A 72089-nucleotide genomic window follows, 5' to 3' on the forward strand; every position below is an offset into this window, starting at 1 on the left:
CACCAAGTGTAGAAAGAGGATGAACAATCTCATCTTCTCTGCCAGGGTAAGTCACCTTTCAGCTGACTCCAATCTCATACTCTCAGAATGGCATCATTCATTCAAAGGGTTGCACTGCTCAGGACTCGCACACAATATTACCAGAGGAGACATCAGCACTGATTGTCTCACAGGACGCTTCAACATCATCAGCATCCCATCTATCATCCTGCACAAGCTCCATCCTCAGCCCTTCCCGGGGAGGGTTCAGCACCCACAGCAGGTATGCATGCTTCCCAACCTCTCCTCTCTCCAATCGCATTCCATTCCATTTACCTTTATGCAGGCCCAAGCTTGCTCACAACCACAGGGTGATATCCCAAACTGGAGGAGGGATGGCCAGGGGATGTCCAAGTTTGAGGAGGGTGTGCCGAGCTGGCAGGCAAAGACAAAGATTGCTCCTGTGGGGAAGGCGAGAGTGGCCTCTCCCGGAAAGTGAGTATGGGTGAGCCCTTCATGAGTTGATCACACCCTGATAGTCACAATGAGTGACATGCAATGTTGTGTTCTGCTTGCTTTTGAACAAAATCTATCCTTTTTCTTTTAGGGGCATCAGCAGGCCAACCATATGCCCCAGGCCCCAGATCCTGGGGAGGTTATGGTGGGTGATGGCGAGCTGATGATGACATTTTGGTGAGGTCTTGAGGTCTTAGTGGGGTGATTGTGAGATGATGGTGAGGTGATGGGCTGTTGGTTACATAATGTTGAGATATTAGTTAGATGATGGTGAGATGTTGGTTAGGTGATGATGAGATGTTGGTTAGGTGATGGTGAGAGGATGGTGAGGTGATGGTGGGTTATGGTGAGGTTATGGGTTATGTTGGTAAGGTGATTATGTGGTGATGATGATGTACTGATGGGTAATGGTAAGTGATTGGGCTGTTAGTGCGTTGCTGTTGAGGTGATGGTAAGGTGATAGGGTGTCTTGGTGGGGCGATTGTGAGGTGATGGTAAAGCGTTGGTGATGTGATGGGGTGTTGGTAAGGTGATGGTGAGATGATGGTAGGTGATACAAAGAACAAAGAACAAAGAAAAGTACAGCACAGGAACAGGCCCTTCGGCCCTCCAAGCCTGTGCTGACCATGCTGCCCGTCCAGACTAAAATCTTCTACACTTCCTGGATCCGTATCCTTCTATTCCCATCCTAGTCATGTATTTGTCAAGATGCCCCTTAAATGTCACTATCGTCCCTGCTTCCACCACCTCCTCCGGCAGCGAGTTCCAGGCACCCACTACCCTCCGTGTAAAATTGATTGATTGATTGATTAAAAAACTTGCCTCGTACATCTCCTCTAAACCTTGCCCCTCGCACCTTAAACCATGCCCCCTAGTAATTGACCTCTCTACCCTGGGAAAAAGCCTCTGACTATCCACTCTGTCTATGCCCCTCATAATTTTGTAGACCTCTATCAGTTCGCCCTTCAACCTCCGTCGTTCCAGTGAGAACAAACCGAGTTTATTCAACCTCTCCTCATAGCTAATGCATGTGATGGTGCAGTGATGGCAATAGGATGGTGAGGTGATGGTGGGTGATGGTTAGGTGATGGTGAGATAATGGGGGTGGTGATGAGATGATACTGAGGTGTTCTTTCGGTGATGGTGAGGTAGAGTTAGATGACCAAGTACATGTGGAACCTGAATCCATATCTGTTGCTGATGTCACTGAGGGGGGCATCATATAGATGAGAAATAGTGGGGGAGGGGTGTGGGGTAGGGGCAGAGAGAAATCCTCAGGTGACACCAGAGATAATTGTGCAGGAGCAGGAAGAAAAGGCACTGCAAGAAGATGTTGTTGCTACATGTGAGTGCTTAGCTAACTGTTCAATAAGGTAATTGAATACTGTTTATCAGTGGATTAAGTTGTCTTGCAGGATATTGTATCTTCTTTTTTTATGAAGTTCAAGAGACTGCAAAGATTGCATCTAAGCCAAGATACTATAGCTCCTCAGCAGGTGTATTATATCAATTGGAAAACACAGTATCCTCACTTTATGACGTGCAAACCATTCTAGAGGAGAAGATTTGCTGCACGATTGTACATTGTTCCAATATCCGGGGTATGGCTGTTGGCACATATATTCAGGCACAGGGTCCTGCCCTTTGCAGATAGAAGGAGCATGTTCATGCATATTAAGCTTGGGGGACAGTCATTCCCTGGCTCATTCCACATTCCAATGCCCTGACCAATCAGAGTCGACATGCCTGGTTTGAATTTCAAGCAAAAGCGTGGCTTTTTTAAATTCGTTGATGGGACATGGGTGTTGCTGGCTGTGCCAGCATTTATTGCCCATCCCTAAATGCCCTTGAGGGGCAGTTAAGAGTCAACCACATTGCTGTGGTCTGGAATCACATGGAGGCCAGACCAAGTAAGTACGGCAGATTTCCTTTCCTAATGGACATGAGTGAACTAGATGGGTTTTTACGTCAATCATGGTCAACATTAGACTTTTAATTCCAGATCTTTGTTGTATTCAAATTTCACCATCTGCAGTGGCGGGATTCGAACCTGGGTCTGCAGAGCATTACCCTGGCTTTCTGGTTTACCAGTCCAGTGGCAATACCACTACGCCACCGCCTCCCATGGTGGCAGTTTACAATGGCATTCTCCATGGAAATGCCTCTGCCAATCAGAGACCACTTGTCAACCAATCAACACACTCTTCTCATGCAGTATAAATTGTTGTTCCCTACTGTTGGTTTATCTTGGGCAGCTGTCCTGATGAGTACAGGGTGAAAAATTTTGTAACATGTCTTTTTTTCAGCAATACTCAAGTTCTGTACTAACAATTAGTTTTCACTATTTTGAATTTCATTGTGAAATGATTAGTGTAGCTTCTGAAATACATTCAGTCAATGTCAGAGCTTATCCATCTCTCTCTTCCCCCAAAACCAGCCCATGCAGAGACAGCCCAACTCTACGAGCACAAGAAGCTGGGATGAAACTGCAGTTGGGTCTCAGGTCCAAGGTTGGGATTTCACTATGTTTATTTGATTTTTTTCTCAGTCTAAGTAAGCAGGGTGTGTGTGTTAAGCAAGCCTGACTGAGTGCCGGTCTGTAATGACACTGTGAGGCTGATCATGTGCTAACATGATGCCATTCGGCTAAGTTGCCAGTTGCTGGCATCTGCAGGACTATCAGTTACAATACAGTATTGAGACAATACAGTGTATTGTTACACTGTTGGAGGGATCAGTAAATTCCCCACCATCAACATTCTGGGAGTACAAATGACCAGAAAATTAATGGGATCAGTACAAGTGCTATAGCCACAAGAGCAGTTCAGAGGCTGGGATTCTGCTGCAAGTAACTCACCTCCTGACTCCCCAAAACCTGTTCACCATCTACAAGGCGCAAGTCAGGAGTGTGATGGAATACTCTTCATTTGCCTGGATGATTGCAGCTCCAACGCTCAAGAAGCTCAACACCATTCAGGACAAAACACTTCATCGATTGGCACCTCATCCAACATATTAAACACACACTCATTGATGCATGGTACCATCCACAACTTGCACTCACCAAGACTCCTTCGACAGAAACTTCCAAACCCTACCAGCTAGAAGGACAAGTGCAGCAGATACCTGGGAACACCACCACCTGGAGATTCCCATCCAAGCCACTCACCATCCTGATTGGGAACTGTATCGGCCATTCCTTCACAGTCACTGGGTCAAAATCCTGAAATGCCTTCCCTAACAGCACTGTGAGTGTACCTACATGGCACAGACTTCAACGTTTCAAGAGGGCATGTCACCTTTTCAAGGGCAATTAGGGATGGGCAATAAAAGTTGGCCTAGCCAGCAACGTTCACATTTCCTGCATGAACCATATGCCACCTAAAAGGTAAAAGGGCTCCCAAAGTGTTGCACAAATACGGAGGGAGATTTTAGGAGCTATCCGAAAGCTTTTGAGTCAGAATCACGAGCGATAGCAACTGAGTCAGGTTGGCACCATGGGTAGGTTTTCCTCTTTTGTATCTGGACGTGAAGTGCCGTGTGAGAGTAACACCAAGAGGAGAACTAGGCATGCTACATTATGGTCACCCCACCTCCAGCCACCACCCTGATTGGCTGCCAACAGTGAAAACTCACGAATGACACATGCCCTAATATGTGATCTATTCCCTGGGCGGTGTGGTCTCTCTGGCACAGTGTGATGTTGGATCATTTCCCCTTTAATAAGCGGGCTAAATGGAATCTCCGACCTAAAGGTATTTATACGACTGTAATGCAAAGAGGCGCAAGTAAAATTTCACAATGGCTTACAGAGTAAATGTTAAACACACAAGAAATAAAGAGTGTGATCTTAGCGTGTGCACGTTCGTTTATAGATTTCCCTTTGCGCCTTGAATGTACATGTTAAGTGTTTACACAGCGGACTGAGGAATTTCATACCAGCTCACTGACTCCTTCCTATACTAAGGTGTCACAGCACGATTTCAAAAATAGCTGAGCGCCTTTCTAACTTGAGAGGATAGGAGCCCCCTAGCCTCCTTTGCAAGTGAATGTTAATCTGATCCCTCGGTTATATCAGGAGTGCGGGGTTAAAAAGTGTTGATGAGAGGAACTAGTGGCAGAGCTACTTCAGAATAAATGGTTAAAGGGAGGCCTCCTATCTTTTTGCCAGTCCTGTTCCATTTCCATTAACAAAACACAGCTTAAAATAGAATTGGAAATGCTGCACTTCTCTCTCTCACACTTCACTGCATTATTTCCCGCCAGAGCGCAACTGATAAAGGACCTCCGGGTGTTAGAAAATACAACGATGCTGAGAATCTCCTCGACCGCCATTGCCTTCATGGGAGATCAGCAGAAATTCCAGTCAAGGGGTCCTCGGTTTCTGCTGTTCTTCCGCCAAAGTTGCGGTGGTTGATCTCGGGGTGGGGGGGGGGGGGGGGGGGCAGGGGGAGATCAGGCGAACGTCCCAGGGAATTCCACCTCTTTCCCCCCTCACTTCGATTTTTAGCACAGTTCTCTGAGCGTGAGAGGACACACAGAAGTGGATCAGAGACAAGGGTGGCGAGGAGCTGAGTCTCACACCGAGCAACGCCACAGGAGATCGAGCCATAGAGTCACACAGTGCAGAAAAGGCCCATCGAGTCTGCACCGACAATCCTAGAATGTGATGGTGTTTCAAGTGCTTTTCAAAGGTTGTGATGCTACCAGCCTCCACTACCTCCCCGGGCCAGTGCATTCAATATTCTCACCAGTATTTTTTCTCAAATCCCCTCGGAATCTCCTGCCCTTCACCCTAAAACTATGTCCCCTTGTGATTTACCCCTCAACCAATGTGAACAGCTGCTTCCTACCCTGTCCAAACCCCTCAGCATCTTATACACCTCTATCATACCGTTCCCCCCTCCCCTCAGCTTTCTCTGCTCTAAAGAAACTAATCCAATCCCTCCTTATAGCTCAGGTGCTCCAACCCAAGCAATATCCTGGCGAATCTCCTTTGTACCCTGTTCAGTGCAATCATCTGCTTCTGAGGTGACCAGAACTGCACACAGTACTCCCAGTTGTGGCATAACCAATATTTTGTACATCTCCAACATATCCTTCTTGTACTCATACCCTATGCCGTGACTGATAAAGCCAAGTAGTGTTCCATATGCCTTTTTAACTACCCTATTCACCTGCCCTGCCACCTTCAGGGATCTGTGAACAAGGACCCCCAAGATCCATCTGTTCCTCTGAGCCTCCTAGTGTCCTGCCATTCATTACATACCCCCTTGCCCTGTTTCTTCTTCCAAAGTGCATCAACTTGCAGTTATCAGGGTTAAATACCATCTGCCACTGCTCTGCCCAACCCATTTATATCTTCCTGTAACCTACGACCCTCTTCACTGTTAACAACCCTACCAATCCTGGTGTCGTCTGCAAACATACTTATCATTCCCCAACATTCTTCTCCATATCATTTATTTTTAAAATGTTTTTATTGGTTTTCACATTTTATGCTCCACACTTTAGTTCATAAGTCAAGTTACGTGTTGCATAACTGGACAAAAGAAGGGAAAATTTAAATTACGAACAAAGAAAAATTACAAAAAAAGAAACATAAAGCAAAAGGGAGGACAAAAACAAACATAAATCATCACATATATTTGCAGGCAATTGTCTCCCCTCGCTCGGGGGCGTGGTTCCCCCTTTAGCCGATCTGCCTCTGTTACACTTCCCAGTGTGGCCCCTCATATTTACAGGTGTGTCTTTACCGTTTACTGTGGTTTTCAGCGTGTTCTTGGGCCCATCTCCTGCGGTTTTGTCCCTTGTCTCTGTCATCTACTTTGTGTGCTTTTGTTCCATCCTCCCCGTTTCGCCCCCCTCTCTTTCTCCCCTTTGTCCCATTGCTTGCTTGCGACTCTCCCCTGTCGCTGCCCCCCCCCACTCCCCCCCCCCTCCCCCCCCCCCCCCGTACTTTTTAAAATTTAAAGTACTCAATTATTTTTTCCCCCAATTAAGGGCCAATTTAGCGTGGCCAATCCACGTATCCTGCACATCTTCTTCAGTTGTGGGAGTGAAAACCACGCAGACACGGAGAGAATGTGCAAACTCCATATGGACTGTGACCCGGGGCCGGATGGAACCCGGGTCCTCGGTGCTGTGAGGCAGCAGTGCTCACCACTGCGCCACGTGCTGCCCCCCCCCGCCAACCACCAACCCCCTCCCCCCCGCCCGCCTCTCTACTGTTTGCTGGCTACAAACAGATCTTGGAACAAGTTGGTGAGCGGCTCCCATGTCCTGTGAAAGCCGTCTCCCGACCTCTGAATGGAAAATTATATTTTCTCCAGCCTCAGAAATTCCGCCAGGTCAGACAGCCGGTCGGCAGCTTTGGGTGGTGCTGCCTATCACCTGCCAAGCAAAATTCTCCGGCTCCCCTCCCCATGAAGAGTTCTGGCTGCTCTGAAACCCCAAAGACCGTCACTTTTGGGCGTGGCTCTACCCTTACCTCTACAATCTTGGATATTGCCTCACAAAAAATCGTCCAGAACCCGACAAGTCTGGGGCAGGCCCAGAACATGTGGGTGTGGTTGGCCGGGCCTACCTGTCACCGTTCGCATTTGTCCTCCACCACCGGGACGAACCTGCTCATTCGGGCTCCGGTTAGGTGGGCTCTGTGCACCACCTTTAGCTGCGTTAGTCTCGGCTCTGCGCATGTGGAGGTGGAATTCGCCCTATGCAGAGCTTCAATCCAGATTCCTCTGTCTACTTCTATTCCTAGTTCTTCCTCCCATTTTTCCCTTGTCTCATCCAGAGGGGAACCAACAGTTGCCCGTGCAGGTCCCCACAGTTCCCTCTCCCTAGATCGCCTGCGTCCAGCAGTTCCTCAACTAGCGAAGGTCCTAGTATCTGGGAGTACGTCGTCGTTTTCTTATGGAGGAAGTTTTTGAGCTGTATGTGTCTTAGTTTGTTTCCTTTTGGTAGTTGGAACTTCTCCGTGAGTACTCCCATGGTTGCTGCTCTTTTTTTAAAATTTAGAGTACCCAATTATTCTTTCCAAATAAGGGGCAATTTAGCGTGGCCAATCCACCTACTCTGCACATTTTTGGGTTGTGGGGGCGAAACCCATGCAGACACGGGGAGAATGTGCAAAGTCCACACGGACAGTGACCCAGAGCCGGGATCGAACCTGGGACCTCAGCGCCATGAGGCAGCTGTGCTAACTACGAGGCCACTATGCTGCCCCAGAGTTGCTACTCTATCGTCATATACATGTCCCTAACGGTCAGTGTCCCCTCGTCCTGTGTCCACCTTTTGAAGTTGGTGTCCATTATTGCGGGTCTATATCATTTATATATAAAACAGACAATAAGGGACCCAGCACAGATCCCTGTGGTACGCCGCTGGACACTGGCCTCCAGTTACTCAAACAGCCTTCTATCACCTTGTGTCTTATTACTAAGCTATTTTCAGATTAATCGCACCAGCTTTTCTTAAATTCCATGTGCTTCAATCTTCTCAATCAGTCTCCCATATGGGACCTTGTCAAAGATTTTGCTAAAATCCATATAAACTACATCAACTGCACTTCCCTCATCTACACACTCGGTAACTTTATCAAAAAATTCTATCAAATTTGTTAGGCATGATCTCCCTCTGACAAAGCTATGCTGACTATTCCTAATCAACTCACGCCTTTTCAAGTGGAGATCAATTCTCTCCTTCAGAATGTTCTTCCTATGTGAGACTCACCGGTCTGTATTTCCCTGGTTTATCTCTGCCACCCTTCTTGAAGAGTGGAACAACATTAGCTGTTCTCCAGTCCTCTGGCACTTGCTCCATGGCCAAAGAGGAATTAAGAACTTGGATCAGAGTCCCTGCAATTTCCTGCCTTGCCTCCCACAGCAGCCTGGGATGCAATTCATCCAGGCCTGGGATTTGTCTATTTTTAAGCCCATCAAAGCCTCCAACACCTCCTTACTTCCTATGTCATACTGCTCAAGGTCCCATTTCCTGAATTCTGTACCTATGTCCCTTTTCTCCTGAGTGAAGATCGACGAAAAGTATTCTTTTAACATCCTAGCAATGCCCTGCGGCTTCACACACAGATTGCCTCCTTGGCCCCTAATGGGCGCTACTCTTTCCCTGGTTAACCTCTTCCCCTTAATGGATTTGTCGAATATCTTTGCGTTCTCCCTAATCTTATTCACAAGTCCTTTTTCATGCCCCCTTTTTGCTTTTCTAATTGTTTCCTTAAATTCCCTCTTGCACTTCCTATATTCCTCTAGAGCCGCAGTTGAATTTCTCCCTTTGGACTTGTCCTGGATCGTCCTAGACATCCAGATTTCCCTAAACTTATTGCTCCCACATTTCCCCTTATAGGGAACATGTTGGACCTGTACTCTCCCCATTTCCTTTTTGAATGCCCTCCACTGCTCCGCTGTAGATTTTCCCACAAGAGGTTGTTTCCAGTCAACTTTGGCCAGATCCTGCCTTATTTTAGTAAAATCTGCCTTGCCCTAATCCAAAACCGTCTTTTTTCCTTGTCCATAACAAACTTGTTGTGGTCGCTATCACTAAAATGCAGTGATCAGCCAGGGGGTAACAACACACCCCTGTTACAGGATGTAACAATCCCGTGTACATCTATATTCCAAAATTTCTACATTAATATTAAATTTATGCATTATTAGAACTAGTGGTTTAGCATTGATGGTAACCAGCTTTCAAATGACATCAATTGACATTTTTTTGTCCCACCTGGTAACTGTTTGGATTTCACACCCTGTGGTGTGTGTACCATATAAGTTAAGGTTGCTCATAAAACCCTCCTACTATCTGGGACTGACTACCCTCTCAGCTGGTAGAAAGATGGTCATTTCCAATGAAGGAACCTACTGCCTATGATTCATGCTGCATATTGTTCACCAAGAGGAGAGGCTGAACAAGCACCAACCAGCACCAATGATACATGAGCTGGGGTTTCTGGCCATGATGTGGAAGGGCGCACCGTGGGAGATGTGACGGCTCAGCCATTAACTTTCGGTGGGACCGGGACAATCCTGGCAATGGGTGCGGCCACAAGGTCCCGCTCCCCAGGAGTGGGATGCTTTAGAATCCCTACAATGCGGAAAGAGGCCAATTGGCCCTTCGAGTCTGCACTGACTCTCCCAAAGAGCATCCTACCTCGGCTCACTCCCCCGTCCTATCCCCATAACCCCATCTAACCTGATATCTTTGGACACCAAGGGGCAATTTATCATGGTCAATCTACCTAACCTACACAACCTTGGACTGTGGGAGGAAACCCGAACACCTGGAGGAAACCCACGCAGGCACAGGGAGAAAGTACAAAATTCACTCAAGGTCGGAATTGAACCTGGGTCCCCGACGCTGTGAGGCCACAGTGCTAACCACTGTGCCACCATGCCTTGTCTACCAGTAGCACAATAGAAATTGGGACTGATACCTGTGAACAGGTAATTTCCTGCTGCGTGTGGCTAACGGTCCCTGTTGGGGGAGAAGTGGGCCAGAGATGAGTGAGGGAAAGAAATTCTGCAATGAGAGAGGAGGGGAGACCCTGGCTTGGCTGGGAGTGGAAGAGACTGCTTCAGGCCTGGCCTCCCACGCTTTAAGCTCAGCCATCCCAATCGTTCCTTACATGGCTCAGTGTCAAATTCTGTATTACAATGCTTCTGTGAAACACGTCATAGTTTAGTCCGTTAAATGTGCTAGTTGTTGTACTGATCCCACACACACATCCTCCAACTCGTCTTGAAGAATGCCATCAATGGAAGGTTCACAGAGCAGGGCACCACGAGTGGTCATCAGGTGAAGACCAACCAGTTCAAAGGGCTGGCGTGCCCTACCCATAGATCTGACGTCTGCTGTTTTATTCTCTTATGGCTTTTTCATGGGAATTAAGACGGAGCTTAACTTGGCGAATTTATAAAATAAATAAGCCAAATGGTCTGCCCGGAGTCACATCAAAATGAACTTGATAGCCCAGTCTGTCTGATTATTATTGTAACTTACTTTTGCCTCGGCCTGTCTGGCTGCCTGACTGTCTGACTGGGCAGTGCAGTTCCCCAGACTTGGAGCGCTACTGGCACACACAGGTCATCCTGTGTTACTGCATGATTCAGGAAAGGAGTGGCAGCAGGCATTGTCGCCACTTTAGCCTCGTCCGTCTGGAGTGCCCAGTCTGATCCCAGGCGGTGAAGTGCTTTTCCTCTGTGCTGAACTTTCCATCGGAAAGAGATGAGGAAAGAGCAAGGAAATGGGGATTAAAGAAGATAGCTGTGGCTCAGACCAGCTCAGGTCTGATGGACAAAATGGTCTTCTGTTGCTGCAATTCCACAAGTTAATGGGACTGGTTAAACAGATAATGCCTCTATAGATCCGAAGGGCCGAATAGGTTGTAATTTCAATGATTCTACAGGTACCCTGCACTGCTTCCAGCAATTTCTAAAAGGCAGCAATCTAAAACTTGTCAATATCTGCACAGTTTTTGATTTCCATATTTTCTAAGCATGGGCAATCCATTGCTACACCAAACAGTGGAAGGGGAGTGGGAATATTTTTTGTTTCTGCTCTGTTTCTTAGGCGTCTGAAGATAACAAGCAGAAAACTCAGGGTTTTTTTTGCAAACGGCTTCACCTTTGGTGAAAGGTTTGTGGTTTCCAATGTCTTTCAGGTTAAGCAGGTACTTGCATGTGAGGATCAGATTGCTGGGGAGTGTCTCCAGTATTGTCTGCATTGTAGCAGTGTCTTTTAGAATGTGCGTCAATGAGAGAGATGCTCCTGGCAACGCCATCCTTTTGTCTCCCTGTGCGAGCACCGGTCTTGGCTCGATGATACGCCAACTGAGAGGCAGGCAAGTTCAGCATGCCAGGTACAAAGGACAGAGTGAGTAGGAGGGAACAATGGACAAAGGGAAAGCTATTCGGCCCCTCCAACCTGTCCCACCATTCAAATAGATCTCTATCGTAACTCTATTTGCATGTTTACCCTTAACAGCCTTAGCGAATAAAGATTGATCGATTTAGTCCTTGGGATTTAAATTTTTTTTAAAAAATAAATAAATTTAGAGTACCCAATTCATTTTTTCCAATTAAGGGGCATTTTAGTGTGTTCAATCCACCTACCTTGCACATCTTTGGGTTGTGGGGGCGAAACCCATGCAAACATGGGGAGAATGTGCAAACTCCACACGGACAGTGACCCAGAGCCGGGATCGAACCTGGGACCTCGGTGCCATGAGACTGCAGTGCTACCACTGTCCTTGGGATTTTTGATTGACCTCCTTCCCCTTCCAGTCCAAGCCTCGCCAGCTTTCCGGGGTAGAGAATTACAGATTTCCACTACCTTGTTATTTGAAAAGGCCCTTAAAAGCATCACCCCTGATTAGACTGGTTTTAATTTTAAGGTTATGCTCCCTAGTTCTAAATTCCACCACCCCTTCCACCTGAAGACATCTCTGTTGCATCAAATTCTTCAGTAATCTTAAACACTTTGATCACCCTTTAATCTTCTATACTCATGGGAATACAAACCCAGACTATGCAAATCCTTCTCAGAATTTAACCCTTTTAGCCCCAGTATCATTGGAAGGCTGCACACTCTCCAAGGCCTTCCTGTCATGAGGTGCCCAGACTGAACTGAGTGCTTTCGATGGGGGTCAAAGCGAGCTTTCTACAATTGTAAGGTACCCTGCATGCTTGGTATTCTAGCCCAGTTCAGATAAAGAACATTGGCATTTAAAAAATGTCATTTTTTAACCTGACCATTAGCTTCCAGTGATTTCTGGACATGGATCCCTGCATACATCTTCTTCTCCGTGGTCCCTGGAGTGTCAGCATTTAGAGAATACTCTGGTGTATCGTTCTCTGTTTCCAAAGCCCTGCGTTGAACATTGAACTCTATCTGCTGTAGATTCATCCACTCCCTTAATGTAGAACAGAATTGAGGGCAGCACGGTAGCACAATGGTTAGCACTGTTGCTTAACAGCACAGGGTCCCAGATTCGATTCCTGTCTTGGGTCACTGTCTGTGTGGAGTCTGCATGTTCTCCGTGTCTTTGTGGATTTCCTCCGGGTGCTCCGGTTTCCTTCCACAAGTCCCGAAAGACGTGCTGTTAGGTAATTTGGACATTCTGAATTCTCTCTCTGTGACCCGAACAGGCACTGGAGTGTGGCAACTAGGGGATTTTCACAGTAACTTCATTGCAGTGTTAATGTAAGCCTACTTGTGACAAAGATTATTATTATTATTATTAATTGTTCCTTTGGGCAAACCAGAGACTTTTGATGTTTCCTTGTGTGCACGTCTTGAAGGGAAGCAGGAGCCAATACATCTGATGCCAAGTGTGATGAGACTGAAGGATACAGGTGAGAACCTGTCGGTTGAAGCAGGTAAGAGGTTCCAATTCCATCTGTTATTATCATGCAAAGATCTAAACCTGTGCAACTGGACCAGTGCCGTTTCAGTACTGCGATGGTAGTGGCAGCGATTTGACAATGTGGAAGGTTTACAGGAATGCCCTAAACATAAATGAACACGACAAATTTAACTTTGGCCATTAATTGGCTCTCCTCACAAAGAACAAGAACAACTTGCATTTACATAGCACCTTTACCACAGGGATCTGTCCGTCCCCAATCTTCACAGGACTATTATCAGATAAACCTTGACAGTGAGCCACATAATGTTAAGGCAGAGAGCCAAACGGTAAGTCAATGAAGCAGTTGTTAAGAAGCTCTCTGAAGGAGATGGAGTGGAGGTGGATCCGGAGGGACAATTATTGGGTGGGATTCTCCGTCCATTCATGGCAGTGGGATTCTCCAGTCCCGCTGCAGTGAATGGGAGATTTGGCTGAGCGCCAAATTCTCCGTCCTCGCTAGCAGTGGTAGCGGGACGGACTCACAACGGAGAATCCCGGTCAGTATCTCTTAGTGAATACTTATATGTATCGGTGCTGAGCGCAGAAATGCTCAACTTGTCAGACATTTGAAAGCAGACATTATGGTGACATGACTATTTACAATCACCGAATCTCTTCAGTGCTGAATGAGGTGTACGGCCTCTCTCCAAAGGTACTCAGCTAGTCCTAATTCCCCCACCCTGCAACTTCTTTCCTCTTCGGATAATGATCCAATTCTTGTTTGAATGCTCTGATTGAATCTGCTACCCCAAACTCTCAGGCAGTGCATTCCAGATCCTAACCACCTGGTTGTGTCAGGCAGTTTTTCCTCATGACGCCATTGGTTATTTTGCCAATCACCTTAAATCAGTATCCTCTTGTTCTGGACCCTTCCGCCAGTGGAAACAGTTTCTCCCTCTCTGCTCTGCCCAGACCCCTCATGATTTTGGATGCCTCTATAAAATCCCCTATCAATCTTCTCTTCTCCAAGGAGAACAGCCCCAGCTTCTCTAATCTATCCATGAAACTGAAGTTCTTCATTCCTGGAACCATTCTCAGACATTTTTTCTCCACCCTCTCCAATGCCTTCACATCCTCCCTAAAAGGTGTGGTGTTGGGTACATTACTCCACTGAGTTATGTTAAGGCTCACCATAATTTCCTTGTTTTTGTACTCTGTGCATCGATTTATAAAGCCCAGGATCACATACAGTTTATTAACCACTTTCATAACCCACTGTGACACATTCAAGGATTTGTGTACATTCCAGGTTTCTCTGCTCCTGCACCTCCTTTCGAATGTTACCCTCTATTTTCTAATGCCTCTCCTCGTTCTTCCTGCCAATGGACGGCACTGTGGTCCAGTGGTTAGTACTGCTGCCTCACAGTGCCAGGGACATGGGTTCTATTCTGGCCTTGGATGACTGTGTGGAGTTGGCATGTTCTTTGCGTATCTGCATGGGTTTCCTCTGGGTGCTCCAGTTTCCTCCCACAGTCCAAAGATGTGCAAGTTAGGTGGATTGGACATGCTAAATTGCCCCTTAGTGTCCAAAGATGTATAGGTTAGGTTACGGGGATAGGGTGGGTGTGTGGGTTGGGTGGGGTGCTCTTTCAGAGCGTCCATGCAGATTCAATGGGCTGGATGGCTTCCTTCTGCACTTTTGGGATTCTGTGATTCAAAAATAAATCACTTCACATTTCTTTGAATCAAATTTGATCTGTCACATGTCTGCTCATTCCACCAACCTGTCTATCTTGAAAACCACCACTATCCTCCTCATAGTTCCCAATACTTCCAACTTTTGTTCGTTTGCAAATTTCATAACTCTGCATTGGATGCATAAATCTAGGTCATTGGTATAGACCAGGAAAAACAGTAATCCTAATATCAATCCATGGGAGACTTCACTATGTGGGTGGGATTTTCCTTCACCACCCCCCCCCCCCCCCCCCCCCCCCCCCGCCCCCCTCCCCCTCCCTCCCACCGGTGGTGGAGGCAGCTCATCATTGGCAACCGCCCAAGCCATAGTGGAAGCTGTGCGACATTGGAGGCATTACCTGGCCGGCAGGAGATTCACTCTCCTCACTGACCAACGGTCAGTAGCTTTCATGTTCGATAATGCACAGCGGGGCAAAATTAAAAATGACAAGATCTTAAGGTGGAGGATCGAGCTCTCACCGATGGGATCTGCCAGTCCCGCCACACTCTATCCCAACTTGCATGACTTGCCTGTCCCGCTTTCGGGTAACCCGCCAAGGGGGGGTGCACCTTTCGCAGGACCGGATGATTCTGCCGGCAGGAAGGACCAAAACATTCCATCCCATAATGCCTCTGTTCTGAAAATTGATCACTCGCCACTGCTCTGTTTCCCGTCACTCCGCCTGCTTTGCATCCATCCTGTCACTGTCCCTTTTATTCCTCGAGCTTTATCTTTGCTGATAAGCCTGCTGTATCAATTTTTGGACATCTAGGTACATCACATTAACTATATTACCCGCAATCAACCTGCTACCTTATCACAAATTTCAACCAATTTATTTGATCACAGTCTGCCTTTGTCGAATCCATTCTGGGTTTCTTTAACTAATTGGCAGCACAGTGGTTATCACTGCTGCCTCACAGTTTCAGGGACCAGGTTCAATTCCGGGCTTGGGTGACTGGCTGTGTGGAGTTTACATTTTCTCCCCGTGTCTGCGTGGGTTTCCTCCGGATGCTCCGGTTTCCTCCCACAAGTCCAAAGATGTGCAGGTTAGGTGGATTGGCCATGCTAAATTGCCCCTTAGTGTCCAAAGATGTTAGGCGGGGTTACGGGGATAGGGTGGGGAGTGGGCTTAAGTGGGGTGCTCTTTCCAAGGGCCGGTGCAGACCCGATGGGCCGAATGGCCTCCTTCTGAACTGTAAATTCTATGCTTCTATGCAAAACGTTCCCACCACTAAAGTTAAAATAACTGGGCTGTAATTGCTGGTCTTATCCTTCCACCTTTTCTGAACAAAGGCGTAACATTGTAATTCTCCAGTCTCCTGGCACCCTCCCTGTACCGAAGGAAAATTAAAAGATTATAATCAGTACCTCCACAATTTCCACCGACACTCCCCTCAGTGTCCATGGATGTGCCTCACCTGGCCCGGACTTTAATTACAGCTACCGTTCCTAATACCTTCTCTTCATCACTTTTTAACCCATCCAGTGCCTCCTCAGCCATCACCTCTTTGCCTTTGAGGTTGGCTGTATTTAAGCCGTGGATTTGACTGTGCTGTACTGAAAGTCCAAAATATTCCCTGAAAAGTAGTCCTGTTATTAGACTTATGATAATGAGTGTAAATCAGAAATTGAAAGCGATGCAATGTGCAATTAATTTCATTCACCTTGATAACTTGCTTATTATAGATATGGCGAGTGGTCATCAAGCCGAAACACAGGGCTTCGTGGCCTATGTGCCCTTGAATTCTCTGATAATGGGCGGGATTTTCCCATCTCCCGGGGTAAGACCCGTTGCGAGTGAGAGTGGAAAATTTGACGTTCCAGCTGAAGCTCCATTCACTTTCAGCGGCACCAGAAAATTCCTACCGTGAACATGCACAGAAGATCTTGGCCAATGTCATTAATGGTGGAATGTTCTAGATACTGGAGCAGAGGCTTTTGGAAGAAGATGTGTGCACTATTAAAGTGAGGGTTGATAATCGTTGAAAATTAAATATTTAATGTAAGTTGATGGAGATGTCGACATGTGATGAAAACAGCCTACCTAAGGTCATTTGACAGATCCCTTACATGAAGGATTCCTTACCTGTCTTGACCTGATGCAGGCTTTATCTTTCTCTAGAATTTTACAAGTAATTTATCCTGTGCTAAATGCATTGATGGTATAGTTTTACCATCCTGATCCCACCATCTTGGGCTCAGTGTTTGTGTTTTTATTCTTTGACGGGATGTGGGCATGCCAACATTTTTATTGCCCATTCACAATTGCCTTATAGAAGGTGGATGTTTTCAAACCAGTTTTAAAAAGATACAAGGATAAGTACTGCTGAGGAAGGCCATTCAACCCATCTAATTCATGGTTTCATAGCAGCCAACATTGTGTTTCCCCCCTTCTCCACCACACTCTCTCCATTCTCAGCATCCGACTGATTGCTGGGAAGTCATTTGAAGCTAAACTGCCTGGTGGAATGTGAAGGGATTTCAAACGCCACCCATTTCTCACCCTGGATCCACATTTATTTTATTCTTTCATGGGATCACCAGCAGGGCCAGCATTTATTGCCCATCTTTAATTGCCCAAGAGCACCTTCTGAACCACTGCAGTCTGTGTGGTGTGGAGAGGGGGCTCCAAGATTTTGACCCAGCGACAGTGAAGGAACGACAATATATATTTCCCAATCAGGGTGCTCAGTGACTTGGCGGGGAATCTCCAGGTGGTTGGGTCTCCAGGTGCTGCTGCCCTTGTCCTTCTAGATGGTAGAGGTCACGGGTTTGGAAGGTGCTATTATAGGAGCCTTGGTGAGTATCTTCAGTGTTTGTAGATGGTACACACTGTTGCTACTGTGCCTTGGTGGTGGAGGGAATGAATATTTATAGTGGGTGTCTCCTGGCTTGTAGATGGTTCTTGTGTAGCCACAGTGTTTTTATGACTGATCAGTTTTTGGTGAATGGCAACCCCTCAGGATGTTGACAGTGAGGGATTCAGCGATGGTAATGCAGTTGAATGACAAGGGGCGATGGTTAGATTGTCTCTTGTTGTGGATGGTCATTGCCTGGCACTTGTGTGGAATCATTATTACTTGCCACCTATCAGCCTAAGCCTGAATATTGTCCAGGTCTTGTTGCATTTGGACATGGACTGGTTCACTATCTGACGAGTCATGAATGGTGCTGAACATTGTGCAGTCATCTGCAAACATCCCCACTTCTGCAACAAAAAAAAAAATCTCATTTTTGGAATGAACCATTTCTATCCCTTGTGGAATCTGAGGATGTTTCTCCTGGCAGAGTTGGGGTGATGGAGTCTAGAACTAGGGAACACAGTTTAAAAATTAGGACTCACCTGTTTAAGATTGAGATGAGGAGAATTTATTTCCTCTCAGAGGCTTGTTAGTTTGTGGAACTCTCTTCTTGCAGACAGCAGTGGAGACTGGGCCACTGAATATATTGAAGACTGAGTTAGATAAATTCTTGGTAAGGGTTCTGGGGGGCCGACAGGAAAGTGGAGTTGAGACCACAATCAGATCAGCTGAGATCTTATCAAATGGCGGTGCAGGTTCGAGGGGACGAGAGTCAGAACAACAATCTTGTTGAATCAGGGTCCCAGCTGGAGAGCTTGCATAGGAATGGTGGGCTGAGTGGCTGTCAGATTCTGCCACAATGTCACTGGCTGGTTGTGGGTCAGGGAACCTCACGCTTGCACCCACAAACCCTTGGAGCAATTGGTGGGAAACTTAATCTGCAGGCATGGACAAATCAACCCTCAGCGTCTTCCATCCCAGTCAATGAAATGCTTCCCTTTGAGGTGTGGACCTCCAGCGTGAGCGAGAACAATTCTATCCTTCCTACCAGCAACCTAACAGATTCCTTACTACAGCGTCCAATGATGAGTTGCCTTCATTGTCGGAAAACACGCTGCGCGGGGTTGGGGGATCCCAGTCGACAGGCTTGCACTGATGGATTTACGATTTCTCAAATATTAAATCCAAAAATTAATTTCCAATGCTACAGGGAACCTGGAGATAAAACCATATTCTGTCACCATATCAGTCTTACGTTGCTGGTTTTCCCACAGCCTCTCATGGACACACATGCCAGCTATTCCAAATCGAAGGCAGTAAAATCAGAAAGCTACATGTTTGTTTAATCCTTATTTCACAGCAGGTTATCTGCTGGGTCTCCACTTCTACTGGTTCAGCAGTGGCCACAAATCATCATCCCTGTTTTGAGCACCTATTAGTTGTATGTCTGACCTCGGCCAGTCTTATTGAACGAGGAGGGTCCATGGAGCACCAGACGTGTCTTAGTGAATGAGAACTGCTTTCCATCCTCTGAGAAACCAGATTTGAACTCTGACCCCCTGTAATTTGGCTCTGACATGGTGCTAGCCTTTAGGTTCAGATGACCCGTACAAAGGGGTTCTTGGGGTAAAGCTCCCCTTTAATTATGTTTGAAGGAGGAATCTAAACATTTTTAATCTGCAGAAATGCTTGAGAAATGTGATGGGGTGGATGAGCATTGACACTGATGTGAATAAATAAAGTACAAATTTTTCTCACTTCCATTTGAAAGCAATGAGTTCCTGATTTTTCTGAGCCGCTGAATTTGTGTGCGCTTGCCAACATACGCAAGTGTGTGTGTATATATGTGAGTGTCGGTGTATTATATATATGATGTTTTATAGTTTATATCTTGGCCCTATGCCAAGATTATTACACTAGTTTATATGTAGTAACAGGTTTTACTCACTGCTTGAAAATGCCGACTCCATGCTTACAGTTCTGGCTTCCAGCAACTTCTACAGTTTGTTTACCTTGGGTGGGATTAAGTGTTGTCGCCGATGCAGAATTCGTGGACTTTTACAACAGCAAAACTGGCACCGAACGTGGGCTGATTCATCGACTATGGAGGGGCCAGAACCGGCACCACGTGGAACACAATCGATTCCAATGAAAAAAGGTGCAGAATTCGCTGGGTCCGTGCTTGACACTCGGGAGGCTGACAAGCTGCAGCCGCATATACACACTTCGCTCCCCACACACACCATCCCAATCAACAAGATGGCACTGGTTGTGCTGCAGCGCGCCCATACAGCTGATGGGTCGGCTGGGGCCAGAGGGCACCTAGGAGATGGCCTGGGTGGACACCCATATGATCCGTGGCCCTAAGTTCACAATGGACTGTCAACTACATGTGCAGCTGTATGGCTGCCTTTCTGGCTAGGGCAATGGTGCTCCGTGCCTGTCCAACAGCCCACCTCCTGTCCACCCCCCGCTACTCCTCCTGGCCCTGGCAGTTCAGCAAACTATGGCGATGTTGGAGACTTTCCATACACCTCTCTCTCGCTCAGCAGCCACGACGCCAGTTTCACTGTATTTAAAAGCACAAGTGAACCGCACCGTCGGGAACTTGGCCCATCGGAGGTGGAGAATTGCAGAGGCCCTGGAGAATATTGGGTCAGGCCCCCTAATGATATGCAAAGGGTGTTTACTGTACGTGTATTCTGGACCGCATTGACGCCGCTGTCGAGGTATCGGAGAATTGTGATTTGGCATCAAATCGGCACCTGCCACGATTTTCGTGTCGGAACCTATTCTCTGCACAATTGCGTTTCCCGATTTCGTGGTCAGTCAATTTCTCTGCCTCCACACACTGAGTTACCCAATCAAGCACAGTGAGCATCAATAGTAAACAGACTCGCACAGTCAATTGCAGAATAATTGAACACTGCAGCTGCCAATATATATAAGCATTGACGAAGAATGTGAAAATGTGGAAGAGAATAAGTGGCACTAACAGTGTTGTGTCCTTGCAGATGTTTCCTCAGTGGGTGGAGTTTCACAATTGGTCTGTCAGTCGTTAGAAGGATCAAGGAAGTCCTTGGACAGTAACCTTTCATTGGAAACTACAATCTGGACCTTGAAGTTTTGGCAGATCTTGTGAAATGGGAAAGCACAAATGGACCACAGAACAAGTCAAAGGTCACTCTACACAAAATTTCAAACAGCAACTCAGATTATTCTGCTCTGTACAGCGGCAGATTGCCCTAATCCCATTGATCCCCTTGAGTGTAAAATATTTAATAGTCCTTAGTTTAACAATCGTCCTCCTGGGTCTTCCACTTTATTGGCTGCTCCTCTCACAGTGTCTCTTGCACTCCATGGTGCTACTCCTGGTTCTGTGGACAATGGTGGTGCCCACCCCATCCCTAACTCTTCACCCCCTTTTCCTTCATACCCTGCGCCTCCATTCTCCTCCTCTCCCCCCGCCCTCCCCACCCAGGCCCCATACCCAGCATCTGTTCTCTCCTAAGCTTTGCTACCAGGCCACAGTTTCCCATCTTCACTCCAAAGCCCCATTCCTCAGTCTCTATGATCTGTCTGAGCCCCAAAACCTTAATACGTCTGTTCCCTCGCTTCCTGTACCTCCATATCTCTATCGCCTGAGCCTCACTCCCATCGCTCCTCTCAAACCCCCATAGAGTCACAGATAGAGTTAGAGTTTTACAACACAGTAAGAGGCCCTTTGGCCCATCATGTTTGCGCTGGCCATCGAGCACCGATCTATCCTAATCCCATTTTCCAGCACTTGGTCTCTGGCCTTGTATGCTACAGCATTTCAAGTGCTTCTTAAATGCTGTGCCTAATCCCCCACAATTACCGAACACCCCCCACCCTGTCAATTTAGAACCGTGTCCCATTTCACTCCCCCCCCCCCGTCATTTTAGACTGATGAGATCACCAAGAACCAGGTTTCTCTGTCGTTTAAAAAAAAATTAATTCAGATTACCCAATTATTTTTTTCCGATTTAAGGACAATTTAGCGTGGCCAATCCGCCTAACCTGCACCTCTTTGGGTTGTGGGGGTGAGACCCAAGCAGACACGGAGAGAATGTGGAAACTCCGCACGGACAGTGACCCAGGGCGGGATTGTTCACTGTCACATTTAATGATTTTTTGAACCAAATTCAAATTCTCAAACTGAAGTGGATTTGAACTTGTATTCAGTATCACAGCCACTGTGCCCGACCCAAACTCACTCAAAGTCTCTTTCAACCTAGTCCAAACATGAGATTACCCAACCTTAGCTGCATTCCTCTCTTGTTTTAGGCTTTTCATGAGAGATGTGGTCATTTATAAGGCTGCGATTCACCGAGCTCACTTACTCTTGATTGGCGTTTGGATCCGCCTTTGAAAGATTAGAGGATCCTTGCTCACTTTGGCAGGGCTGTCCGTACAAACTGCCTGTTTGATCATAGCACGGGGGGGCTTGGTTTCCTGCTCAGTGAATTAAGTCCGCTGCACACAGGCTACTTCAGTGAAGAGACTATTTATTTGAGAAGCTGGAGGAAGAAAAAGAAAGGCTTCTTCTCGAAGTGAAAAGGAGTATTGTCAGCATACGAGAGAGCTTTTCAGGCCTGTTTGACTGCCATGACAATCTGCTTCAGAAATTCAGCTGAAAGTCTACAGTGTTGGCCCCAGACAAGTTTGTACAGCCATGGGGGTGAACGTCTGCCACGCATTCCTTTTCTTTCAGTTGTTAATTTCCAGCCTAAACATTTAGGGTAGATCTTGGTGCCAATAGCGCCCCTATTTTTCAGTGTCAACAGGACTAACTTCTTTTCAATTAAAAAAAAAGCCACTCATTAGCTGCCCGAGGACCTGCCTGACACAATTTTCAAGTGAGCCTCGAAATCTCACCGAAACAGGTCAAATGCCTCCATGTAAATGAGCACCACGTTGTGCCCTTAGATCCTAGATGCCATTTTGGTTTCCAATTCACCTTTGCTCCTTGCACTGAGTGAGGCTTGGCAGTTTGAGGAGAGTGTTATCACCTGTAAATTTGGCTCCTGGTTATCCTCAGGAACCCACTGCAGCACAATCAGTTCCCAGGGTCATATACAGCTCGTTGAGAATGCCCCGTATGATGGTGGCTTGCTGTACATTCTTTAACTCGGGTTCTGCAATGGAGAGCACACATGTAGCTGTGGTTTGACTCCAACATGGAGCATTATGAAGGACGTCTCTCCCTCATATTTCTTATTGTCACCAAACAACCAGTCTCTAGTACTAAAAGCATGCGTGGGCAATGCCCAGGGACTACTGGCCAAAGTCTTCACATTTCAGGTCAATGTCCACCTTCAATGCCAGCTTGAATTTGATGGCCTGGTAAACGCAGCCTGGAAAAGGCCCATCTTCAACATGGATTAAAATCTAGTCCACTGCACGATTCCTGCTCCTTTAAATTAACAAAGAAGGAGGTCTGTTTCGCATGGCCCCCCTCGATCTACCATTTGAGATTCATTATCAGGATGGGAAAGAATTTGTCTTTAATGTTGAGCTGACCTGCGACCTCAGTCAGGCTGCTGCTGATTGGCCCTTGTTCAGTCAGGAGAACAATCCTGTCATTCAGCAGGGGCTGGGTGGCCAGCACCATTCTTCACACCTGACTGGGATCGGGGTGAGGAAGGGGACCCCATGAAGATCAAAGGTAGGGTGGGCCGCAGCAAGCCGAGCTCTGTCTGTCTCGATGACGCTCCGGCTGACAGCCTGACATACCCAGTGCTTTGCTGCAAACAATCCTGCCACTGTCTCCCTTCAGTGGTCAGGTGCAGGTGTGGGCCTGCCAAACATTCGAGTTAACCCTCGCATGCCCGAGCAGCAGCCTGAGTTACCCCCTTGAGGGAGTCTATCCCTCCAGCCGTGCGCTGTTAAAAGAAACTGTGGGGGCGGACAAATGCAGAGAAAATGAAGATCTAAGAAAGGGAAATCGCAGCCTTTGTCAGGTCCAACATTTTTCACCTTCCTCGTGTCTTGATCGAATCGTTTCATGCACAGGTCAATACCGTTAATGTTGCAGTGTAGCATGCTGTATTGTGACCTGTTCTCAGAAATTGAATCGTTTGTTTTTCACATTTCTGCACTGGCCTAGAACAGCCATTTTAAACCCAGGGTCGCGACCCATAAGTGGAACGCGGGCGGATGTCGGGAAGGTCGCAGGGCCATGCGTTGCGGCTTTCCCAATCGCGGGACTATGCATCATAGCATTCCTGATCGCGGGAATAAATGCCCAACCACACTACCAGCTTTTAAAAATGCCGGCCACAACCGGTTTTCAGAATGTCGGCAGTTCTGCGCATGCATGTCCCCTCAGCAGTGCACAGGCCCGGGGCCCGGCGGGGCAGAGTGCCTCCTCCTGACGTCAATGCACTGACCCAAGAGATGGAGTCTCTCTGGCTGGAGCAGTGGCACAGAGCAGATCACGCTGTGTGTCACATGTCTGGCCGTGCGAGAGCAATTCCTCCATTTTGCAGCTGCCAGCAGTGTTGGTGTGAATGCCAGGACCTCTGGTTAACAACCCATGAAGAAGTAGCTGAAAACAGGAACAAAGCAGCATAAAGATGATTACTTGAGGTGTGGGTTTATTAACTGTGCCACTGTGTCAGGATTCAAAGTTCACGTGTGTTATCTGAAGTCATCATCAGAAATGTAACATTGAATAACAAAGTAAGTGAGATCATGAGGAGCAAGCAGACTCATCTGTCACATAAAGATAAGTGAAAATGGTGGGTTGTGAAGGTCGGCCAGCGTGGGTCGCAAAGGATGGCTGGTTGGTAAAAATAGTTTGAAAAACACTGGCCTAGAATGATCCTCATCCTAATTTGACACACGCCCTGCAAAGTTATATCTTAAATAGCACAGCACACAGCACACAGATAGCTCTGAGCCAGTGTTTGCGTTCCACACAAAACTGCTTTCGATCTTGGGGCTCGGTGAGTAATGCACTTGCTTCTGAATCAGACTATTATGAGTCCGAATCCAGAGACCTGAGCACACAATCTTGACCCTCGCAGAGTTGCCAACTGTGACTAGATTTATTCCTGGAGGTTTCATCACATGACTTTCCCCCAACGTTCCAGCCATTAGTCAGCCATCCTTGTGACGCACAGCTTTCCGACACCAATAGGAATGCAAAAAGATTCATTATCCAATCGGATGATGCTTGACTGTTGGCAAAACAGCCCCCCCCCCCATCATTTAGAATATCTTTATATCTGTTCAAAGAAAATGACATAAATCAATCAATGTCCCAATGATTCTTCTCCAGTGTGGCACACCGCAGTGTTGGAGGTTGATTTTCAATTCCTGGAGATCCCAAGCCAAACCCTAGGCCCTCACCTGGGAATAATTGCACAGCAGGCCTCTCCTTCTGCAGCTTGAGTGTACCTCCCGTATTCTATGCTTGCTGGAATCCTACAGCACAGCAAGGAGGCTATTCGGTCCACCATACCTGTGCTGACCCATCAATGACCTATCCGATTATTCCGCTGCTAGCTTCTCTCTTTCAATGACTTATTCAGCTCTGCTTTGCAAGTTACAATTGAATCAGGCGGTACCACAGGCCTTCTATTCAACCCAATGGGGGGGGGGGGGCACAATGATAGAGGAATTGAGGAGCGAGATGATCAACTCTCCCTCAAGTCGCCATTGGGAGACATGGTGATCAGAGCAGATTAAAAGGGGCAATTCTGTGACAGGGTGTGGCCGGAATCACCAAACCAATAGTTGATTGGTTCGCGCCATTTGTCTGATATAAGGGGCCTAATTTACACTCAGGAAGGTTCCACCAACAGAAAATTAAATGAATGGAGTTAGATTGGGGATTAACCACAATCTCATTGACTAATTGGCTAGGTTTAGAGGGGGTTGGGTGTTTTTTTTTGGGGGGGGGGGTTACTGCTCTGCTTTTTGGTCTATACAAGGGCCTAATCAAAAGGTATTTATTCTTTTCCCAAATCCTTAGCGCTGCTGGGGGCTACCGCCAGCCCAGGCTAGGCCGACCCCCATTCCCAATCGATCCCGCCATCATGGGGCCTGCCCGAGAGGTACATACCTCACTTCGTCAGTGAGCTGCCTGGACCTTCGTTGCAGTCCTGTGCAGCGTTTCAACAGTGTTATTAAAATAAGGCCTGAGGTTCAATATCAAATAGGCCTTGGGCCTACCAGAATGAAGTGTGGGTGTGTGTTCCCTGCTCCAAATTTCTACCCCACTGTGTTCATCAACAATTTATTTTTACTTAGAACATTCCTGGAAACCTGAAGGTTACTAAAGTCATTCCAGACTCTGCTGCTTTTCGCATCTACTTTTTGCAGGCTAGAAGTAGTGTTCATCATTTGGAATAATATCAGATGCATAAACATTAAATATTATGTACCAAGTTTTACTTGGCGTACACAAAACAGCAAATTATTTTAGGTAGGGCCTGTAATGTGGACAAGGAAGTCACAAGTGACAGAAATTTTCTAAAATAAAATTGTCACTGAGCAGCTATGAAGATATTTGGAGGGGCGAGTAAAGGGGATAGGTTTTAATCAGTATCTTAAAAGGGGAGGAGGGAGAGAGGCAGAGGATTTGGAGAAAGTATTCCATATCTTCAGGCCTGACAGCTCAGAATTGGAGGGAAATCATAGAAATCCTACTGTGCAGAAGGAGGCCATTGATACTGCACCGACCCTTGGAAAGAGCACCCTACTTAAGCCGACACCTCCACCCTATCCCCGTAACCCATTAACCCCACCTAACCTTTAGGACACTAAGGGACAATTTAGCATGGTCAATCCGTATAACCTGAACGTCTTTGGACTTGTGGGAGGAAACCAGAGCACCCGGAGGAAACCCACGCAGACACAGGGAGAAAATGCAAACTCCACACAGTCACCCGAGGCCGAAATTGAACCTGAGTCCCTGGAGCTGTGAGGCAGTAGTGCTAACCACTGTGCCACCCCGAGTACCGACACTTTGCCGGGTTGTGGGGCTGGAGGAGAGGGAGAGGCCAGGCCATGGGGGGAGGTTGGTATTTGATCACAAGCGGGCGTCATTGCTGCCTCACAGCACTGAGGACCCAGGATCAATCCTGTTCCCGGGTCACTGTCCGTGTGGAGTTTGCACATTCTCCCCGTATCTGCGTGGGTTTCGCCCCCACGACCCAAAGATGTGCAGGGTAGGTGGATTGGCCACGCTAAAGTGCCCCTTAATTGGGAAAAAAAATAATTGTCCACTCTAAATGTATTTAAAAAAAGATCAAGTGGGGATCAGGATGTTAAAAAGGAGGGGTTGGGAATGTGAGGCAAGGTGGGTTAGGTCACTCTGAAGCTGGAGTGCAGCAGCAGGAAGGGTTTGTTCCTTTTGACCATTGAACAGTCCAGGGCTCTTGCTGCAAGGGCCACTGTGACCTGGAAACACAGCCAGGCCCCAGGCGTCCTGATCCACCCTAGTGTTTTGTTTTTTTTGATCGCGCGCGACTCAAATGCGCGGTCCCGCCCGCGGTGTCTGACACCCACCTGCCGCCCACACTGCACTGGCCACAGCATCTGCTTCTAAAACACACAAAGACAATGTGCCGCACCGTCACCATTTACTCAGCACTCGGTCACAGCATCGAGCAAACTTTGCCTTGTTAATTAATGCTGAATAACAACAGGGAAAGAGGGAGACCAGTCTTTAGACAGGGAGCAGGGAGCAGATTTAATGAGTGCATTAGGTAAATATTTGTTGATGTGCCTCCTGCCTCTTCCAATTTATTTGCGACACGGGGATTTGTTCAATCCAATATCATGCAATCAAATCATTCTAATCCTTTCATCCATATTTATCAGCCTTGGTGAAATTAACTAGTCACTGGTCAAAGGGACATCAGACCCATGTAAACAGCCACTGCTGGCCCAAATGAACCTCATTATTTAGCAATAAAATGTTCCACAAATCCTGCTCTTTTGTGGTTGCTATAATTTAATTTCAATCAGAGGAGTCTGAGAGGAAATGCTGCCAGGCCACGTCCCCTGCTTGCCTCGTTCCTTGTGTGCCGAGGTTGTGACTGCCACTTGGTCGCACTGTCACTTCTGAGGATTGCGCTTTGCAGTCCCATCCAGAGCCCTCAGCACCAATTTCAAGCTGGCGCGACCAGTGCAGTACTGAGGGCGTGCCGCACGATCCGACGCGCAGTCATTCCGATAGGCTATTCGATCAAAGCTCCTCTTGGGAGACGGTCCCATGGTTGTTAGCCAATATTTACCTCTCACCCCACTTCAGATAAAACTGATTGTCTGGCCATTATCATGGGCTGGATTCTCCGGTTTCCCAGCCCCCGTGCCTCTTGGCAGAGCGGCGTTCACTGGCGGTAGGATTCTCCGTTCGCGCCGCTTGTCAATTGGATTCTCCAATTCTGGGGCGATGTCCCCATGCCGGCGTGGAAATGGTACACCAGGAAAATTGGTGCAAAACGGCCAACGATTCCCCGTTTTGCTATGGGTTAGCAGGGAGGCACCCGGCTCTAGCTGCCGACACGCCCCGGAGAATTGCCTGGTCCGTGGCTGCGCATGCTCATGGTGGCGGCCTGCAGTGGCCATGCTGTGCTTCATGGCGGATGCAGCCCGCCGACCCGGCCCGCGAAACAGTCCCTTCCTTCGGCTGCCTCGCGCGCCCCGGACCGCCCCACCACATTGCCCCCAGCCCCGAATATGTCCGTGCCCGCCCCCCCCCCCCCCGCCTGAGTCCGTAGCCGCCATGCCGAGTTCCCGACAGTTGAGACCACACGCGCCGTTGGGAACCTGGCCGATCGGGGGCGGAGCATCGGGGGCCGGGCCTCACGTCGATACGTGGCGCGCCGTACTCCTAGAGTACGCCGCTTTGGAGGGAGCGGAGCATTGTAAAAGCAGCGCCGCCCCCGATTCTGTTGGCAATTTGGATTCTCCGGCCATTCGGAGAATGGGATTTTGGCGTTGCCGACCGGAGAATCCAGCCCGGGATTTCCCATTGAAGTCACCCCACGCCACTGGGAAACACGCGGGGGGGGGGGGGGGGGGGGCAGGGTTCGCTGCCGGCGGGAACAGAAAATCCCAAATGCTGGAGAATTCCAACCCACATCACTGTTAGTGGGATCTTGCTGTGTACAGATTGGCTTTCTGCTTTTCCTACATTACAACACTGAGCACACTACAAAAAGTGGCTGGAAATCACTCTGGGTCCTGTATGAATGCAAATCTTTTATTTTACCTGTTCTTTGAAAGCCTACCGGTGGGTGGAGAACTCACCCCTCTGCTGTCGTACTGACCAAACCGAGCACACAATCTCCCACTTGTTTTCTAGTCTGTGCTGAATCGTAGGTGTGATTGTGGAATTATTTCTGTGGATAGTCCGCTGGCCAATCTGAGCCCGGAGTTCCTCTCTCAATGGTTACCGTAGCCCACTGAGGAATACACATGTGGCTGAGGGCAGGATTGGCCCCAAGGCTGAAGATCAGCAGAATCTCACCACACCCAGAGAGCTGCAGAAGTCACAAAGAAGGAGGAAAGAGAGACCTCCTGGCTCCAGAGGGGCAGAGGTAACACAGACATGTGTAACCCAATTTAATGGAGGTATCATAAATCTGGAGATAAGAGGGAGAGTATGTTCCACAGGAGCTGAAAGCACAGGGGATCTCGGGGTAGAAGAGGAAGAGAGGTACAGGAGCTGGAGGTCGAAGAGGGAGAAAGAGGTACAGGAGCTGGAGGTCGAAGAGGGAGAAAGAGGTACAGGAGCTGGAGGTCGAAGAGGGAGAAAGAGGTACAGGAGCTGGAGGTCGAAGAGGGAGAAAGAGGTACAGGAGCTGGAGGTCGAAGTGGGAGAAAGAGGTACAGGAGCTGGAGGTCGAAGAGGGAGAAAGAGGTACAGGAGCTGGAGGTCGAAGAGGGAGAAAGAGGTACAGGAGCTGGAGGTCGAAGAGGGAGAAAGAGGTACAGGAGCTGGAGGTCGAAGAGGGAGAAAGAGGTACAGGAGCTGGAGGTCGAAGAGGGAGAAAGAGGTACAGGAGCTGGAGGTCGAAGAGGGAGAAAGAGGTACAGGAGCGGGAGGTAGAAGATGGAGATAGAGGTACATGCAATGGTTATTGTCTGGCACCTCTGTGGTGTGAATATTATTATCAGCCCAAGCCTGGATATTGTCCATGTCTTGCTGCATTTGGACATGGACTACTTCAGGATCTGAGGAGTTGCGAATGGTGCTGAACATTGCGCAGTCATCCGCAAACATCCCCACTTCTGACATTATGGAAGGAAAGTCATTGGTGAAGCAGCTGAAGATGGTTGGGCCTAGGACACTATCCTGAGGAACTCCTGCAGTGATGTCCTGGAGCTGAGATGATTGATCTCCAACTACCACAACCATTTTCCTTTGTGCCAGGTATGATTCCAACCAGCGGAGAGTTTTCCCCCTGAGTCCCATTAACTCCAGTTTAGCTAGAGCTCCTTGATGCCACACTCGGCCAAATGCTGCCTTGATGTCAAGGGCAATCACTCTCACCTCACCTCTGGAGTTCAGCTCTTTTGTCCATGTATGGACCAAGGCTGTAATGAGGTCAGGAGCTGAGTCACCCTGGCGGAATCCAAACTGAGCATCAAACAGCAAGTTGTTTCTGAGTAGCTGCTGTTCGATAGCATGGTCATGGACACCTTCCATCACTTTGCTGATGATTGAGTGTAGACTAGTGAGACAATAATTTTCCAGTTTCGGTTTATCTTGTTTCTTGTGGTCAGGACATATTTCCAAATTATTGGGCAAATGTTAGCATAGTGGCTATAGTGGAATAGCTTTGTGAGTGGTCATCTCGTTCTGAGAAAAAGTCTTCAGAACTACAACTTTTGCCATTCTGGGTTCTTTCTACAAAGTCAAAAGTGAGGAGCTGCGGTTAAGAGTCAGAAGATATCAAAGTCACTATTGAGGCAGAGTGTCTTGTAGCAAGATGAGGTGCTGTTCCTGATCTTCTGTCGAGAGGATAGAGTGGCAATGAGACAGAGGGGTGAATTCTCCACTGATGGGATTCTCCCTTCTGCAGGCAGCACCCCGCCCGTGGGTTTCCCGTTGGTGTGGGGTGGCGAGAATAGGAAATCCCAATGACCAATGGCAGAATGGAGAATCCCTCTGCCAGCGATGGCTCGCCACCGAGAAACACATGGCTGGGGAGGGGGAGAATTCACCCCAGATCATTAAAATGGCAAGTCACTGTGATCTCAAGGATAGACTTGTGGTCAGATCAGAGGTGTTCCACAAAGTGATCACCCTGTCTACGTTTGCTCCCCCCAGTGTAGAGGAGACCACAGTATTAGAAAAGCTCAGGAGGCCCGAGAAGGTGAGTTAAACAAAGTTTAGTTCAACAACAAAAAGCAAAGGTTACCATTGACCAGAAATTGAACTGGACCATATAAATACTGTGGCTACAAGAGCAGGTCAGAGACTAGGAATCTGCACGTTCTCCCCGTGTCTACGTGGGTTTCCTCCGGGTGCTCAGGTTTCATCCCACAAGTCCTGAAAGATGTGGGGCGTCATTCTCCGACCCCCCGCCGGGTCGGAGAATGGCCGTTGGCCGCCGTGAATCCCGCCCCCGCCCCCGCCGAAGTCTCCGCTCCCGGAGATTGGGCGGGGGCGGGAATCCAGCCGCGCCGGTTGGCGGGACCCCCCGCTGGATTCTCCGGCCCGGATGGGCCGAAGTCCCGCCCAGAAACTGCCTGTCCCGCCGACGTAAATCAAACCTGGTATTTACCGGCGGGACCAGGCAGCGTGGGCGGGCTCCGGGGTCCTGGGGGGGGGCGCGGGGCGATCTGACCCCGGGGGGTGCCCCCACGGTGGCCTGGCCCGCGATCGGGGCCCACCGATCCGCGGGCGGGCTTGTGCCGTGGGGGCACTCTTTCCCTTCCGCCTCCGCCACGGCCTCCACCATGGCGGAGGCGGAAGAGACTCTCCCCACTGCGCATGCGCGGGAAACTTTCGGCGGCCGCTGACGCTCCCGCGCATGCGCGGGGAAACTGACAGCGGCCGCTGACGCTCCCGCGCATGCGCCGCATTTCCGCGCCAGCTGGCGGGGCAACAAACGCCATTTCCGCCAGCTGGCGGGGCGGAAATCCCTCCGGCGTCGGCCTAGCCCCTCAATGTTGGGGCTAGGCCGCCAAAGATGCGAAGACTTCCGCACCCTTTTGCCGGCGCGATGCCCGTCTGATTTGCGCCGGCTTTGGCGCCAGTCGGCGGGCATCCCGCCGTTGGGGGAGAATTTCGCCCGTGATGTTAGGTGAATTGGACATTCTGAATTCTCCCTCTGTGACCCGAACAAGCGCCGGAATGTGGCGACTAGGGGCTTTTCACAGTAACTTCATTGCAGTATTCATGTAAACCTACTTGTGACAATAAAGATTATTATCTAGAAGGGCAAGGGCAGTAGGTACCTGGGAACCCCACCATCTGAAAGTTCCCCTCCAAGCCACTCACCATCTTGACTTGGAAATATAACAGTTGTTCTTTCACTGTCGCTGGCTCAAAATCTTGAAACTCCCTCCCTAACAGCACAGTGGGTGTACCTACATCACATGGACTGCAGCGATTCAAGAAGGAAATTCACTGCCACCTTCTCGAGGGGTAATTAGCAATGGGCAATAAATGCTGGTGCAGCCAGCATCCGAAGATTGAATTAAAAGAAATTGAGTTGCAGAGTGCACAGTGGAAACTGGAGTGTAAATTGGAAGCTGATTATTACCTGTGTTGTTGAAGGTATATGCAGAAGCAGCAATAAGGGGAGTCTTTAATCTGCTAAAGGTGTTTAATCTGAAGTACAAATGGACAGTTCAAAGCTGAATTTCCTCAACAAGAGATATAGTAAGAGCACCACCTGCTGTCCTGCCTGGGTTACCGCAGCCTGTAATGTCAGGGCTAAACAGCTATTCCAAAAGCAGGAACTGATCTCTTCTTCTGATAACTATTTTACCAAACAGCAGTTGAAAAGTCTTCAGGCACCCTCTGGAGAGAAGCATGGGTTATCTGTCCAGACCTGCTCAACACCAGATGGGGAAATTTGAAACGTACAGCAGCTCCAGTCGAATCTGGTGGTGAGAACATTGTGACATGAAATGAAAATCACTTAGTGTCACAAGTAGGCTTCAAATGAAGTTACTGTGAAAAGCCCCTAGTCGCCACATTCCGGCGCCTGTTCGGGGAGGATGGTACGGGAATTGAACCGTGCTGCTGGTCTGCCTTGGTCTGCTTTCCAAGCCAGCGATTTAGCCCAGCGCTAAACAGCCCCTCTACATTCTGCATATTCTTCATCAGATCGTCAAGACCTTCACCAATTAGAACCAGGAAACATCACAAGGTCATTGACTGTCCAGGATTCATGGGCGGAATTCTCTGATCCTGAGGCTCAGTGTTGGCGGCGTCGTAAATGCCGTCGCGACCCATGCTGCTCCAGCTGCTTATACCGACCTCAAATGGGCGCTGTGGGTCTGCGCATGCGCGTTGCGCGGTTGTGCACATGCGCGGTGGCTCCCTTGTCTATGCCGGCCCCGACGCAACATGGCGTAGGGTTACAGGGGCCGGCGCGGAGCAAAAGAGGCCCCCAGCCCGAGAGGCCAGCCCGCCGATCGGTAGGCCCCGATCGCGGGCCAGGCCACAGCAGAGGCCCGCCCCCTGGGGTCGGAACACCCCTCCTCCCCCACCAGGCCGCCCCTGAAAGGATGCACGCCGAGGTCCCACTGGGTAAGACCACACGTGGACGGTGCCGGTGGGACTCGGATTTTTGTTGCGGCCACTCGGCCCATCCTGGGCGGAGAACCACTGGAGGGAGCCACGTCCGACTGGCGGCGCGCCAACCTCATCGGCACCAGTGGCTCCGATTCTCCGCTCACCGGAAAATTGGCGGACCAGTGTCAGTGCGGCGTCGTGCGATACGCGCCCAGCCCGGCGATTTTCCAGCCCAGCGTGGGCTGAGAGAATCCCGCCCGTCCCTGGAACTGACCAGTGCCCCGGTGGCTAGTTGACGTGCCATGTTCCCTCTCATTGTACTACAGGAGCTGACACTGAGGCACTCAATGGGCTGGATTCTCCACTTCCCGACACCGAAAATGCGTTCGGCGAGGGGCGGAGAATTATCGATGATGCCAACTTTCATGATGCTCTGCCCCCTGAAAAACTGCATGCCACGTATCCACCCGCGATGCTCCGTCCCCGACCGGCCGAGTTCCCGACGGCTTGGGACACGTGTGGTCTCAACCGTTGTGAACCCAGCGTGGCGGCTGCGGACTCATTCCAGCGCCGCCACAGTCGGGGGAGGGCCAATCAGGGTGGGGGGGGGGGGCTTCATTCGGGGCTGGGGGCACTGTGGGCGGGCGGACCGGGGCACGCGAATGGCCGAAGGGAGGGGACTATTTTTGTGGTCCGGCTCCGCGGGCTGAGTCCGCCATGAGGCACGGCACGGCCGCTGCAGACCACCGCCGTGCGCATGCGCGGCCACGAACCCGGCATCGCTCCAGGCCGTATCGGCAGCTAGAGCTGTGAGCTCCACGCTGCCTCCCTGCTAGCCCCCAGCAAAACGGGGAATCGGTGGCCGTTTGGCGCCAGTTCTCCTGGCGTAAAAGACGTTCACGCCGGCGTGGGGGCTTAGTCTCCCAAACGGAGAATCCAGCCCAATAAATTTCAAAGTTGAAAGTGAGCCGTCAATGTTCTGTGTGAAGTGGAGCAACTAACCGCAGGTCTGGGAACTGAAATAAAAACATGTTGGAAACGCATTGTCTTTGGAAAGGAAAAGAGACTGCCTTTCTCCGGAATTCAGTCCAAAACCAAGCACATCCTGCTTTATCATTTGGCCGCAATCTAATGTTGGGATTTTCCTGGCTTTCCAGTCACTGGAATATTGAAGATGTCAAGATGCCAAGTGCAAGGTAGTGCTGATGGATTACCCAGTTGATGGTGTTCTCACCTGTCCCCCTCAGCAATGACAGCAGGGGTTGCGGCTGAAATCTGATTCCCAGCATCAGTATCTTACACGCTTCACACCATTATTCAAACCCAGCTGCCAGCAATTTGGGACACAATCCCATTCTGCACTCGACTCCTTCACTCTGACTCAAAATGTTGTTTTTGTAACTTGTGTGTTCATCAAAGGAGCAAATGTCAGTGCTGATGATGAGTGGGACACATCATCCCATCACAATCAAATACTCCCAGGGCAGGTACAGACAGCATGGGGTTAGATACAGTATAAAGCTCCCTCTACACTGTCCCATCAAACACTCCCAGGACAGGTACAGCACGGGGTTAGAAACAGAGTAAAGCTCCCTCTGCCTTGTCCCATCAAACACTTTCAGGACAGGTACAACACGGGGTTAGATACAGAGTAAAGCTCCCTCTGCCTTGTCCCATCATACACTCCCAGGACAGGTAGAGCATGGGGTTAGATATAGAGTTAATCTCTCTCTGCATTGTTCCATCAAACACTCCCAGGGCAGGTAGAGCATGGGGTTAGATATAGTGTAAACCTCCCTCTGCATTGTCCCATCAAACACTCCCAGGGCAGGTAGAGCATGGGATTAGATACAGAGTAAATCTCCCTCTACACTGTCCCCATCAAACACTCCCACGGCAGGTAGAGCATGGGGCTAGATACAGAGTAAATCTCCCTCTACACTGTCGCCATCAAACACTCCCAGGGCAGGTAGAGCATGGGGTTAGATATAGAGTTAATCTCTCTCTGCATTGTCCCATCAAACACTCCCAGGGCAGGTAGAACATGGGGTTAGATATAGAGTTAATCTCTCTCTGCATTGTCCCACCAAACACTCCCAGGACAGGTACAACACGGGGTTAGATAGAGTAAATCTCTCTCAGCATTGTCCCATCAAACACTTCCAGGGCAGGTACAGCACGGGGTTAGATACAGTATAAAGCTCCCTCTACACTGTCCCATCAAACACTCCCAGGACAGGTACAGCACGGGGTTAGAAACAGAGTAAAGCTCCCTCTGCCTTGTTCCATCAAACACTCCCAGGACAGGTACAACACGGGGTTAGATAGAGTAAATCTCCCTCTGCATTGTCTCATCAAACACTCCCAGGACAGTTACAGCATGGGTTAGATAGAGAGGGAAGCTCTCTCTAAGCTGTCCCCATCAAACACTCCCAGGATGGGTACAACATGGGGTTAGATACTGAATAAAGATCTGTTAATATTATAACATCAAATCTTTCAGGACAGGTACAGTATGGGTTTAGACACAGAATAATGCTCCCGTTACATTGTCCCCCTTAAACACTCCCAGACAGAAAACACGGGATTAGATACAGAGAAGATCTCCTGGTACACTGTCCCGATCAACAATTCAAAGGACAGGTAGAGTATGGGATTTGATAGAGTAAACTCCCTCTCAACTGTCCCCATCAAAGATTTCCAGGGGAGGTAAAGCATGGGGTTAGATATTGAGTAAAGATCCCTCCATATGTCTCATCAAACTCTCCCAGGACAGGTACAGCATGGGGTTAGACATAGTAATTCTTCCTCTACATCCTCCCATCAAGCACTGCCAAGACAGGTACAGCACAGGGTTAGATACATTAAAAAATCTCCCTTTACATTGCCCACATCAAACACTCCCAAGGCAGGTACAGAAACATAGAAAATAAGTACAGGAATAGGCCATTCGGCCCTTCAAGCCTGCACCACCATTCAATATGATCTTGGCTGATCATGCAAATTCAGTATCCCACTCCCGCTTTCTCTCCATACCCCTTGATCCCTTTAGCTGCAAGAGCCACGTCCGGCTCCCTCTTGAATTTATCTTATGAACTGTCCCCAACAGCTTTCTGTGGTAGAGAATTCCACAAGTACACAACTCTCTGAGAGAAGACGCTCTTCCTCATCTCAGTCCTGAATGGCTGCCCCTTATTCTTAGGCTGTGACCCCTCGTTCTCGACGCCCCCAACATCGGGGACATTCTTCCCGCATCTAGCCTGTCCAGTCCAATCAGGGTTTTATATGTTCCTATGAGATCCCCTCTCATTCTTCTAAACTCCAGTGAGTACAAGCCCAGTTGATCCAGCCTTTCTTGATATGTCAGTCCTGCCATCCCGAGAATTAGTCTGGTGAACCTTCACTGGACACCCTCAATTGCAAGAATTTCATTCCTCAAACTAGGGAACCAAAACTGCACACAATACTCAAGGTGTGGGCTCACCAAGGCCCTGTATAACTGCAGCAAGACATCCCTACTCCTATACTCAAATCCTCTCGCTATGAAGGCCAGAAACCATTAGCTTTCCTCACCGCCTGCTGTACCTGCATGCCGACCTTCAGTGACTGCTCCACCATGACATCCAGGTCACGTTGCACTTCCCCTTTTCCTAAACTACCACTGTTTTGTTATGCTCTTCACGTAGCATAAGCTGCCTCCTTGATGTGCACTCTGACAAAGGAAGGATCAGACTTGGAGATAGCTTTAACATGTTTATTAAACTATTAACAATTCTCCTACTTGGATTCAACGCTACTGTTAATCCTGCTATAGCTACTCAGACTGACAAACCAGTCTGCTACAATCCACGTGGTGGGAGTGATGTTCAATCAACCCTGTGTCTGTACTCACTGAGAGTCTCCACTGGAAAGAGACTGAGCATGTGTGATGTGTCCTTTTATATGGGTTGGTGTAATGCCCTCCTGTGGTAGTGTCACCTCTGTGTGTATCGTGACTGCCCATTGGTTGTGTCCTATCTTACTGACCTATTGGTTGACTGCCTGTGTGTCATGTCTCTGGTGTTCCCTCTAGTGTAGTGTTCCCTCTAGGTGTAGTGCATGTACATTAACCCTTTGTGTACTTACAGTGATGTATATCACCACATTCCCCCTTTTTTCGTGTTACATATTTTCTGTACAGTGTTAAAGAAAATTGAACAAACTAGGTAGATGAGTGATACTCTGTACAAGTTATAACAGTGATCATTAAACAATAAGTCCAAATCATATGCATGAATCCAAAGTTCATTAATTATTATGGTCGAGTGGCTTTCTTGTTTGTTTGGTGAGTTGGTGATGTTGATGGTGGCATTGCATTGTAAACGCCTTCAGTTTCCCTGTGCTGAAGGAACTAAGAAGTGGTCAAATCACTTCGTTGTCGGATTTGGACTCGTTTTTTTCTATCGATGTTTGTGGTGGTAATTCTTGATGGCATCTGTCCTGAAAGCCAGGTTGCCTGTTGGTAGTGCAGCAAACGTGAATTGGTAAGATGCATCGTCCTGCCATGGTATGTCATTGTACTGAGCTGAGCAGTAACAGTGTCCCTCATTTGCAGGGTTGTACCATGTCGTACCAGTCGTTGTTCCAGTGGCGTTGTGTTTGTCGTGCTTGTTGTCGACGCTGTTGCCTTTGGTACGCTTCTTGCTATTGTCTTTGATGTTGTCGTTGTTGGTTGTTTTTGTTGCCGCGTTTGCTGCGCTCAAGGACCACACTCTGTGGATAATACGAGTCCTTCACACAGTTACTCGTGTTAGCGTGCTTTGTGGCATCTGCTGTTTCCTTGAGCGTGCCGCCACTGAGTCTGGAGTCATATCCGGCTTACTTGAATCAGCTTTGGCATACGGATGCTCCCCGACTGGAGTCTGGGCTGTTTCACCTAAGTCAGTTTTGGCTTCTTGATGCTCCCCGTCCGGAGTCATTTCAGGTTCACTTGCATCTTCTGAGGTCTCTTGATGCTCCCCGTCCGGAGTCAAAACAGTCAGGAATACATTTGCTTGTGGAGAGGCTCGAACGAATGAGGTTTGAAGTAACGTGGGTGTCACCGGAGTCACCAGTAGTCTCACTGTGCTTGTCGAGTGCCTCTGTACATTCTAGCTGAGGTCTGTCACGTTGCACATCTGGTATGGGAAGTGGGATGCCGTCGCCACTTGTCTCACATACAGTGGGTAGAGCCTCAGTGTCTTCTTGTCGTTCACTTGAGCGTGGTAGACTGTCAGATTCTTCTTCTGGTGGCTCAAATAATCTGGGTGGACTGTCATAGTCTGCTTGCTGTACACTTGAGCATGGCAGACTGTCATAGTCTTTCTGCTGTTCACTTGAGCGTGGCAGACTTCCATTGACTGCTGCTGGTTGCTCAGAGGAGGTTGCTAGACCCTCATGGTCTTGTTCATGCAAGGACTGCGCTCTGGAGTCTTGCATTGCTTCTATCGTGGAGTCTGTCCACAAGCTCGCTGTGGAGGCTTGTGTCACCCGAGTCACTTCTTGTTCATGCAAGGCCTGCGCTTTGGAGTCTTGCATTGCTTCTATCGTGGAGTCTGTCCACGAGCTCGCTGTGGAGGCTTGTGTCACTCGAGTCACTTCTTGTGTGGAGACGTGCAGTTGTCTCGCTGTGGAGTCTTTCATCGCTTTCTGTGTAGAGACTGGGACCCTTTGTGGTGCATTGACCACTCCCAGTTTGGAGTCGGGGACCCTTCGCGGTGCATGGACCACTCTCTGTGTGGCAGCAGGCCGCTCTCTGTGGGCTTGTACCGCTCTCTGTATCTTGGCGTCAGGCCGCAGCATAATCCTGCACTCACGAGTCGGGATGTCGTATATGCTGGGCTGAAGATTCCCAAATCCGAAGAACTCGTCGTCGGGGTCGTCAATGTACAACCCCTCTAGTTTCGGTTCGGATTTGGTACTGGGGTAGCCTCCCAAGGTGAAAGCATTGTCTGAGTCATTGTCTTCTAAGACCATATCATCACGTTTTGTGTCGGAGCTGGCATTGGGCTCGCGATGTCCAAAGAAGAAGTTAAGGTCTGAGTCATAGTCTTCAAGGACTGTATCATCTCTTTGGGCGGTGCAAACTGCTTGTTGCAGGGTTCTGTGGAGGTTACTTTCTGCTACTGGTCGAATTTCAGGCATTGTGCTGTCGTTCCAGGTGAAAGAATCTGTTTTTGAGACTTAAAATGTTTTTGTGTGTTTTGGGGACATTTTCCCTTTAAGTGGCCGTGGTCCGGGGGCCTCTGACATCATGAAGCGTGTGACGTAGTGCGTAGGAAGCGATTGCGCATATCGCTGTTCCTTTACTTGGGGCCTTGTTCTCAATTAAGGGCAGCACGGTAGCCTTGTGGATAGCACAATTGCTTCACAGCTCCAGGGTCCCAGGTTCGATTCTGGCTTGGGTCACTGTCTGTGCGGAGTCTGCACATCCTCCCCGTGTGTGCGTGGGTTTCCTCCGGGTGCTCCGGTTTCCTCCCACAGTCCAAAGATGTGCAGGTTAGGTGGATTGGCCATGATAAATTGCCCTTAGTGTCCAAAATTGCCCTTAGTGTTGGGTGGGATTACTGGGATATGGGGATAGGGTGGCGGTGTTGACATTGGGTAGGGTGCTCTTTCCAAGAGCCGGTGCAGAGTCGATGGGCCGAATGGCCTCCTTCTGCACTGTAAATTCTATGATGATAATTGCGCATGTGCAAATGGACCTTCCCGTTCTGTGCGCTCTTCGCGCAATTGCGCATGTGCAGCACCTTTTCCAAGATGGCTGCAATTCAAAACTGCCATTCGTTGCTGCAAGCCTACCTCGCGGTGAGTTTTGGCGCCTCTTTTACCTTTTCTTCTTGTATGTTCCTCGCAGAATTCTTGGAATTTGTCCAGGACTGCCTGGAAATCGCTCTTGTTTTGCCCCTTTGAGTATTTGAAGGTGTGGAAGATTTCAGCTGCTTCTGGACCCGTGATGGTAAGTAGAAGCTTTATTTTCTCTGCATCCACCACGCCATCTAGGTCGGACGCGGCCAGGTAGATCTCGAATCTCTGCCGGAACCAACGCCAGTTTTCACTGAGATTGCCTTGGTACTTGAGCCGCTGTGGAATCGGAATCCCGAACATCATCTTGCCTGGCTGTTGGTGCTAGTTGTCACTGTTCGCTGAGTTGAAACTATATGGATATAACAGTTCACTCCTGGAACCATGTTTTGTTATGCTCTTCACGTAGCATAAGCTGCTTCCTTGATGTGCACTCTGACAAAGGAAGGTTCAGACTTGGAGATAGCTTTAACACGTTTATTAAACTATTAACAATTCTCCTACTTGGATTCGATGCTACTGTTAATCCTACTATAGCTACTCAGACTGACGAACCAGTCTGCTGCAATCCAGGTGGTGGGAGTGATGTTCAATCAACCCTGTGTCTGTACTCACTGAGAGTCTCCACTGGAAAGAGACTGAGCATGTGTGATGTGTCCTTTTATATGGGTTGGTGTAATGCCCTCCTGTGGTAGTGTCACCTCTGTCTGTATCGTGACTGCCCATTGGTTGTGTCCTATCTTACTGACCTATTGGTTGACTGCCTGTGTGTCATGTCTCTGGTGTTCCCTCTAGTGTCTAGCTAGGTGTAGTGTATGTACATTAACCCTTTGTGTACTTACAGTGATGTATATCACCACAACCACCATTCAGATAATAAACTGCCTTCCTGTTTTGCCACCAAAGTGGATAACCTCTCATTTACCCACATTATATTGCATTTGCAAAGTATTTGTCCACACAGCCAGCCTGTCCAAGTCACCCCGCAGCCTCTTTGCATCTTCCTCACAGCACACACTGCCACTCAGCATAGGGTTAGATACAGGCTAAAGCTCCTACTACATTGTCGCCACCAAACATTCATAGGACAACAACAGGGGTCAGATACAGAGTAAAGCTCCATTGTTACTCTATCATCAAACACTCCCAGGACAGGTACAGCACAGGGATAGATGCAGACTAAATCTCCCTCTATACTGTCCCCATCAAACACTCCCAGGACAGATATAGCATGGAGGTAGATACAGAGTAAAGCTCTCTCTACACTGTCCCCATCAAACATTCCCAGGACAGGTACAGCATGGGGTTAGATACAGAGTAAAGCTCCCTATGCACTGTCCCCATCAAACAATCCCAGGACAGGTACAGCACGGAGGTAGATGCAGAGTAAAACTCCCACTACACTGTCCCCATCTAGCACTCCCAGGACAGGTACAGCACAGGTTTAAATACAGTGTAATGAATCTTCCACACTGTCCCCATCAATCACTCCCAGACAGGTACAGCATGGGGTTAGATACAGAGTAAAGCTCCCTCTCCACTGTCCCCATCAAACAATTCCAGGACAGGTACAGCACAGAGTTAGATACAGAGTGAACCTTCCTCTGACACTGTCCACATCAAACACTTCCAGGACAGGTACAGCATGGTGTTAGATACAGACTAAAGCTCCCACTACACTGCCCCCATCAAACATTCCCAGGAGAGCTACAACACAGGAACAGACACAGAATAATGCTCCCTCTACATTGTCCCCATGAAACGCTCCCAGGACAAGTACAGCATGGGGTTAGATACAGAGTAAAGCACCCTCTACACTGTCCCCATGAAACACTCCCAGGACAAGTACAGCATGGGGTTAGATACAATAAATCTCCCTCTACACTGTCTCCATCAAACACCCCCAGAACAGGTACATCACAGGGTTAGGTACAGAGTAAAGCTCCCTCTACACTGTCCCCATGAAACACTCCCAGGACAGGTACAGCACAGGGTTAGATACAGAGTAAAATCCGCCTACACTGTTGTCATCAAACACTCCCAGGACAGGTACAGCACGGGGTTAGGTACAGAGTAAAGTTCCCTCTACACTGTCCCATCGAACACTCTCAGGGCATGCACAACATGGGGTTAGGTACAGAGTAAAGTTCCCTCTACACTGTCTCATTGAACACTCCCAGGACAGGTACAGCATGGGGCTCGACACAGTAAAGTTCCCTCTACACTGTTCCATCAAAGACTCCCAATGGAGGTATAGCACAGGGTTATACACATAGTAAAGTTCCATCTACACTGTCCCATCAAACAATCCCAGGACAGGTATGGCATGGGGTTAGATACAGTGTAATGCAGCCTCTACACCTACCTATGTGCTGGTTTAAGGCCAACTGTGCTGGTGTGGTGGGGTTTGTGCTGGACTGGGAGGATCTTTGCTGTTTTGGAGAGGATCTGTGCTGGTTTGGAGGGATATGTGCTGGTTTGGGTGTCTGTGCTGGTTTGGGGGTTCTGTGCTGTTTTGAGGGATCTGTGCTCACTTGCGTGGGTCGTGCTGTTGTGGTGGGAAAGTCTGTGTCACTTGATGCGGTCTGTGCTGGTTTGGAGGCACTGTGCTGGTTTGAATGGGATCTATGTTGGTTTGGGTGTATGTGCTGTTGTGGGGATCTGCGTTGGTTTGTGTAGGTCTGTGTTGGTTTGTGGGGGTCTGTGTTGGTTTGTGAGGTTTTTGTTCCTTTGTGTGGTCTGTGCTGGTTTGGGGGTTCTGTGCTGATTTGAGGGGCTCTCTGCTGTTTTGGGAGGTCTATGTTGCTTTGGGGGGTCCGTGCTGATATGGGGAGGACTTTGCTGGTTTGGTGGTATCTATGCTGGTTTGAGGGTTCTGTGCTAGTTTGGGGGGTTCTTTGCAGTTTTGGGACACATGTGCATGTTTGGGAAGTTCTGTTCTGGCTTGGGGACATCTGTGCTCGTTTGGGGGGTCTGTGCTGGTTTGAGGGATCTTTTGAGGGATGCTGTGCCTGTTTGGGGGGTCTATGTTGTTTCGGGGGTCTGTGATGGTTTGGGGGATATGTGCTAGTTTGGTGGGGTCAGTGCTGGTTTGGGGGTCTGTGCTGGTTTGTGGGGTCTGTTCTGGTTTGGGGGTCTGTGCTGGCTTGTGGGGTCTGATCTGGTTTGGGGGTCTGTGCTGGTTTGTGGGGTCTGTGCCGGTTTGGGGTCTGTGCTGGTTTGGGGGTCTGTGCTGGTTTGGGGGTCTGTGCTGGTTTGTGGGGGTTTGTGCTAGTTTGGTGGGGTCAGTGCTGGTTTGTGGGGGTCTGTGCTAGTTTGGTGGGGTCAGTGCTGGTTTGGGGGTCTGTGCTGGTTTGGGGGTCTGTGCTGGTTTGTGGGGTCTGTGCTGGTTTGGGGGTCTGTGCTAGTTTGTGGGGTCTGGGCTGGTTTGGGGGTCTGTGCTGGTTTGGGGGTCTGTGCTGGTTTGTGGGGTCTGTGCTGGTTTGTGGGTCTGTGCTGGTTTGTGGGGGACTGTGTTGGTTTGTGGGGGTCTGTGTTGGTTTGTGGGGGTCTGTGTTGGTTTGTGAGGTATGTGCTCCTTTGTGTGGTCTGTGCTGGTTTGGGGGTTCTGTGCTGATTTGAGGGGCTCTCTGCTGTTTTGGGAGGTCTATGTTACTTTGGGGGGTCCGTGCTGATATGGGGAGGACTTTGCTGGTTTGGTGGTATCTATGCTGGTTTGAGGGTTCTGTGCTAGTTTGGGGGGTTCTTTGCAGTTTTGGGACACATGTGCATGTTTGGGAAGTTCTGTTCTGGCTTGGGGACATCTGTGCTCGTTTGGGGGGGGGGTCTGTGCTGGTTTGAGGGTTCTTTTGAGGGATGGTGTGCCTGTTTGGGGGGTCTATGTTGTTTCGGGGGTCTGTGATGGTTTGGGGGATATGTGCTGGTTTGGGGGGATTTGTGCTGGTTAGGGGGTCTGTGCTGGTTTGTGGGGTCTGTTCTGGTTTGGGGATCTGTGCTGGCTTGTAGGGTCTGTTCTGGTTTGGGGTCTGTGCTGGTTTGTGGGGTCTGTGCCGGTTTGGGGGTCTGTGCTGGTTTGGGGGTCTGTGCTGGTTTGTGGGGGGTCTGTGCTGGTTTGGGGGGTTCTTTGCAGTTTTGGGACGCATGTGCATGTTTGGGAAGTTCTGTTCTGGCTAGGGGACATCTGTGCTCGTTTGGGGGGTCTGTGCTGGTTTGAGGGTTCTTTTGAGGGATGGTGTGCCTGTTTGGGGGGTCTATGTTGTTTTGGGGGTCTGTGATGGTTTGGGGGATATGTGCTGGTTTGGGGGGATTTGTGCTGGTTTGGGGGTCTGTGCTGGTTTGTGGGGTCTGTGCTGGTTTGGGGGTCTGTTCTGGTTTGGGGGTCTGTGCTGGTTTGTGAGGTCTGTTCTGGTTTGGGGGTCTGTGCTGGTTTGTGGGGTCTGTGCTGGTTTGGGGGTCTGTGCTGGTTTGGGGGTCTGTGCTGGTTTGTGGGGGTCTGTGCTGGTTTGGGGGTCTCTGCTGGTTTGTGGGGGGTCTGTGCTGGTTTGGGCGTCTGTGCTGGTTTGTGGGGGTCTGTGCTAGTTTGGTGGGGTCAGTGCTGGTTTGTGGGGGTCTGTGCTAGTTTGGTGGGGTCAGTGCTGGTTTGGGGGTCTGTGCTAGTTTGTGTGGGTCTGTGCTGGTTTGATGTCTGTGCTGGTTTGGGGGTCTGTGCTGGTTTGTGGGGGTCTGTGCTGGTTTGTGGGGTCTGTGCTGGTTTGTGGGGTCTGTGCTGGTTTGTGGGGTCTGTGCTGGTTTGTGGGGTCTGTGCTGGTTTGTGGGGTCTGTGCTGGTTTGGGGGTCTGTGCTGGTTTGCGGGTCTGTGCTGGTTTGTGGGGGTCTTTGCTGGTTTGCGGGTCTGTGCTGGTTTGTGGGGGTCTGTGCTGGTTTGGGGGTCTGTGCTGGTTTGTGGAGGTCTGTGCTGGTTTGGGGGTCTGTGCTGGTTTGTGCGGGATCTGTGCTGGTTTGGGGGTCCGTGGTGGTTTGTGGGGTGTCTGTGCTAGTTTGAGGATCTGTGCTGGTTTGGTGTCTGTGCTAGTTTGGTGGGGTCAGTGTTGGTTTGTGGGGGTCTGTGCTGGTTTGTGGGGATGTGTGCTGGTTTGAGGCTCTCTGCTGGTTTGAGGGGGTCTGTGCTAGTTTGAGGATCTGTGCTGGTTTGGTGTCTGTGCTAGTTTGGTGGGGTCAGTGCTGGTTTCTGGGATTGGTGCTGCTTTGAGGACAATGCTGGTTTATGGTCAGTGCTGGTTTGTGGGGTCTGTACGAATATATATCGTGTAGGGAATACAAAGGGTTAACAATTTGATGTCCATACTTCTCGCCACTAGATGGCGATAAGGAGCAGTCATATAAATGTAATAGTAATGATCTTTATTGTCACAAGTAGGCTTACATTAACACTGCAATTAAGTCACTGTGAAAAGCCCCTAGTTGCCACATTCATGCTCCTGTTCGGGTACACAGAGGAAGAATTCAGAATGTCCAATTCACCGAACAGTACGTCTTTCGGGACTTGTGGGAGGAAACCGGAGCACCCGGAGGAAACCCACGCAGACACGGAAAGAATGTTCAGACTCCACACAGACAGTGACCCAAGCCGGGAATCGAACCTGGGTCCCTGGCGCTGTGAAGCAACAGTGCTAACCACTGTGCTACCTGACGCCCACAATATCATGTGACTCCTGGGATTCTGGGAGAAGGTGTTTCGGGATGAGATAAATTAGTTGCATAGTGTAGAGTTTTGTAGTTAGAGGTATCGTATAGTTTAATAACTTATACCTCGTGGCTTGTTTGAATCTGATTTAAATAGTGTAAATAAATCAGCTTTGTTCAGTAACTAAACTTGATGTTCTTTGCTCAACACTACGTTCTCAAGACATCCGGAAAGACACAACAGAGACCATCACAGGGTCTGTGCTGGTTTACAGGGTCTGTGCTGTTTTGGGGGAGTCTTTGCTGATTTGAGGGCCTGTGCTGGTTTGAGTGTCTGTGCTGGTTTGGCGGGGTTTGTGCTGGTTTGAGGGCCTGTGCTGGTTTGAGGCCCTGTGCTGGTTTGGGGGGAGTCTTTGCTGGTTTGAGGGCCTGTGCTGGTTTGAGTGTCTGTGCTGGTTTGGTGGGGTTTGTGCTGGTTTGGTGGGGGTTGTGCTGTTTTGGTTGGGTTTGTGCTGGTTTGGTGGGGTTTGTGCTGGTTTGGTGGGGTTTGTGCTGGTTTGAGGGTCTGTGCTAGTTTGGTGGGGTCAGTGCTGGTTTGTGGGGGTCTGTGCTGGTTTGGTGGGGTTTGTGCTGGTTTGGTGGGGTTTGTGCTGGTTTGGTGGGGTTTGTGCTGGTTTGAGGGTCTGTGCTAGTTTGGTGGGGTCAGTGCTGGTTTGTGGGGGTCTGTGCTGGTTTGTGGGGATGTGTGCTGGTTTGAGGCTCTCTGCTGGTTTGAGGGGGTCTGTGCTAGTTTGAGGATCTGTGCTGGTTTGGTGTCTGTGCTAGTTTGGTGGGGTCAGTGCTGGTTTCTGGGATTGGTGCTGCTTTGAGGACAATGCTGGGTTGTGGTCAGTGCTGGTTTGTGGGGTCTGTAAGAATATATATCGTGTAGGGAATACAAAGGGTTAACAAATTGATGTTCATACTTCTCGCCACTAGATGGCGATAAGGAGCAGTCATATAAATGTAATAGTAATGATCTTTATTGTCACAAGTAGGCTTACATTAACACTGCAATTAAGTCACTGTGAAAAGCCCCTAGTTGCCACATTCATGCTCCTGTTCGGGTACACAGAGGAAGAATTCAGAATGTCCAATTCACCGAACAGTACGTCTTTCGGGACTTGTGGGAGGAAACCGGAGCACCCGGAGGAAACCCACGCAGACACGGAAAGAATGTTCAGACTCCACACAGACAGTGACCCAAGCCGGGAATCGAACCTGGGTCCCTGGCGCTGTGAAGCAACAGTGCTAACCACTGTGCTACCTGACGCCCACAATATCATGTGACTCCTGGGATTCTGGGAGAAGGTGTTTCGGGATGAGATAGATTATTTGCATAGTGTAGAGTTTTGTAGTTAGAGGTATCGTATAGTTTAATAACTTATACCTCGTGGCTTGTTTGAATCTGATTTAAATAGTGTAAATAAATCAGCTTTGTTCAGTAACTAAACTTGATGTTCTTTGCTCAACACTACGTTCTCAAGACATCCGGAAAGACACAACAGAGACCATCACAGGGTCTGTGCTGGTTTACAGGGTCTGTGCTGTTTTGGGGGAGTCTTTGCTGATTTGAGGGCCTGTGCTGGTTTGAGTGTCTGTGCTGGTTTGGTGGGGTTTGTGCTGGTTTGAGGGCCTGTGCTGGTTTGAGGGCCTGTGCTGGTTTGGGGGGAGTCTTTGCTGGTTTGAGGGCCTGTGCTAGTTTGAGGGTCTGTGCTGGTTTGGTGGGGTTTGTGCTGGTTTGGTGGGGGTTGTGCTGGTTTGGTGGGGTTTGTGCTGGTTTGGTGGGGTTTGTGCTGGTTTGAGGGTCTGTGCTGGTTTGAGGGTCTGTGCTGGTTTGGTGGGGTTTGTGCTGGTTTGGTGGGGTTTGTGCTGTTTTGGTGGGGTTTGTGCTGGTTTGGTGTGGCCTTTGCTGGTCTGGTTGGATCTGTGGTGGTTTGCGGGGTCTGTGCTGGTTTTCTGGGGTTGTGCTGGTTTGCTGGGGTTTGTGCTGGTTTGGTGGGTTTGTGCTGGTTTGGTGGGGTGTGTGCTGGTTTGGTGGGGTTTGTGCTGTTTTGGTGGGGTTTGTGCTGGTTTGGTGTGGCCTTTGCTGGTCTGGTTGGATCTGTGGTGGTTTACGGGGTCTGTGCTGGTTTTCTGGGGTTGTGCTGGTTTGCTGGGGTTTATGCTGGTTTGGTGGGTTTGTGCTGGTTTGGTGGGGTGTGTGCTGGTTTGGTGGGGTTTGTGCTGTTTTGGTGGGGTTTGTGCTGGTTTGGTGTGGCCTTTGCTGGTCTGGTTGGATCTGTGGTGGTTTACGGGGTCTGTGCTGGTTTTCTGGGGTTGTGCTGGTTTGCTGGGGTTTGTGCTGGTTTGGTGGGGTGTGTGCTGTTTTGGTGGGGTTGTGCTGGTTTGGTGGGGTTTGTGATGGTTTGGTGGGGTTTGTGCTGGTTTGGTGGGGTTTGTGTTGGTTTGGTGGGGTTTGTGCTGGTTTGGTGTGGTTTGTGCTGGTTTGGTGGGGTTTGTGCTGGTTTGGTGGGGTTTGTGTTGGTTTGGTGGGGTTTGTGCTGGTTGTGCACACCACGACCAGAATGGGCCATTCACTGCGCATGCAGTCGAGTCTCGCCCGGCCAGACATTGGGGAAAGGGTCCGCAACTGGCAGGAACACTCTAAAACTCGACGACTCAAACCCATCAGGGAATTTCTAGCGGGCGACACAGTCTAGGCCTTAAATTTCGCCAATGGGGTGTTGAGGATTCCAGGGACAGTAGTAGAGTGATCGGGGCCAGTCTCGTATTCTGTACAAATATGGAGAAAAGAATCGAACAGGCACATGGATCACCTCTACAGCTGAACCTTACAGGTCCTCGAGGACAGATCAAAGCCCCCATGACTGGTGGTGCTCCATCCTCTGGAGCAGCCATGGTGATACCCAGTGAGGCGGATGAGCCCCTTGATTTGGACATGCGGGAGGTCGACTCATCTGACCCAGAATTGGACATGGATACTTTTCCAACAACAGTCAAAATGGATCCGGTGACGGCTGCCGGACCAAGAACGGTCGAACCACCCAGGCATTCGGCCCGCAAATATCGCCCCTCGGTTCGTTACACCTCTCTGGGCCCAGAGCAGTGGACGTTAGAGAGACATCCCCGAGAAAAGTGGGCGAAGCATCTCCTCCCTCCTGCCACCGAGATGGAAGGCATGCCGGACTTGGGGGGGGGGGGGCGAGGGGTTTTATAACCCAATCGGAGGCCACGATATGCAATATCAGGGTCTCTGTGGCCTCACCAGAGTAGGGGGCGGGATTCTCTGATCCTGAGGCTAAGTATTGACGCCGTCGTAAATGCCGTCACGTTTCTCAACGGCGTCAATATGCCCTCAGGAGCAGCGATTCTGACTCCTACAGGGGGCCAGCACGACACTGGAGCGACCCACGCTGCTCCAGCTGCTGATCCCGGCATCAGATGGTTGCCATGGGTCTGCGCATGCGCAATAGGACCGGCGCCAATGCATGCATGCGCAGTGGCTCCCTTCTCTGCGCCGGCCCCAACGCAACATAGCAGGGGCCGGCCGGGAACAAACGAGGCCCCCAGCCCGAGAGACCGGCCCGCCGATCGGTAGACCCTGATCGCGGGCCAGGCCACAGCGGTGGCCCCCACTAGGGTCGGAACCCCCTCCCCTCCCATCCAGGCCGCCCCCGGATGCATGCACGATAAGAGCAAACGTGGACGGTGCCGGCGGGACTCGGATTTTCTGCGTGGCTGCTCGGCTCATCCGGGCGGAGAATTGCCGGGGGGATGGGGACGCGTAGAGCGGCCCCTGACCTGCGCTGCGCCGACCATGCCGGCAACAATGGCGGCGATTCTCTGCTCTCCGGAGAATCGGAGGATCGGCATCGGGGCGGCGTCGGCGATTCCGCCCGGCGATTCTCCGGCCCGAACTGGGCTGAAAGAATCCCACCCAGGATCTCCCTAGATGAGGGGCAGAGCTACATCCTTAAGCCAAGAGCCTCGTGGGACATAAATACTCTCGCCCAATTATGGGTCAGGCACAGGAGACCCTTCAGTCAATAGGAGGTGCAATATAATAGGTAGAATAAACTTGAGTTTTTCTCACAGTCATCACTTCCATGTTGTCACTCACCTGGAACTTTACAGAGATGCCTGTCGGGAATCCCCCAGAAGAGAGACTCCTGTCCAGAAACTAGAGAGCAGTCCAGACAGTGGCAATGAAAAAAATCACCGCTTTATCATTCACCTGGGCAATACACTTGTTGACTCAGACTCACATAAGCAGCACCTTTTAATTCCTGGAAAGAGAAAAAAGGATAAACCAGTCAGCTGGATTTCAGCCCTCTCAGATCTTTGATCTGCAAGCCATTGATTCATTTCTCTTTGATATTGATTTTACTAGGCTGTGATTGACAGCATCCACACACTCCTAGCTGTTAGCATTGTTCATTCATTTCCTTTCATGGTTGAATAACTTTGAAGTGGTCAGCTGAGAAACTAATGACAATGTTTATAAACATCAAGCATTGATTGACAGCTCCTGGACCACTTCACACAGAGTTAAGTGCTGTTAGTTTCCAAATTTCATACAAGCACAAACATTTATACTACAAGTGAAACGTATGCTGATTGGTTGGCAAATCGACTCTGATTGGCTGGGTCAGTGCCATGGAGAAAGCAACAGGGAACTGTGGCTCCCCAAGCTCCCGGTTAATTCAAAAAAGGTTTGATTATACTCCTTTCTTTTCAGAGAATGGATCCCTGTGTATGAATGTATATCACTTCTAAAAAGTGTAAATGAGCCATATTATGAGCTTGATTGATTATTTTAAATTGCTTGTAAGAGTAGCTATTAGCTCACTCAGGATTATTCAACAAGTACTGCCCAATTTAAAATAAAATTGTTTCATGGGATGTGGGTATCACTGGCTAGACCAGCATTCATTACCTATCCAAAATTGCTTTGAGAAGGTGGTGGTGAGCTGTCTTCAAGAATCGCTGCAGCACATGTAGGTACACCCACAGGGCTGTTAGAAAGGGAGTTCCAGGATTTTCACCCAGCGACAGTGAAGTAACGGCTGATATTCTTCCAAATAAGGATGGTGACTTTGGAGGGCAACCTCCAGGTGGTGGAATTCCAAATTTGGAGGGCAACCTCCAGGTGGTGGGGTTCCCATGCATCCACTGCCCTTGTCCTTCTAGGTGTAGAGGTTCCGGGTTTGGAAGGTGTAGTATTTTCTATCTCACTCCGAACCTCAAAAAATATTGATAAGGTCCCTCCTATCCCTCCTTCAATCTCCCATAGATTCTCATCGAATTTACAGTGCAGAAGGAGGCCATTTGGCCCATCGAATCTGCACCGGTCCATGGAAAGAGCACCCTACCTAAGCCCACACCTCTACCCTATCCCCGTAACCCAGTAATCCTTTTTGGACACTAAGGGAAATTAAACAATCCACCTAACCAGCACATCTTTGGACTGTGGGAGGAAAACGGAGCACCCGGAGGAAACCCATGCACACAGGGGGAGAACGTGCTGACTCCGCACAGACAGTAACCCAAGCCGGGAATCGAACATGGGACCCTGGAGCTATGAAGGGACCCTGGAGCTGAGGTTATCATTGCTGCAAAAATCGAGAGAGGGGGCTTCCGGGTGCGGCGATGACCAGCTAAGTTGCACGTTTCGGCAGCTCCCGGTGGAACGGACTTTTGGGCTCTTAATAAGAGCCCCAACGGCAATTTTAACGGCTAAAAGCACTGTGCGGTAAACCAGAAGGGAATCCCCCCTGGACACGGATGGAAAAAGGAGAGGAAAGTGGCCGGATTGCGGTGGATCCTTTAGAGCAGCGGCAAGGAAGGCAAGCAAAAACCAAGATGGCGTCGGAAGGTGGCAGTTTAATATGGGGCCCTGAACAACACGAGTTCTTGAAGCGCTGCGTGGAAGAACTTAAAAAGGAGATGAAGAAGGAGCTGTTGGCCCCGATATTACAGGCGATTGAAGGGCTAAAAGATGAGCAAAAGACCCAGGAGTGGGAGCTTCGGGTCGTGAAGGCAAAGGCTGCCGAGAATGAGGACGATATACAGGGCCTGGTGGTGAAGACGGAGATGCACGAGGCACACCATAAAAGGTGTGTGGAAAGGCTGGAGGTGCTGGAGAATAATGCGAGGAGGAAGAATTTAAGGATTCTTGGTCTTCCCGAGGGTGCAGAGGGGGCGGACGTCGGGGCATATGTGAGCACGATGCTGCACTCGTTAATGGGATCGGAGGCCCCGACGGGTCCGTTGGAGGTGGAGGGAGCCTATCGAGTTATGGCGCGAAGACCGATGGCTGGAGAAATTCCCCGAGCCATAGTGGTGAGATTTCTCCGATATAAGGACAGAGAGATGGTCCTCAGATGGGCAAAGAAAACTCGGAGCAGTAGGTGGGAGAACGCGGTGATCCGCGTATATCAGGATTGGAGTGCGGAGGTGGCGAGAAGGAGGGCGAGCTTCAATCGGGCCAAGGCGGTGTTTCATAAAAGGAAGGTCAAATTTGGAATGCTGCAGCCGGCAAGACTGTGGGTCACACATCAAGGGAAACACCACTACTTTGAAACGGCGGATGAGGCATGGACATTTATTGTCGAAGAGAAATTGGAATAAGTGAGTTATATTAAAAAAAAGAACGTTTGAGACAAAGTGGTGGGGCGAATATGGGGGGCGAAGAGGGGGGAAAAAGGGGGGAGAGGAGAGATGATTTTTAAGTTGTTAATCCGGCGACCCGGTAACTTTTCTCTCTTCCCCTTGTTGTGGGGGAGGGAGCGAGGGAGGTGGAGGAGCTGTGGGCGTCGGCCATTGGGGGCGGGGCCAAAAGGGAAGCGCGGGCTTTGTTCCCGCGCTATGATAATTATGGCGGGAACAGGGAAGCAGGAAGGAGGGGGGGTCGCACAGTGCGAGCCGAGGTCACGGGGGAAGCCGAGGTCGGCCAGAGTTTGCTGACTTCTGGGAGCAACATGGGGGGTGCAATTACGCTAGTGGGGGATCTAGCGGGGGGGTGGAGGGGGGGGTTAACTGGGTTGCTGCTGCTGGGGAGAAGGGGGAGCTGGTATGGGGTGGGGTGGGCGGGGCGGGGGGGCGCCACCTGGGGGGGACACAGCTACGTGGGAACCGGGTGAGGAGCTGGTTAAAAAAAAGGGGATGGCTAGTCGACAAGGGGGGGGGGGTAAAGAGCCCCCCAACCCGGCTGATCACGTGGAATGTGAGAGGGCTGAACGGGCCGATAAAGAGGGCACGGGTACTCGCACACCTAAAGAAACTTAAGGCAGATGTGGTTATGCTACAGGAGACGCATTTGAAACTGATAAACCAGGTCAGACTACGCAAAGGATGGGTGGGGCAGGTGTTTCATTCGGGGCTAGATGCGAAAAACAGGGGGTGGCTATACTAGTGGGGAAGCAGGTAATGTTTGAGGCAAAGACCATAGTGGCGGATAGTGGGGGCAGATACGTGATGGTGAGTGGCAAATTACAGGGGGAGGCGGTGGTCTTAGTGAACGTATATGCCCCGAACTGGGATGATGCCAACTTTATGAGGCGCGTGCTCGGACGTGTCCCGGACCTAGAGGCGGGGAAGCTGGTAATGGGTGGAGATTTTAACACGGTGCTGGAACCAGGGCTGGACAGATCGAGGTCCAGGACCGGAAGGAGGCCGGCAGCAGCTAGGGTGCTTAAGGACTTTATGGAGCAGATGGGAGGAGTAGACCCCTGGAGATTTAGTAGACCTAGGAGTAAGGAGTTTTCGTTTTTCTCCTATGTCCACAAAGTTTATTCACGGGTAGACTTTTTTGTTTTGGGAAGGGCGCTGATCCCGAAGGTGACGGGGACGGAGTATACGGCTATAGTTATTTCGGATCACGCTCCACATTGGGTGGACTTGGAGCTAGGGGAGGAAAAAGAACAGCGTCCACCCTGGAGAATGGACATGGGATTATTGGCAGATGAGGGTGTGTGTTTATGGGGGAGGGGGTGTATTGAAAGGTACTTGGAACTCAATGATAATGGGGAGGTTCAGGTGAGAGTGGTCTGGGAGGCGCTGAAGGCAGTGGTTAGAGGGGAGCTGATATCAATCAGGGCACATAAAGGAAAGCAGGAGGGTAGGGAACGGGAGCGGTTGCTGAAAGAACTTTTGAGGGTGGACAGGCAATATGCGGAGGCACCGGAGGAGGGACTATACAGGGAAAGGCAAAGGCTACATGTAGAATTTGATTTGCTGACTACGGGCAATGCAGAGGCACAATGGAGGAAGGCACAGGGTGTACAGTACGAATATGGGGAGAAGGCGAGAAAGGTTGCTGGCCCACCAACTGAGGAAAAGGGGAGCAGCGAGGGAGATAGGGGGAGTGAGAGATGAGGAGGGAGAGATGGAGCGGGGAGCGGAGAGAGTGAATGGAGTGTTCAAGGCATTCTATGAAAGATTATATGAATAGGATGGGAATAGAAGGATACGGACCCAGGAAGTGTAGAAGATTGTAGTTTAGTCGGGCAGTATGGTCGGCGCGGGCTTGGAGGGCCGAAGGGCCTGTTCCTGTGCTGTACATTTCTTTGTTCTTTGTTTGTTCTTTGAAGCTCAGCCCCCGGATGGGAAGGAGAGAATGATGTGTTTTCTGGACCAGCTGGAATTTCCTAAGGTGGAGGAGCAGGAGAGGGTGGGACTGGGAGCACAGATTGAAACGGAGGAAGTAGTGAAAGGAATTAGGAGCATGCAGGCGGGGAAGGCCCCGGGACCAGACGGATTCCCAGTTGAATTTTATAGGAAATATGTGGACTTGCTGGCCCCGCTACTGATGAGAACCTTTAATGAGGCGAGGGAAAGGGGGCAGCTGCCCCCGACTATGTCAGAGGCAACGATATCGCTCCCCCTAAAGAAGGAAAAAGACCCGCTGCAATGCGGGTCCTATAGGCCTATTTCCCTCCTGAACGTGGACGCTAAGATTCTGGCCAAAGTAATGGCAATGAGGATAGAGGATTGTGTCCCGGGGGTGGTCCATGAGGACCAAACTGGGTTTGTGAAGGGGAGACAGCTGTATACGAATATACGGAGGCTGCTAGGGGTAATGATGATGCCCCCACCAGAGGGGGAAGCGGAGATAGTGGTGGCGATGGATGCCGAGAAAGCATTTGATAGAGTGGAGTGGGATTATTTGTGGGAGGTGCTGAGGAGATTCGGCTTTGGAGATGGGTATATTAGATGGGTACAGCTGTTGTATAGGGCCCCGATGGCGAGCGTAGTCACGAATGGACGGGGGTTTGAATATTTTCGGCTCCATAGAGGGACGAGGCAAGGATGTCCTCTGTCCCCATTATTGTTTGCACTGGCGATTGAGCCCCTGGCAATAGCATTGAGGGGTTCCAGGAAGTGGAGGGGAGTACTCAGGGGAGGAGAAGAACACCGGGTATCTCTGTATGCGGACGATTTGTTGTTATATGTGGCGGACCCGGCGGAGGGGATGCCAGAGATAATCCGGATACTTGGGGAGTTTGGAGTTTTTTCAGGGTATAAATTGAACATGGGGAAAAGTGAGTTGTTTGTGGTGCATCCAGGGGAGCAGAGCAGAGAAATAGAGGACTTACCATTGAGGAAGGTAACAAGGGACTTTCGGTACTTGGGGATCCGGATAGCCAAGAATTGGGGTACATTGCATAGGCTTAATTTAACGCGGTTAGTGGAACAGATGGAGGAGGACTTTAAGAGATGGGACATGGTGTCCCTGACACTGGCAGGGAGGGTGCAGGCGGTTAAAATGGTGGTCCTCCCGAGATTCCTTTTTGTGTTTCAGTGCCTCCCAGTGGTGGTCACGAAGGCTTATTTTAAAAGAATTGAGAAGAGTATTATGAGTTTTGTGTGGGCCGGGAAGACCCCGAGAGTGAGGAGGGGATTTTTGCAGCGTAGTAGGGATAGGGGGGGGGGCTGGCACTACCGAGCCTAAGTGACTACTACTGGGCCGCCAATATCTCAATGGCGTGTAAGTGGATGGGAGAAGAGGAGGGAGCGGCGTGGAAGAGATTGGAGAGGGCGTCCTGCAGGGGGACTAGCCTACAAGCTATGGTGACGGCGCCGTTGCCGTTCTCACCGAAGAAATACACCACAAGCCTGGTGGTGGTGGCTACACTGAAAATTTGGGGGCAGTGGAGACGGCATAGGGGAAAGACGGGAGCCTCGGTGCGGTCCCCGATAAGAAATAACCATAGGTTTGTTCCAGGGAGAATAGATGGGGGATTTGGAGCATGGCAAAGAGTAGGGGTAACACAATTGAGCGATCTGTTCGTAGATGGGACGTTTGCGAGTCTGGGAGCGCTGACGGAAAAATATGGGTTGCCCCAAGGGAATGCATTTCGATATATGCAACTGAGGGCTTTTGCGAGGCAACAGGTGAGGGAATTCCCGCAGCTCCCGATGCAGGAGGTGCAGGATAGAGTGATCTCAGAGACATGGGTGGGGGACGGTAAGGTGTCAGACATATATAGGGAAATGAGGGACGAGGGGGAGATCATGGTAGATGAGCTGAAAGGGAAATGGGAAGAAGAGCTGGGGGAGGAGATTGAGGAGGGGCTGTGGGCTGATGCCCTAAGTAGGGTAAACTCATCGTCCTCGTGTGCCAGTCTAAGCCTGATACAATTTAAGGTGTTACACAGGGCGCATATGACTGGAGCACAGCTCAGTAAATTTTTTGGAGTAGAGGATAGGTGTGCGAGATGCTCGAGAAGCCCAGCGAATCATACCCACATGTTCTGGTCATGCCCGGCACTACAGGGGTTTTGGGTGGGGGTGGCAAAGGTGCTTTCGAAGGTGTTGGGGGTCCAGGTCGAACCAAGCTGGGGGCTGGCTATATTTGGGGTTACAGAAGGGCCGGGAGTGCAGGAGGCGAAAGAGGCTGATGTTTTGGCCTTTGCGTCCCTAGTAGCCCGGCGCAGGATATTGTTAATGTGGAAGGAAGCCAAGCCCCCGGGTGTGGAGACCTGGATAGATGACATGGCAGGGTTTATAAAGTTGGAACAGATTAAGTTCGTTCTAAGGGGGTCGGCTCAAGGGTTCACCAGGCGGTGGCAACCGTTCATCGAATACCTCACAGAAAGATAGAGGGAATGGAAAACAACCCAGCGGGGGGGGGGGGGGGAGGAATCAGAAGGACTCTCAGGGATGTTAGAACATAGAACAATACAGCGCAGTACAGGCCCTTCGGCCCACGATGTTGCACCGAAACAAAAGCCATCTAACCTACACTATACCATTATCATCCATATGTTTATCCAATAAACTTTTAAATGCCCTCAATGTTGGCGAGTTCACTACTGTAGCAGGTAGGGCATTCCACGGCCTCACTACTCTTTGCGTAAAGAACCTACCTCTGACCTCTGTCCTATATCTATTACCCCTCAGTTTAAAGCTATGTCCCCTCGTGCCAGCCATTTCCATCCGCGGGTGAAGGCTCTCACTGTCCACCCTATCCAACCCCTGATCATTTTGTATGCCTCTATTAAGTCTCCTCTTAACCTTCTTCTCTCCAACGAAAACAACCTCAAGTCCATCAGCCTTTCCTCATAAGATTTTCCCTCCATACCAGGCAACATCCTGGTAAATCTCCTCTGCATCCGCTCCAAAGCCTCCACGTCCTTCCTATAATGCGGTGACCAGAACTGTACGCAATATTCCAAATGCGGCCATACCAGAGTTCTGTACAGCTGCAACATGACCTCCTGACTCCGGAACTCAATCCCTCTACCAATAAAGGCCAACACTCCATCGGCCTTCTTCACCACCCTATCAACCTGGGTGGCAACTTTCAGGGATCTATGTACATGGACACCTAGATCCCTCTGCTCATCCACACTTTCAAGAACTTTACCATTAGCCAAATATTCCACATTCCTGTTATTCCTTCCAAAGTGAATCACCTCACACTTCTCTACATTAAACTCCATTTGCCACCTCTCAGCCCAGCTCGCAGCTTATCTATATCCCTCTGTAACCTGCTACATCTTTCCACACTATCGACAACACCACCGACTTTAGTATCGTCTGCAAATTTACTCACCCACCCTTCTGCGCCTTCCTCTAGGTCATTGATAAAAATGACAAACAGCAACGGCCCCAGAACAGATCCTTGTGGTACTCCACTTGTGACTGAACTCCATTCTGAACATTTCCCATCAACCACTACCCTCTGTCTTCTTTCAGCTAGCCAATTTCTGATCCACATCTCTAAATCACCCTCAATCCCCAGCCTCCGTATTTTCTGCAATAGCCTACCGTGGGGAACCTTATCAAACGCTTTGCTGAAATCCATATACACCACATCAACTGCTCTACCCTCGTCTACCTGTTCAGTCACCTTCTCAAAGAACTCGATAAGGTTTGTGAGGCATGACCTACCCTTCACAAAGCCATGCTGACTATCCCTGATCATATTATTCCTATCTAGATGATTATAAATCTTGTCTCTTATAATCCCCTCCAAGACTTTACCCACTACAGACGTGAGGCTCACAGGTCTATAGTTGCCGGGGTTGTCTCTGCTCCCCTTTTTGAACAAAGGGACCACATTTGCTATCCTCCAGTCCTCTGGCACTATTCCTGTAGCCAATGATGACATAAAAATCAAAGCCAATGGTCCAGCAATCTCTTCCCTGGCCTCCCAGAGAATCCTAGGATAAATCCCATCAGGTCCCGGGGACTTATCTATTTTCAGCCTGTCCAGAATTGCCAACACCTCTTCCCTATGTACCTCAATGCCATCTAATCTATTTACCTGGAGCTCAGCATTCTCCTCCACAACATTATCTTTTTCCTGAGTGAATACTGACGAAAAATATTCATTTAGTATCTCGCCTATCTCTTCAGACTCTACACACAACTTCCCATCCCTGTCCTTGACTGGTCCTACTCTTTCCCTAGTCATTCGCTTATTCCTGACATACCTATAGAAAGCTTTTGGGTTTTCCTTGATCCTTCCTGCCAAATACGTCTCATGTCCCCTCCTTGCTTGTCTTAGCTCTCTCTTTAGATCCTACCTCGCTACCTTGTAACTATCCATCGCCCCAACTGAAACTTCACACCTCATCTTCACATAGGCCTCCTTCTTCCTCTTAACAAGAGATTCCACTTCTTTGGTAAACCACGGTTCCCTCGCTCGGCACCTTCCTCCCTGCCTGACCGGTACATACTTATCAAGAACACGCAGTCGCTGATCCTTGAACAAGCTCCACTTATCCAGTGTGTCCAACACTTGCAGCCTACTTCTCCACCTTATCCCCCCCAAGCCATGTCTAATGGCATCATAATTTCCCTTCCCCCAGCTATAACTCTTGCCCTGCGGTGTATACTTATCCCTTTCCATCCTGAACGTAAACGTCACCGAATTGTGGTCACTGTCCCCAAAGTGCTCACCTACCTCCAAATCCAACACCTGGCCTGGTTCATTACCCAAAACCAAATCCAATGTGGCCTCGCCTCTTGTTGGCCTGTCAACAAACTGTGTCAGGAAACCCTCCTGCACACACTGTACAAAAAACGACCCATCTAATGTACTCGAACTATATCTTTTCCAGTCAATATTTTGAAAGTTAAGGTCTCCCATAATAACTACCCTGTTACTTTCGCTCTTATCCAGGATCATCCTCGCCATCCTTTCCTCTACATCCCTAGAACTATTTGGAGGCCTATAGAAGACTCCCAACAGTGTGACTTCTGCTTTCATGTTTCTAACCTCAGCCCATACTACCTCGGAAGATGAGTCCCCATCTAGCATCCTCTCCGCCACCGTAATACTGCTCTTGACTAGCAGCGCCACACCTCTTTTGCCTCCTTCTCTGAGCTTACTAAAACACCTAAACCCCGGAACCTGCAACATCCATTCCTGTCCCTGTTCTATCCATGTCTCCGAAATGGCCACAACATCGAAGTCCCAGGTACCAACCCATGCTGCCAGTTCCCCTACCTTATTTCGTATACTCCTGGCATTGAAGTAGACACACTTCAAACCACCTACCTGAACACTGGCCCCCTCCTGCGACGTCAAATCTGAGCTCCTGACCTCTATACTCTCATTCTCCCTTACCCTAAAACTACAATCCAGGTTCCCATGCCCCTGCTGCATTAGTTTAAACCCCCCCAAAGAGCACTAACAAATCTCCCCCCCAGGATATTTGTGCCCCTCAGGTTCAGATGTAGACCATCCTGTCTGTAGAGGTCCCACCTTCCCCAGAAAGAGCCCCAGTTATCCAGAAATCTGAATCCCTCCCGCCTGCACCATCCCTGTAGCCACGTGTTTAATTGCTCTCTCTCCCTATTCCTCATCTCACTATCACGTGACACGGGCAACAACCCAGAGATAACAACTCTGTTTGTTCTAGTTCCGAGCTTCCATCCTAGCTCCCTGAAAGCCTGCCTGACATCCTTATCCCCTTTCCTACCTATGTCGTTAGTGCCAATGTGGACCACGACTTGGGGCTGCTCCCCCTCCCCCTTAAGGACCCGGAAAACACGATCCGAGACATCACGTACCCTTGCACCTGGGAGGCAACATACCAAGCGTGAGTCTCTCACGCTCCCACAAAATCTCCTATCTGTGCCCCTGACTATTGAGTCCCCAATTACTAATGCTCTGCTCCTCTCCCCCTTCCCTTCTGAGCAACAGCGACAGACTCCGTGCCAGAGGCCCGTACCCCATGGCTTACCCCTGGTAAGTCCCCCCCCCCACAAGTATCCAAAGCGGTATACTTGTTTCTCAGGGGAACGACCGCAGGGGATCCCTGCACTGACTGCTTTTTCCCAGTCCCTCTTACAGTTACCCATCTATCTCCAATCTTTGGTGTAACTAATTCCCTGAAGCTGCTATCTATGACCCCCTCTGCCTCCCGAATGATCCGAAGTTCTTCCAACTCCAGCTCCAGTTCCCTAACTCGGTCTTGGAGGAGCTGGAGATGGCAGCACTTCCTGCAGGTAAAATCAGCAGGGACACTAACGGCATCCCTCACCTCAAACATCCTGCAGGAGGAACATTGCACTCCCTTCCCTGCCATCCCTCTAACTTTCTACCAAGATCTGGCTAACAACTAAATTAAATTTTTTTATTAAAAAAAATAAAAATATTAATAACAATAATAAAATATGGTGCTTACCTCACACCAATGGGTTTTATTATTAGGTTAGAGGAGGAGGGCGGGTGGGAGACACTACACGTGTAGTGTCTCGGGTTTCCTCTCCACCAGAATTTATTGGTGAGGGTCTTCCCAGAAGTCCGCGGGTCGACTTCCTGTTCCCACCTTAAACACTAAAATTTTCAAAAAAAAATTTAAAGGAGAGACTTACCTCCCAGAAATCACTTCCGCACTGCCCCCGCTGAAATGGACTAGCCTGCTCCGCTCCTGCTGAAATCGACTGGGCCTGCAAGATAAGTAAGTTGTTAATCAGTACTTACCTCACCCAGGCAGCGACCTTTTAAACGGTCCCCTCTGCCTCACAGCTCCCGCGCTTTTTCAAATTCCCGCGCTGTTTCTAAGGTCCCAGCTCTCACTCCCGAACTCAAAAGCTGACCTGCAAGGTAAGTAAGTTGTTAATCAGTACTTACCTCACCCCAGGCAGCGACCTTTTAAACGGTCCCCTCTGTCTCGCAGCTCCCGCGCTTTTTCAAATTCCCGCGCTGTTTCTAAGGTCCCAGCTCTCACTCCCGAACTAAACAGCTGACCTGCAAGATAAGTAAGTTGTTAATCAGTACTTACCTCACCCAGGCAGCGACCTTTTAAACGGTCCCCTCTGCCTCGCAGCTCCCGCGCTTTTTCAAATTCCCGCACTGTTTCTAAGGTCCCGGCTCTCTCTCTCTCCCGAACTAAACAGCTGACCTGCAAGGTAAGTAAGTTGTTAATCAGTACTTACCTCACCCAGGCAGCGACCTTTTAAACGGTCCCCTCTGCCTCGCAGCTCCCGCGCTTTTTCAAATTCCCGTGCTGTTTCTAAGGTCCCGGCTCTCTCTCTCTCCCGAACTAAACAGCTGACCTGCAAGGTAAGTAAGTTGTTAATCAGTACTTACCTCACCCAGGCAGCGACCTTTTAAACGGTCCCCTCTGCCTCGCAGCTCTCGCGCTTTTTCAAATTCCCGCGCTGTTTCTAAGGTCCCGGCTCTCTCTCTCTCCCGAACTAAACAGCTGACCTGCAAGGTAAGTAAGTTGTTAATCAGTACATACCTCACCCAGGCAGCGACCTTTTAAACGGTCCCCTCTGCCTCGCAGCTCCCGCGCTTTTTCAAATTCCCGCACTGTTTCTAAGGTCCCGGCTCTCACTCTCGAACTAAACAGCTGACCTGCAAGGTCAGTAAGTTGTTAATCAGTACTTACCTCACCCAGGCAGCGACCTTTTAAACGGTCCCCTCTGCCTCGCAGCTCCCGCGCTTTTTCAAATTCCCGCGCTGTTTCTAAGGTCCCGGCTCTCTCTCTCTCCCGAACTAAACAGCTGACCTGCAAGGTAAGTAAGTTGTTAATCAGTACTTACCTCACCCAGGCAGCGACCTTTTAAACGGTCCCCTCTGCCTCGCAGCTCCCGCGCTTTTTCAAATTCCCGCGCTGTTTCTAAGGTCCCAGCTCTCACTCCCGAACTCAAAAGCTGACCTGCAAGATAAGTAAGTTGTTAATCAGTACTTACCTCACCCCAGGCAGCGACCTTTTAAACGGTCCCCTCTGTCTCGCAGCTCCCGCGCTTTTTCAAATTCCCGCGCTGTTTCTAAGGTCCCAGCTCTCACTCCCGAACTAAACAGCTGACCTGCAAGATAAGTAAGTTGTTAATCAGTACTTACCTCACCCAGGCAGCGACCTTTTAAACGGTCCCCTCTGCCTCTCAGCTCCCGCGCTTTTTCAAATTCCCGCACTGTTTCTAAGGTCCCGGCTCTCTCTCTCTCCCGAACTAAACAACTGACCTGCAAGGTAAGTAAGTTGTTAATCAGTACTTACCTCACCCAGGCAGCGACCTTTTAAACGGTCCCCTCTGCCTCGCAGCTCCCGCGCTTTTTCAAATTCCCGTGCTGTTTCTAAGGTCCCGGCTCTCTCTCTCTCCCGAACTAAACAGCTGACCTGCAAGGTAAGTAAGTTGTTAATCAGTACTTACCTCACCCAGGCAGCGACCTTTTAAACGGTCCCCTCTGCCTCGCAGCTCTCGCGCTTTTTCAAATTCCCGCGCTGTTTCTAAGGTCCCGGCTCTCTCTCTCTCCCGAACTAAACAGCTGACCTGCAAGGTAAGTAAGTTGTTAATCAGTACATACCTCACCCAGGCAGCGACCTTTTAAACGGTCCCCTCTGCCTCGCAGCTCCCGCGCTTTTTCAAATTCCCGCACTGTTTCTAAGGTCCCGGCTCTCACTCTCGAACTAAACAGCTGACCTGCAAGGTAAGTAAGTTGTTAATCAGTACTTACCTCACCCAGGCAGCGACCTTTTAAACGGTCCCCTCTGCCTCGCAGCTCCCGCGCTTTTTCAAATTCCCGCGCTGTTTCTAAGGTCCCGGCTCTCTCTCTCTCCCGAACTAAACAGCTGACCTGCAAGGTAAGTAAGTTGTTAATCAGTACTTACCTCACCCAGGCAGCGACCTTTTAAACGGTCCCCTCTGCCTCGCAGCTCCCGCGCTTTTTCAAATTCCCGCACTGTTTCTAAGGTCCCGGCTCTCTCTCACTCCCGAACTAAACAGCTGACCTGCAAGGTAAGTAAGCTGTTAATCAGTACTTACCTCACCCAGGCAGCGACCTTTTAAACGGTCCCCTCTGCTTCGCAGCTCCCGCGCTTTTTCAAATTCCCGCACTGTTTCTAAGGTCCCGGCTCTCTCTCACTCCCGAACTAAACAGCTGACCTGCAAGGTAAGTAAGTTGTTAATCAGTACTTACCTCACCCAAGCAGCGACCTTTTAAACGGTCCCCTCTGCCTCGCAGCTCCCGCGCTTTTTCAAATTCCCGCGCTGTTTCTAAGGTCCCGGCTCTCTCTCTCTCCCGAACTAAACAGCTGACCTGCAAGGTAAGTAAGTTGTTAATCAGTCGGTAAGTAAGTTGTTAATCAGTTATTGTGTATGCATAGGTATTTGGTATATGTAATTGTATATTGGATTGTTGGATTGTATTTTTGGAGAGTATTTATCGTGGACAAGGCAGTTGCCATTTAGTTTTGTTTTTGATTTTGTTCAAATATTATTTATTTATTTGTTTAAAACTGGCCATTGTTATTTATATTGTTTTATTGATGTATAAAGGAAACACTATGTACTGTTATGTTTGGCCAAAAAATCTTGAATAAAATATATCTTAAAAAAAAATCAAGAGAGGGTTTGGGAGAAAATGTTGTTAAAGTATGGAACTATCTACACTGGGAAATTATTGACGCAGAGCCATTGCATCTCTTAAATTATTTCTGTGGCATCTGAGACAATGGTTTCCACCAATGGTGGTGTTGCTCTCTTTGGTTGGCTCTGAATATGGCGGTCAATATGGTCGTCTTCCTCAATCCTCATTATGTTTGCTCTAGAATCGCCAGGTATCTCTCGATACCGCCACAAGGTTCAAACGAAATACTGATCAAAAGAGCCAATACACCAGTTAGTTAGTTCAAAGTCAAAACTATTTATTTACACACACAGTAATATCTACTCATGCACGAAATACTACAGACTAAACTATCACTACTGCTAAAGCCTATACTTAGAACATAGAACATAGAACAGTACAACACAGAACAGGCCCTTCGGCCCTCGATGTTGTGCCGAGCATTGTCCGAAACCAAGATCAAGCTATCCCACTCCCTGTCATTCTGGTGTGCTCCATGTGCCTATCCAATAACCGCTTGAAAGTTCCTAAAGTGTCCGACTCCACTATCACAGCAGGCAGTCCATTCCACACCCTAACCACTCTCTGAGTAAAGAACCTACCTCGGACATCCATCCTATATCTCCCACCCTGAACCTTATAGTTCTGCCCCCTTGTAACAGCTACATCCACCCGAGGAAATAGTCTCTGAACGTCCACTCTATCTATCCCCTTCATCATCTTATAAACCTCTATTAAGTCACCTTTCACCTCCAAAGATAAAAAGTCCTAGCTCCCTCAACCTTTCCTCATAAGACCTATCCTGCTATCTGTGTTGTCTGCTCTGTGTTTCCTTTTTAGTTTCTGTCCTGGGTACCTTTAATCTACAATCTTCTTGCTAGCTGCTGCAAACCAAAAACACCCCTGGTCTAATGGACTATCCAGGACTTTCCCTTTAGGTTCTGTGGAAGAGCCCATGATGTCAGTTTGATAGACTTGGCAAGCAGCCAATCAGTGAATCTGAAATTCTGAACCATCTCCTGCTGTTGCTTGCGATTGGTAGAGCCATTCAGAATCTTCCAGAAGAAAAGCGAGTCATATGAAAAGCTCCATTTTGACGTGAATTCTGTGAGAAGAGATTCAGCCTGGTTGCAGCTGAAAGGCACTCTGCTCTCTCTCTCTCTCACTCTCTCTGCCAGGCAATTTAAAAGGCTGCTAGTCAGATCTATGAAGGCACTCTGTTTAAAAGACCCAAACAGCAGTCAGAACTGTGAAGGGTTCCTCTGGAGTGAAAGATTGAAAGGAGCTTCTCACCAGGTCTGTGATTCTTTAATCCTCTGTCTGAATGGCCGAAAACCCAAACTGAGAACTCTCTTCACAATACAGATGGAGTCTCTGTGCAGAGATCAAACAAATGGAAAAGACTGTAATTCTTTAGGTAATAGCTGAGGGGGATGGAGGCTTCATCTGGTGGTCGGAGGTCGGAATTGCACGGACTTGAATCTCCTGTGTAAAGTTCCATCTGATGGTCAAAGGACAGAATTGCACCGACCTGATTCTCTTGTAGAAACCAAATTCCTCAGAATGTTAAATTCGGAGAAGACCGGTGCCTCGAGAGGCCTTAACCGCAGCAGCGAAGATTCTTCTGAAACCTTTTCCTTTGGTTCCTGTTATTCTAACTCTTTTCCTGTCTCTGCAGCGTGTGTCTGTTTTGTGTGCATCTGGGTGGAGAGGTTTGGGAATAGGTAGACTGGAAGACCATAGTTTCAATTATTTCCTTCATATGTTCATCTTTTTACCCTTGTTATAATTAAACAGTTTGTTAATGTTTTACTTACAAATCAGTGTAACTCATTGGAGCAGTCAGGGATTAATAATCTCAGGGAAACACAAATTATTAGTTATTGACTTATGTTGGGACTCCGGGGTCTGTGGGGCTGGAACTGACCGTGCCCTCACCCATGGTGTCGTAATACTCTAGATCAATAATCAAACTGGCAATTCATTGAATTGTCCAGAGTTAGGCCTTCTTCTGATTGATAATCGGGTCGCTGACAAGCAATCAGGTCGATGAATGGTTCAATTGTTCAATTGACAGGTCAATGATTAATCCCATGGGCCAATAATCAATTCACTGAATGATTCGATTGATGATTAATAATCAGATAGATTAATGATCCTGCTGACCAATTATCAGCATGAGAGAACTCAAGTGATCTGGGTTAGTGGAAAGGGCTCAGACTGTCATTAGATTACTGCTGTAAATAGGAGAGATGCAGTCCTTTCAGCAGCTTTCACAGCGAACCTACAACACTGCAGATAGGCAAGTGGAGAATAAGGTTCCCAAGAAGCAGAAGATATTCCAGGCAGACAATGGGATGCTGATCAATTTAAAAAGGCGATATGGTGGATGCAGTGCTCTACAGGTTAACCATGGGCCTCATTGTTGCGGGTACACTCTATGTTGTCTCCGAACGTTTCAAAATTGCCGTACCCAAGAAGAAGCAACGGCAGGTATCAGGCATGCCTAACTCTCCGTTTTATTCCATAACCCTGTCCAATCTTTAAACTGTAAATTGTAAGGGGCCTGACTGTTCACGGTTTATAGGAACAGTTGTTTATTTTATGATAAGGCTTGTATAATCAAGAACTAAAGTGATTCATCACATGAAAAAAAACCAGATCAATGGTTGATTCTCAGGGCCAATAAGGTCTGGTGGATGATTCTTACTCTTGACCAACAATCAGTCTGATGTATGATTTAATGGTCAATAATCCCATTGACAAATTATTCTTCCACTCAATAATCTGGTTTATGGTTGATTCTACTGACCAATAAACAAACCAATGACAGATTCTACTGACCAATATTCAGATCGATGAACGATAATACTCACTATTATTCTGGGCAATTAAGTATTCTATTGCCAGAGAATCACGCTATTTCAGAGATATTCCAGTTCACAGATATTTAGACCCATGTATAATTCAACTGGTTGATGGATTGTCCAACAATCAATCCCATTGATGAATGATTATGCTCATAAATAATCAGGTTAACAAATGGTTTCACTGAACATTAGGTTGATGAATGATTATATTATCCAGTAACCAACCCTCCAAGTGATTCTGCTGATCAATAATCAGGACAAATTTCCATATATTTCCTTTAAGTACAAAGTAGTGAGGTCTTGCTTCGATTGTATAGGAACTTGGTAGGTCACACCTGGAGTACTGTGTGCAGTTTTGTCCCCTTCCCTCAGAAAGGATATCATTGCCACAGAGGGAGTGCAACGCTGGTTTACCTGACATGTTCTGGGGATGGCAGGACTGTGCTCTGAAGAGAGATTGGGAAAACTAGGCTTGTATTCTCTTGAGTTACGAAGAATGAGACGTGATCTCATTTAAACCTGCAAAATATTTAAAGGAATAGACAGGCCAGATTAGGTATGATGTTTCCCTTGGTTGGAGAGTCTAGAACCAGGGGACACAATTTCAAAATAAAGAGGATGGCACTTGGGACCGAGATGAGGAGAAATATATTTTCACAGAGCTGTGAATCTTTGGAATTCTCTAGAATGCTGTGGAAGCTCAGTCATTAAGTGTGTTTAAAGCAGAGATTGATAGATTTCTGCTTAACAATAACGTAAAGGATTATGAAATAGTGGGTTTACAAGTTGGTGTGATCAGCCATGAGCATCATAAATGGCAGAGCAGGCTCGATGGGCTCAATGGCCCAGTCCTGTTCCTATGAATGGTGGGGGGGGGGCGGGGGGGTTATAGTTTATTCAAGTAGTCCATGTAGCTGTGGCAGCATACACTTTTAAATGCGTGGTGTCATCTAGAACTATGGATAGTATCTCAGCGCATGGCGAACCAATAATATCTACCGCTCTTACCAGTCAGAGGAACAAAGGCCGTTGTTTGGATCAGAGACTGCTGGGGTCGAAGTGGTAGAGGGGAAACAGCTACGGTCGTCCGTCTGGTAGTGAGCGTTGACCTTGGACTTACTTGCTTCTGGTGCAGCTGGTGGATGGGTCTCTCCGCTGTGAGAGCCAAGTCCAAGAGAGCGATTCTCTCTTGGGGCCTTCTTCTTATACCCGACGGGGGCTTCGCGCGCTTTTGGGCGGGCCTTGAACTTGGCCCCAATCATTTGGGCCGTATCTTGATCACTCGCATTGATCCTGACCAATAAAGGGGTGAGTGCCCTGATGGCTGGGCGTGTCCTAGGTGGCCGTTGGCCTGCTTTGTTTTCTGCTTTCGGTTTGGGGAACAGGCGCCGCGAGGTCTGGGGCCAGATCGGTTACTTAAGTATCTTCCTTTGTTCCCAGAGATGGGCCATCCATTTGCTCATGGGCCTACAGTTTCAGTCTTGTCTGGGAGCTGCGGCTCCAATATGCAGACATGCTCTGTGCCTGCTTGCTTTCTTAGCATTGTCCATTTTTCCCTGCAATCTTTGCAAATGTCCATTTTGTATTCTGGAAGTGGCCATCCCAGATGGCTACACTGGTCAACTCTGGTGTGTCTCTGGAGTCCACACTGGCATGGCAGCCTCTGTCGCACTTGCTGCGCTATTTGCTAACCTCTGTTTTCTCTAAACCCTCTCCTTGATCATGAGCTCTTAATTTCTGTTCGCCTCTTTCAAACAGTCAGCCTCCAGAGGTCCTGGTTGTTAGCAACTGCCTCCCAGTTGTCAGAATCAACACTCACCACCTTTTTACCTCACTGTTACGGGAGTGTGAACAGCCAGGTTGTTCAATGTGCAGAAGGTCTTTGGTCAATGGCTATCATCCATTTGGTGAACGTGGCTCAGCCAGCACAGACACCATTGGCTTAACAATGATAGAATTAGCACCTTCCAGGGCCTCTGAGTTGGTGACCTTGTCCTTGCCAAGATATGCTGAAGATAACTCTGAGATCATGAGTGGAAACTGCATGCAGCCATTTCTCCCAACTCATCACTGTACAGGGGTGCACTGAGGCCGCAGGCTTGGTAGATTTGTGTTCGGTGTTCTCAGTCAGATGGCTGTTTTTCCCACACACTCTTGTTCAGCTTGGACATAATAGCTGCAGTTTTTGCAATGTGTGTGTTGATTTCAGCATCAAGCAACAGTTTGCTGGCGATTGTGGAGCCTGGATGAAGCTATTAACAACCTGCAGCGTCACATTGAGAGATGGCAGTGTCCTGGAACATGACACTTGTCTTCCTGATGGTGATTGTTATACCAATGTGAGAGATTTACAGCATTTACAATACAGACACAGGCTACTTGACACAACTGGTCTACCCTCTGTTTAGGTTTCACCTGAGCCTCCTCATACTCGTATTCATCCAATTGCCATCAACCTATCCTATCCCTTTCTCCCTCTTTTACTTATCAATGTTCCCTTCAAACGCTTTTTGTGGTGTATTCACTTCAACCTCTCCTTGTGGGAGTGAGATCCACATTCTCACCACTCTCTGGGTAAAGAGGTTTCTCCTGAATTCCCGATTGGATTTATTAGTGACCGTCTTCTATTTATGGCCTTCCGTTATGTTCTTGTCTGCAAATGGAAACTTCCTCTCTTTGTCTACTCTATCAAAACCTTTTGTAATCTTAAATATCTTGAGCAGTCTTCTCCTTTTTAGGGAAAAGAGCCCGAGCTGTATAATCTTCTCTGAAAAATCGAACTTGTCAGTCCTGGTATCACTCTCCTGCTTCAGGTACCATAACAGGGCACTGTCGACCATGGACGCCCATTAGATTGGTCCATGACGATGCTTGGCAAAGTGTTGCAGTGGTTTGCCTTTGCCTTCCGGAGTGTGGTTGACCAGGAAACTCTCCCAATCTAACCATCAGGCATATTGGAAGGATTTATAGGCTGATAAATAACCTGTTCAGCCATGTTATGAAAGCACCATCCATGGCTATCAAGCCCTGAAGTAGGATTTGAACCCAGAGTTTCAGGCACACAGGCAGGGACACTACCCACTGCACCATGAGGCCTCCACATGGTGTCATTAGAGTGAAATATTTTAGCATGTTCTCCAAGACCTCAATGCCTTTTTTGAGAAAAAGGTTTCAGAACTCTTCACAGTACTCCAGCTCTGGGCTAACTAAGGAGTGCTACAAAATGAACATAACATCTTTGCTTTTCACTTCTATCTGTCTGGAAATGAATACCAGTGCATTGTTTTCATTGTTTAACCAGTGCTGCCACGTTTATTGTTATGTATGGCTGTCCCCCAACTCCTCTGGTTCTCGATTCCATACAGGCACTTATTTAGACTGCTGATGGACAGTGGATGGATTCCACATGGGCTGTTCCGAGATGTATGATTGGGTAATGCCTGATCATGTGACTTCTGACAATATGCAAATCAGATGCATCGTGTCCATGCATCTGCCATTGGCCAGGACTTGAGTCAATAGGCAAGAGTTGCTGAGGTAATTTTCTGCTCTCCACCTATCTTTGCAATGCCAGTTGTGTCAGCAATGGGTCTTCTTGGATCAGTCTGGGATCCACCAGCATGTAATCCATTACATTCTCCAGGTTTTGTTTCTATATCCACATTGATTCCAGGCTACCACACGTAGCTTCTCACTAGCATTTTCATTTGGGTTGGGCACTATGCAATTCTTCAAGCAGGAATTCACTTCCTATGATGGGGATGACCCCTCTCATTCCCCAAAGGATGACACCATCCTCGCAACTAAGTTCATCTTTCCTCAGCTGTTAAGGCTTCATTTCCTCCATCTGTGCAGCATCATTTGTTTAACCTTTGATATGAGTTCAGTATTTAACTTACTGCGCTGTCACAGGTAGGGAGTCCACAGGTTTGAGGCCATTAAAACTCTTGCAGCACTAGAGAGGAGACGACTTAATGCATTGGCTGTGTGAGCCCTGTGCCGATGTTCAATGGTATTTGCATAGCCTGATAAGAACAGCACCCAACGCTGTATCCTAGCAGGAGCAATTGGTGGAATCACTTTGTCTTCCTTGATGAACCCTAAAAGTGGTTTATGGTCTGTGATGAGAGTGAAATGCCTCCCGTATTTGTATTGATGAAACTTCTTGATGCCATAGACAACAGTCAGGCCTTCTTTTTCTATTGGGAGTATCCTCTTTCCGTGTCTTTTAGGGTTTTTGATACGTACCCAATGGGTCTCTAAGACCCGTCTTCCATTGTTTTGGATAACACAGCCCCTACCCCATGCGGTGATGCATCGCATGTAAGTACTATCCTCTAGGAGGGTTGAAATGTACCAATAAGCATGAAGACTGAAGTGCCCACTTAACTTGGGTAAAAGCCTCTTCCTGTGGTGTTACGCAATACCACCTCTGGTGCTTCTTTAACAGGACATGCAAGGGCACCAGCATTCCCAGGAAATATCTGAGTTCTAAGGAGTTCTTGGGGGCCGGTGCCTCCTTAATTGCTGTCACTATGTCCTTTATGGGGTGTAACCCTCGAAAGTCCACCCAATAATCTGCTTCTTGAAATCTCTTCAAAACTTTGTCTACATTGGCCAGGCGTTCCTCTTCAGTGGATCCTGTTATTAAAACGGTATCCAAATAAATGACAACCCTGTGCAAACCTTGCAGCAAACTCTCCATAATTTGCTGGAAGATGGCGCAAGCCGATGAAACTCCAAACGATAAACGTGTATATTGGTGTAACTCCTTGTGAGTATTTATCATATCCTTCTGAATCATCATACAGTTCTAAATGTTGATAAACATGGCTTATGTCCAACTTGATAGATGTCAAACCCCCAGCCAACTTGGGTAGCTATCTAGTTTTACAACCTGATTTATCATCAGCTTGTAATCTCCGCAGATGCGAATGATCTGGTCTGGTTTGATTACAGGCACAATGGGTGCTGCCGACTCTCAAATTGCATGGGTCTAATGATGCCCAAATATTCCAGTCCTTTTAGTTCTGTCTCTAGTTCCTCCACTAATATGTAGGGCTCAGATCTTGCTCTACAAAATCTCCAGGTAGCTTTTGGGTCCACATGGATTTTTGTTTGCAATCCTTTCATCTTTCCCAATTCTTCCTGGAACACATCTTGGTTTGATTTATGACTTCATGCAAGCCCCACTCCTAAAATTAAAAAAATTCCAGCCAATTC

This window comes from Scyliorhinus torazame, chromosome 7, assembly GCF_047496885.1.
Source record: "Scyliorhinus torazame isolate Kashiwa2021f chromosome 7, sScyTor2.1, whole genome shotgun sequence".
NCBI classification, from domain to species: Eukaryota; Metazoa; Chordata; class Chondrichthyes; order Carcharhiniformes; family Scyliorhinidae; genus Scyliorhinus; species Scyliorhinus torazame.